At 47.6% G+C, this 66,715-nt stretch overlaps 14 protein-coding genes and 1 non-coding gene across 15 annotated transcripts; 5 read left to right on the plus strand and 10 right to left on the minus strand.

Moving 5' to 3' along the window:
• Window positions 1-5,579: 5,579 nt before the first annotated feature.
• On the plus strand, window positions 5,580-8,884 carry EV420DRAFT_1279579 (potassium transporter; the record flags this gene model as incomplete). The annotated part of the gene is made up of 18 exons (XM_060468151.1): window positions 5,580-5,846; window positions 5,894-5,937; window positions 5,983-6,736; window positions 6,786-6,898; window positions 6,949-7,008; window positions 7,060-7,097; window positions 7,337-7,463; window positions 7,515-7,529; window positions 7,591-7,641; window positions 7,701-7,732; window positions 7,786-7,915; window positions 7,973-8,003; window positions 8,053-8,061; window positions 8,116-8,144; window positions 8,195-8,352; window positions 8,408-8,562; window positions 8,616-8,677; window positions 8,734-8,884. 18 exons carry the CDS (start codon window positions 5,580-5,582, stop codon window positions 8,882-8,884), a joined length of 2,226 nt encoding a protein of 741 aa, XP_060323239.1.
• Window positions 8,885-10,042: 1,158 nt separating this feature from the next.
• Window positions 10,043-11,039, minus strand: EV420DRAFT_1583689 (uncharacterized protein). The gene is made up of 5 exons (XM_060474746.1): window positions 10,822-11,039; window positions 10,690-10,770; window positions 10,454-10,642; window positions 10,279-10,403; window positions 10,043-10,227 (listed from the first exon to the last, which is right to left on the minus strand). Exons 1-5 carry the CDS (start codon window positions 10,906-10,908, stop codon window positions 10,128-10,130), a joined length of 582 nt encoding a protein of 193 aa, XP_060323240.1. The 5' UTR covers window positions 10,909-11,039; the 3' UTR covers window positions 10,043-10,127.
• A 3,663-nt stretch (window positions 11,040-14,702) lies between these two features.
• On the plus strand, window positions 14,703-15,850 carry EV420DRAFT_1733828 (uncharacterized protein; the record flags this gene model as incomplete). Its single annotated transcript, XM_060479971.1, has 2 exons — window positions 14,703-14,788; window positions 14,861-15,850. The coding sequence occupies 2 exons, from the start codon at window positions 14,703-14,705 to the stop codon at window positions 15,621-15,623; spliced, it is 849 nt and encodes a 282-aa protein (XP_060323241.1). The 3' UTR covers window positions 15,624-15,850.
• On the minus strand, window positions 15,702-16,926 carry EV420DRAFT_1171630 (Alpha/Beta hydrolase protein). The gene is made up of 7 exons (XM_060466200.1): window positions 16,639-16,926; window positions 16,430-16,582; window positions 16,297-16,383; window positions 16,188-16,241; window positions 16,112-16,135; window positions 15,915-16,058; window positions 15,702-15,862 (listed from the first exon to the last, which is right to left on the minus strand). The coding sequence occupies exons 1-7, from the start codon at window positions 16,868-16,870 to the stop codon at window positions 15,780-15,782; spliced, it is 777 nt and encodes a 258-aa protein (XP_060323242.1). The 5' UTR covers window positions 16,871-16,926; the 3' UTR covers window positions 15,702-15,779.
• A 1,266-nt stretch (window positions 16,927-18,192) lies between these two features.
• EV420DRAFT_1316137 (uncharacterized protein) lies at window positions 18,193-20,907 on the minus strand (the record flags this gene model as incomplete). Its single annotated transcript, XM_060468679.1, has 3 exons — window positions 18,193-18,989; window positions 19,119-19,566; window positions 19,705-20,907. 3 exons carry the CDS (start codon window positions 20,905-20,907, stop codon window positions 18,193-18,195), a joined length of 2,448 nt encoding a protein of 815 aa, XP_060323243.1.
• Window positions 20,908-21,015: 108 nt separating this feature from the next.
• Window positions 21,016-23,259, minus strand: EV420DRAFT_1231011 (uncharacterized protein; the record flags this gene model as incomplete). The annotated part of the gene is made up of 4 exons (XM_060466541.1): window positions 21,016-21,205; window positions 21,317-22,424; window positions 22,542-22,829; window positions 22,881-23,259. Coding segments are annotated over 4 exons (1,965 nt in total), but the record flags the coding sequence as incomplete, so codon positions are not given.
• Window positions 23,260-24,201: 942 nt separating this feature from the next.
• EV420DRAFT_1769447 (uncharacterized protein) lies at window positions 24,202-25,611 on the plus strand (the record flags this gene model as incomplete). Its single annotated transcript, XM_060481031.1, has 3 exons — window positions 24,202-24,242; window positions 24,300-25,103; window positions 25,160-25,611. The coding sequence occupies exons 2-3, from the start codon at window positions 24,317-24,319 to the stop codon at window positions 25,609-25,611; spliced, it is 1,239 nt and encodes a 412-aa protein (XP_060323245.1). The 5' UTR covers window positions 24,202-24,242; window positions 24,300-24,316.
• Window positions 25,612-26,867: 1,256 nt separating this feature from the next.
• Window positions 26,868-27,648, minus strand: EV420DRAFT_1650890 (uncharacterized protein; the record flags this gene model as incomplete). Its single annotated transcript, XM_060478512.1, has 3 exons — window positions 26,868-26,928; window positions 26,981-27,082; window positions 27,155-27,648. The coding sequence occupies 3 exons, from the start codon at window positions 27,646-27,648 to the stop codon at window positions 26,868-26,870; spliced, it is 657 nt and encodes a 218-aa protein (XP_060323246.1).
• A 677-nt stretch (window positions 27,649-28,325) lies between these two features.
• Window positions 28,326-29,194, plus strand: EV420DRAFT_1583723 (uncharacterized protein). Its single transcript, XM_060474747.1, has 4 exons — window positions 28,326-28,473; window positions 28,543-28,593; window positions 28,652-28,674; window positions 28,729-29,194. The coding sequence occupies exons 1-4, from the start codon at window positions 28,445-28,447 to the stop codon at window positions 28,842-28,844; spliced, it is 219 nt and encodes a 72-aa protein (XP_060323247.1). The 5' UTR covers window positions 28,326-28,444; the 3' UTR covers window positions 28,845-29,194.
• An 847-nt stretch (window positions 29,195-30,041) lies between these two features.
• Window positions 30,042-30,121, plus strand: EV420DRAFT_t277. Its single transcript has one exon. It is a non-coding gene; the product is annotated as a tRNA-Gln (tRNA).
• Window positions 30,122-30,483: 362 nt separating this feature from the next.
• Window positions 30,484-32,658, minus strand: EV420DRAFT_1623182 (major facilitator superfamily domain-containing protein; the record flags this gene model as incomplete). The annotated part of the gene is made up of 16 exons (XM_060475913.1): window positions 30,484-30,577; window positions 30,632-30,720; window positions 30,780-30,856; window positions 30,910-30,934; window positions 30,987-31,083; window positions 31,138-31,256; window positions 31,309-31,443; window positions 31,491-31,527; window positions 31,550-31,585; window positions 31,728-31,777; window positions 31,826-31,866; window positions 31,925-32,040; window positions 32,090-32,193; window positions 32,269-32,323; window positions 32,374-32,470; window positions 32,628-32,658. The coding sequence occupies 16 exons, from the start codon at window positions 32,656-32,658 to the stop codon at window positions 30,484-30,486; spliced, it is 1,203 nt and encodes a 400-aa protein (XP_060323248.1).
• A 933-nt stretch (window positions 32,659-33,591) lies between these two features.
• EV420DRAFT_1583738 (uncharacterized protein) lies at window positions 33,592-36,197 on the minus strand. Its single transcript, XM_060474748.1, has 10 exons — window positions 35,708-36,197; window positions 35,591-35,669; window positions 35,454-35,508; window positions 35,338-35,376; window positions 34,761-35,279; window positions 34,557-34,704; window positions 34,333-34,504; window positions 34,172-34,279; window positions 34,089-34,131; window positions 33,592-34,034 (listed from the first exon to the last, which is right to left on the minus strand). The coding sequence occupies exons 1-10, from the start codon at window positions 35,957-35,959 to the stop codon at window positions 33,761-33,763; spliced, it is 1,689 nt and encodes a 562-aa protein (XP_060323249.1). The 5' UTR covers window positions 35,960-36,197; the 3' UTR covers window positions 33,592-33,760.
• Window positions 36,198-36,274: 77 nt separating this feature from the next.
• On the minus strand, window positions 36,275-38,635 carry EV420DRAFT_1583742 (pyridoxal phosphate-dependent transferase). Its single transcript, XM_060474749.1, is given in 9 exon segments — window positions 36,275-37,381; window positions 37,548-37,584; window positions 37,639-37,716; window positions 37,736-37,871; window positions 37,933-38,017; window positions 38,052-38,084; window positions 38,120-38,416; window positions 38,449-38,451; window positions 38,474-38,635. 7 exon segments carry the CDS (start codon window positions 38,190-38,192, stop codon window positions 36,774-36,776), a joined length of 1,050 nt encoding a protein of 349 aa, XP_060323250.1. The 5' UTR covers window positions 38,193-38,416; window positions 38,449-38,451; window positions 38,474-38,635; the 3' UTR covers window positions 36,275-36,773.
• A 553-nt stretch (window positions 38,636-39,188) lies between these two features.
• On the minus strand, window positions 39,189-39,561 carry EV420DRAFT_1583745 (uncharacterized protein). Its single transcript, XM_060474750.1, has 2 exons — window positions 39,474-39,561; window positions 39,189-39,423 (listed from the first exon to the last, which is right to left on the minus strand). Exons 1-2 carry the CDS (start codon window positions 39,534-39,536, stop codon window positions 39,247-39,249), a joined length of 240 nt encoding a protein of 79 aa, XP_060323251.1. The 5' UTR covers window positions 39,537-39,561; the 3' UTR covers window positions 39,189-39,246.
• Window positions 39,562-40,940: 1,379 nt separating this feature from the next.
• Window positions 40,941-42,584, minus strand: EV420DRAFT_1583747 (uncharacterized protein). Its single transcript, XM_060474751.1, has 7 exons — window positions 42,465-42,584; window positions 42,080-42,410; window positions 41,949-42,027; window positions 41,593-41,893; window positions 41,552-41,555; window positions 41,416-41,503; window positions 40,941-41,384 (listed from the first exon to the last, which is right to left on the minus strand). The coding sequence occupies exons 2-7, from the start codon at window positions 42,281-42,283 to the stop codon at window positions 41,239-41,241; spliced, it is 822 nt and encodes a 273-aa protein (XP_060323252.1). The 5' UTR covers window positions 42,284-42,410; window positions 42,465-42,584; the 3' UTR covers window positions 40,941-41,238.
• Window positions 42,585-66,715: the final 24,131 nt, after the last annotated feature.

A 66,715-nucleotide genomic window follows, 5' to 3' on the forward strand; every position in this document is an offset into this window, starting at 1 on the left:
ACGACTTGGCACACATACACTCAGGCAATCCTCGTTGCTTTCCCGCATCGATACTGGGAACTCTCTCTCTATCAGCAATACATGTCATCTCTCTTCAGAACCGTCGCCATCTCCCTCCACGGTTGGGTGTTCGTCCTCGACAGAGCCATACGAAATAGGGTCGGACGATGCCGCAACATCCTCCTCTCGGAAACAGACAAATTTCGTGACCTTGAGCGATCGCATATTTCGACCTCAGGGACCAGTTACCAAGAGTTTGAAGAAGGGCGAGCTGAGTTGAGGCTAAAGAGGAAGAACAACGAACGCGCTCGGAGTCTCGATGCCTGTAGGAGGTGGAACGCAGGGGTCTGCCCTTCGGCAGATGGAAAGTGCAGATACCGGCATGTGTGCTCAAGTTGCAAAGGAGGACACATTGTCTCCTCTTGCCCGAGCAGAGCCTGAGGTGAAGAGGGAGGTCTTGGAGGGAAGAGGGAGGTTTGAGAGGGGGGCCAAGGGAGATGAGTGGGAGGAAGGAGACAGAGGTTTCGCGCCGAAGTACAAAAGAGGTTTTGTGTTCTCAGAGTTGGATGCCGGAAGAAGCCGAACTGCCAGTTGTACTGAATTTGAGTTGCCGGTGCCGCGGCCTCCAGCGAAGGAATACGAGAACACGGAGGCCATTAAAACGATTGAGGATCACCCTTGGTTGTTCAAGATCACTACGCCCATTAAGGTCGCCATCCTGGAAGAATGTCTCGCTACGCATCCCAATCAAGAGTTTGTCCAATCTGTCATCACATCGCTCAAGGAAGGTTTTTGGCCCTGGGCAGATACGCAACCAACGACGGAGTTCCCACTCACTTGGGACAACGCGAGGATGAGTCCCCGATCTGACATGGAACAGAAGTTCATTAGCAGATATCGGGATGAAGAAATTGCCACCGGACGTTTCTCAGAGCCTTTCGGACCCGATTTGCTCCCAGAGATGTATAGTACCCCTGTTCATGCAGTCTCCAAGCCTCGTTCGGAAGACCTGCGCATGGTATCCAATATGTCAGCAGGCTCTTACGCACCCAATCAGATGATTCAACACTCAGACATAGCAGGCTCACGTCTCGATGGCCTGCATATGTTATTTTCCGCTATACTGCGCTACAGGTGGAAATCTCCCAGTAATGCAAAAAGGGTCCTCATTGCATTCAAGTCCGATGTGTCAAAGGCCTACAGGCTCTGCCCGATGCATCCTCTGTGGCAGCTCAAACAAGTTGTCATGACTGGGTACCTCACGAGCGAGCAGAAAGCTGCTGGTGAGATGGAGACACTAGTCAGGACTGTCGACTGTAACAATAATTTCGGCGGAAGAGGGTCCTACTGGGTCTGGTACAGTGTTAATGGGCTCGTCACATGGGTAGCTATCAACGTTGAGAAAATCAAGGACTTGGGTTGCTATGTTGATGACGATTTCAGGTTTGATGAGTGGGGGAAATTGGAATATTACGAGCCATACGACGCGTTCTACCCTTCCAAGCAGACGAAGTTGCTCAAGTTGTGGGATCGACTGGGTGTGCCTCATACCAAGCCTAAGCAACTTTTTGGTTTGCAACTCGTAGTCATCGGATTTGACGTTGACCCAAACGCGATGACAGCCACTATGCCTGACGATTCTAAGGCGGAGCTTGTCCTCACTCTTCGGTACTTCGCCTCATCAAATCGCCACAATCTGCAGGAGTACCAACAAATCGCAGGATGGTTGAACTGGTCCTTCAATGTCTTTCCGCTCTTAAAACCAGGACTATGCAACATGTACGCCAAAATGGAAGGCAAGACGAACCCATTTGCCAGGATTGCCCTTAGTAATGCCATCAAGGACGACCTTAGGTGGCTCGCAGATCACATTGAGAGGTCAACAGGCATCTGCTGCTTCGATTCCATTGACTGGGACCTGATTTCAGACGCTACAGTCACTATCCTATGCGATGCATGCCTCGATGGTATGGGATTCTGGATCCCGAGAATAGCTTGTGGTTTCACCTGCCCTATGCCCGACTTGCCAGGTGGAGACGAAATCATCTTTTTCTTTGAGGCTTTGTGCGTCTGCGCTGCGATTCACTGGGTTGCAGACACCCTGTCTCCTGAGCTAAGGAAACGTGTGACCATTTTGACGGACAACTCCAACACGGTCAACATCTTCAGCTCCCTCAAGGCCTCCCCCACTTACAATCCCATATTAAAGTCCGCCGTTGACGTGATGATTAGTCACAGCATCGATTTGCGCATGCTGCACATCCCGGGCTCTGAGAACGATGTCGCGGACGCCTTGTCGCACTCACAGTTCTCAAGGGCTCGAGACTTGGTCCCTGATCTCATAATCCTTCCATTCACACCCCCTCACGATGTGCTGGGGGCGTCAAGATGTTGATAGACGTCACTCCTGGGTCCAGACAAAAGGCTCGTGAACCTTGGACCCTGGAGAAGCTTTATCATGAGCGATGCCTTGCTCTAGGCTCCGCAATTGATACATCAACCCTGGGACCATATAACTCTGCATTAAACTCTTACATCACATTCTGCAAAATCCACAAGTTCCCCGTCCAACCCACCGAGGATACCTTGAGCTATTACATCGTCTTCATGTCCGCCCACATCAAGCCAGACTCAGTGGGATCCTACCTCTCCAGGATCTGCAACAGACTAGAAAGTTTCTTCCCAGATGTTCGTGATGTAAGGAACTCGCCCATGGTCAGCAAAACCCTGAAAGGCTGCAAGAGACTCAAAGGATCCGAGGTCAAGCGCAAATCCCCTCTCTCACACGATAACATATGCCACGCAATCAAAACACTTGAACAGTCAACCGATTATGATGACTGCCTTTTCCTAGCGCTGCTAGTCACAGGCTTCAATGGCCTGCTATGCCTCGCTGAGTTGAGTATGCCTGACAAGAAGAAAGCTCGCAATTGGAGGAAGATCATCTGCAGGACAACTGTCGAATGGCTCCCTGAAGGCTATGCCTTTTTCCTGCCTGCCCACAAAGCCGACACAGCATTCGAGGGCAATAAAGTCATCATTCCGATGGACGAAGACCCCTCATTCAATCCCCTCCCTGTATTTTGACGATATCTTGCCCACAGAGACAGCCGACACCTCGTTCATCCTGCACTATGGGTCACCGCTGCCGGATCTGTTCCCACACGTTCTTGGTTCATGAAGAGGCTGCGGCAAATCTTCCCCAGCATGAAGATCGCTGGCCAATCCATGCGAGCAGGAGGCGCTACCGATCTTGCTGCACAGGGAGTACTGCCGTATCTCATACAAGTGCGAGGTCGATGGTCTTCCACAGCATTCAAAATATATATTCGCAAGAACCCTGTCATCCTACAGGCGATGATCAACACGAGAGCACCCCCCTCCTAGCCAGTTCACCGCGCACATTCCCAACGCACTTAAAGTTCTATTACCCAATAGCGCTCATACACGTGGTGCCTGGGTTGTTCCCAATTTGACTTGTGCCAGAGGGCAATTTTTCGGTAAACTCGGATGAATGGCCAGACACTCGTCGACCAATTAGATTGATAGCATACAGATTATGTTCAAAACACTTTCAATATTAATATCACGGCTATTTCAGGCGAAATAGTCACTGAATTGAGTCGAAAGATACCCAAATTTAGCATAATGACATCATAAATGTCATGTGAAGGTAGGTAGGTCCATCGCCGGTGCATGAAATTATTTAATCGACCCACTGTCTTTTAATTCATTATTAGGACCCCCTTGCCTGCGAGTGAGTTCGGGGACTAGTACTATGAACTGCATCATTTTACTTTTCTACATATTTTGTCGAGCGACAGTAGTAATGTCTTTTAGAATCTTCAGACCTGGCAATACTATGATCATATGAAATCTGGTAGCAGCGACCTACAGAATGGATGATACACACTACAGGCCCAGGATACCAGGAGAAAACGGCTAGAGCTCAACTATGACCTGACATAATCCTCCATAAGTTAAGCAGAGTCCTAGAAGGTGATGCAGCACTTACGCAACAATAACGGACTTCTGGCAAAACCAAAATGGTGCACCAAAGACAATGCACCTGGTGCGGAAACATTTTCTGAAGCTGGAACAGGCAATGAGATGATTAAAGCTATAGATGCAATGGAAACCAACCATATAGAGCAGACGTATCATATCTCAATGTGCCCTTATTCTTTCATCCTATCCCACGGTGAGGTGAGGAAGCGAAAATATGCCGAACCCGAAGAGTGTAGTTGGAAGCGACGTGAAGAGTGACCGTAGCTGATCACAGTTTTGCATCCTGTCGATGTCCACGACGCCAAGGAATAGCACCCTAGATAAGATTCAACACAGAATACGTTTCCCTGAGAAGAACACGTACCGCGCTTCCGTCCGACTGCAATCGCATTATCCTCTAGGTTGCGTTCAACCTATGACTACTCGCATCATTGGTAGCATTCTGAAACAGAAGAATAACCCTGTTTAAGTCGCTTAGCATATGGCCTGGCATCATTAGAAGCGTGTCGTACTGTTCAGTCTCTGCTATCATTGGACAGCGAAGAAAGATGGCCGTCCTCTGAGCCTCTGGTCGCATAACTGACTGGGAGGACAGTGACGAAAATGGTCGCCGAAAAAAAACAGATGTGATGGAAGGCGAGGTGGTCTGTTGAAAAGTGTTTGTCACCAGCGTGACCCCGCGCCGCTCACGAATCGCACAGCCACCGTCGGCTTTGGCGGAAGTCGAGCTTGTCGAAACGCGACGAATCAATGACGTATCGCCCGCACGCCGCAATGCCGATCCACTGTCAGTGTCATGTGAATGGACTTCCGAGTATAAAAGGATGAATTGTCCTTCGCACCTCTTTCCTCTCCTTGTCCTCTCCCCTTTACGCACCGTTATTACCTGCGAGCTGACATGAACTGACAGGCTATTTGGTTATATGCTACGGCATTGGGAACAGTTTTGCCTCTTCTGCATACCACCGGAATCTGGGTTTTCGACTTTCAAGCGATTTCCGCCGCTGGATGGCGCTCAGCTATGCTATAACTTACAGGCCCAGCACAGATCTGCGACACACTACCATTATGACTCAAAGAACGTCGAGCAGCAAGCCCATCTCTCTACTCCGATAGTATTTGGATGGTTGATGGGATACGCAGGTAGATTCAGACGCACCCGAGTTGGTCTGTATACTGTGGACTGTGGTCGACAATGAGTTCAGTTGGTCCGTGCTGCGACACGAGAATACGCTGTACGCAGATGATGCAACAAGGCGCTAATTCTGCTGTTCGCTTTTTGTGTATTCGACTTTCTTTCCACGTTTCTGCCGTCGACACACCAACACGAGCAGTCCATGCATCTCTCTTTCTGACTTCTTTCTGACCTGCAGAGCCCGCCTCCAGAGGAAGCTTATTCCGCCACCTTCAACACACATACCCGCTTTACCAGAGAATTGGAACCCCAGGGTCAGTATTTAACACTTCTTGGTCTCAGAATGTTGTTTTGACGAGCAAGATGTAGCACTTAACTAAGTACCGACGGCGGCAGTAATTTCAACTACATCAACATGGATGGGACTCGGACGAGAATGAAAGAGTCTTTCAAGCTGAAGAACCTCGTTGCGTCCATCCGAAGCATCGAGTTGACCTTCTACCGTATTCATATGGTAGCCTTCGTCTTCATACCGCTCATATTCTCAGGAATTTTCTACGCTTGCAATGGCAGGTTCCATATCAGCTACCTGGATTCGCTCTTTCTATGCTACTCCGCAATGACATTGACTGGTCTGTCGACGGTGAACTTGTCGACGCTAACCGTGTCGCAGCAGGTCGTGCTCTACTTGCTGATGATGGTGGTGAGTGAGTACGTCAGCGCGTAGCAGTGACATTCTGATGGATATAGGGCGATATGTCAACGGTATCGTGGATCATGGTGCTGGTGCGGAAGTGAGTGCGCTCTTCCGCCGTACTATTTACCTGACACCGTTGCAGACGCTATTTCCGAACACACTGTGAAAATCACCCCGACCGGTCAAAGATCCTTCCAACACGCAATGCTTTCCTTGCATCCATTTCTTCTCCTATCAACGCCTTTAGGCCTCACGATATTATCCCGATAAACGGCGATCACGCCCCGCAGCTCAATTTCCATCAGCCTACGCCGACGGCAACCATGTCCCCAGCAGTCAACTCTGGCGAGACAGCGTCAACATCCGTAAATGGACGAAGAAGCGAGGAGGGCCATGGTGATAACGTGTTGTCCGACATTCATACCTTCACTTCATCCTCCGGCACAGCTACCCTCCACCTTTCGCCCGTCCAGAGTCACGGTTTGACTCGACGCAGCGTAGACTTTGACCTCGCGACTTCAATGACGCCATCTATGCACCAGAGAAGGATGAGTGCTGCCCGCACTGATATCCCGCTCATGGCAAGATGTATGACAGTGTTACCCAACCGAGATACATCCGGAAATACGCCTGAAAATGACGTCCCCGGACCAATACAGATCTTCAAGAGACTGTTCAAGCGATTGGCTCCAGGCGCATACAAAAGGTTCCAACGCGGGATGACCGAGCCATGCACGTCTACTTTGGAGGCCAGGAGAACCAAGTGGCTTAACTTCGACCTAGACATGGGGCGGAATTCAGACTTTTACACCGAGACGTTGACGGACGAGCAGTTGAAAATAATTGGAGGCGCTGAATATCGGGCGTTGAGGGTTCTCAGTTATCTTGTGCCCATGGTGCGCGCATCGTCCCACATCAAAGGAGCTTTTTTTAACTTTTACCTAGTATTTTGTGACCACCCAGATTATCACTTATCTCATGTTTGCACCCTGGTTATCGACTTCTTCGAGCTATGACAGTGTGTTTGAGGCGCAGCCCCGTCTCGTCAAGAAGCCATGGTATAGAACTGTGCGTAAATTACATTCGATGTTGATGAGAATCTTTCTAGGTTTTCGCTCTTCCAGGTTATGGCGGCCTACACCGGGGGCGGTCTATCCTTGGTTGACCTGTGAGTTAGACCGTAGATAAACATACATTGAGTGCTAACTGTATGTTTCAGAGGGATGTTTCCTTTCCAGACCGCCTATCTCATCGTCTGTGAGTTTTCTACTTTAATGCAATTAGTTGCTCTTATGAGAAAAGGAAATATCTAGTTTCTTTAATACTTCTCATCTTAGTAGGCAATCATGCCTTGGTGCGTTCGCATACCTTCATTGTTAATTATGTACTGACTCCTAGTTTTGTCTTCAGCCTATATTGTAAGTCCTGACATTAGAAATAATGACTTGTTGGCGATTCCTTACATACGCTCTACTAGTATGCGACTCATAATGCAGGTATTCAAACATTCCTATATTCACTGACAATAAAAAAATGGTTTTCCAGATGGATATGTTCCAAATTTACCGAACCAGGGTCAGATCTGGACAAAGCATTGGACTTCCTTCTTCATCATCCTCGACGGTAAAGTCGGTCTTTGGAGGTATGGTTATGCATAACTGACTTTGGCGACAGGTGCTTTATCTATCTGTATGAACGCGCTTCTTGGTACTTGAGCAGAAACGGTCGTCCTGATATTTCCGCTGCTTAGGTTCCCTAGTCATCAAACTTGGTACTTGGTGGTCGTCCTACTTCTGATGAGGTTAATCGCTTCTCTTCGTCAGACGTAGGCTCCATTTTCTGACACTGCTTTCATAATAGTTTCGTGGAATGGATCGCATTCGGGGTGTTGAGTACGATCGGGCTGTCCCATATTGCCGTTCAATCGTTCTGATTGTCCATTCAGACACCGGATTGGAGTTTTATGAAGCTATGCCGACGGAGGATAAGATCGTATCGGGCTTGTTCCAGGGACTGGCTACGCGTGCATCCGGATTTTCGATCGTCCCTTTGGCTTCAGTTGCTCCTGCCCTCCAGTACGTTTTGGCTGTAATGAAGTACCCGATCATATTTTGAAATGAACGGTTTTGTAGGTTCATGTATATGGTAATGATGTACATCGCGGTATGTTTTTCCATCTCGTACCTGTTCTGCTTACCTGACTGCGTTTTAGGTATATCCTGTACGATTCCCGTCCGGTTTTGATGCTATAGATTCTGAGATTTTTCCCTGTTAGGTCGCAATGAGTATTCGGTCCACCAATACGTAAGTTTTAGTATAGCTTAAGGAGTGCACTTCTTATTTCACGACATCAGGTATGAAGAAGGATCGCTTGGCGTATTCGAATCCCCGCCTTTGTACGAGGAAGAATTCGAAGAAAAGGACAAGGAGCTGGGAGATCGGAAGGACAGGGAGCCTCGCCAGCGTGTGGCGAGGTACCTACGGTGGCACCTGCGCAGACAAATGTATGATGGTGCGTCTATGCCTGGATCTAATGCTGAAGAAGGATATCTCAACGGTATGCATAGATATCTGGTGGATGGTCTGGGGTGTCCTTCTTATCGCCATTATCGAGCGAGACAACATCACGGACGACAATAAGAAATGGTTCGATTTGTTCCGAGTACTTTTCGAGGTTGTCGCCGCATTCAGCGGGATCGGGTTGAGTCTTGGATTCCCTTTGGTATATTTTTGTCGTCAGTTTCGATTGTGATGCGGTGTTGACGTTGGATACAGGATAACATGTCATTCGTTGGTGCAATGAGACCGCTATCGAGGCTTGTCATCATCGTGGTGATGTGGGTATCTCTAGTTCGGATATTGGATGTAAATCGCTGACATCTTGTGCCATTAGGGTACGCGGACGACACCGTGGTCTGCCTGTGGCAATTGACCGAGCGGTAAAGCTTCCCCATGAGCTCACACCAAAAGGTAGAAATGTAGGGAAGGAGAAGGACAATAGCTCTGAACCGGTGGAAGAGGTTTCCGTTACTAATGTGTCATAGATTTTGGAATGTTATTTATGTTGCTTTGCTCTGGAGCTGCATCATTACTTATATATGCATATAGTTTATAGACCCGTCTTGATACTACTACCTACTTGTTACAGCAGTTCTCGTAATTATGTGGAATTCCCGTTTTCGAAAATTTATATAATTTATATGATCGTGTCAAGGTCGTGCTTGTATGGGGTGTACTTCGTGCCAGAAGCGAACAGCTTTTTTGACGTGGTTTTGTTGTTTTCATGCAAGAATGCATATTGGTATATATTATATTAATCTTATATTTATTCAGACGCGCCCATTTGGGAAAGTGCGATTCCAGGTGGCAACCTTGAGACCAAGAATTGGATGTCGGCTCCGAGTTCAGGGATTTGACCTTTAGACCAGGACCGTTGTTATGCAAAAGCAAAGTAGAGATCAGGTACTTATAGGCACGCAACTTCCTTCTCGGTTGTCCCTAAAGCAAATGTCTAGACAAGATGCAGGGCCAGAGCGAAATTCTCACAGTGCGACGTCTTGGAATTTTTGAGGACGGTAGTGGTCCTATGTGTAATGAAGAGCCGTTTATGGTTCAAGGAAGCAGAACCGAGTACTCTGGGAGATACGGTTCGACGGCTGCATCACGTTTCCATCTCCCAAGTCCAGTCCTGAATTAACGACATACACATCCATTGAGGGCCCAATCTTTTGGAAGATACGTTAATATTCAATCCTCTTCAGAATTTTAACCTACTGACAAGGTGGAATATTTATTCAATTTCCTTCAAGAGTCTTCCAATACCGGAACAATTACCACGAGTCGTCGAATATAAGGCTAGACAAGTCAATCACCGGCATCTGTTGCTCAAGTACAAAAAGAATCTGAATAGGTTCATTGCGGCGTGACGATTTCTTGGATACGAGCCTGTCATATCTCGCAGGTGGACATTGACAATATTATCTCAGAAGAAACTTGGAAGCCGAATGGAAGATTCTTGTCCTCAAGTCCATGTCCCGAGTAAACAAAGTCAAGCGAATCTACGTGGGGAACCCAAGTTCTCGACAAGGGATGGCGGAGAAGCACAGGGCGGAACGATACTACCATCGCTGCAACTGAACAACCACTGGCACAGCCGTTCGCACATCAGAGGGAAGTTGGCTGTTTAATTTATTGGATTTGCACTGAGGTATATATATATATATATATATATATAGAAGATGTCCGTTAAACGAAGATAAAGAAAAGCGTCCGGGTCCGTCGATAGCACTAATGTATGTGCAAATCGATCTTTCGCAGCTGGCTAAGATGACCAGGCTTTCGGCATGACGGGCACCCTTGATTCTTTTCAAAAGTCTGGCGGATGCATCTGCGACGAACGTCAGCTTGATATTCCTATGCTGTAAAAAGAGTAACTTACGATGAACAGAATACGTGCCCGCATTTCGTCACGCTCATCTTAGATGGCGGACACAAGCACACCGGGCATGTTTGCTTTACGGTGGCTTTTGGTGTTGGTTGGCGTTGTAGGCGTTTCTTGAGATTCTACAAGACGGCGTTCAACTAAGCAACACAAGAGGGATCAAAGAGCCTACCAAGATCACAATGCCAACCTCTACCCGGGACATAGGAGCCTGCTCCTCGACTTTTTTGAGGGCTACAGGATCCTCCCGGTTCTCCTCTTGCTCTTGTAGACGTGCTAGCTCGTCTTCCCACCCTTCAGCGCGCTTCTCGCGATCGCCTTCTTCATAATCACGGTGGTGACGAGCAGATTGCTCATAATGCTGTTTGTGGCCATCAGCAAAAGCCGCGGCTGGAATTGAACGGTGACGTACGATTTTAAGAGCAGAGGAGGATTGAACTCCTCATCGCAGTCATCACAATAGTGATGGTAATCCGAAAGGATCAGATGCTGGGAGGAAATCAGTCAGACGACGACGCACGACAACAAAAAGGGGCTCACCGTCTTGTAGGAGTTGTTGTTCAAAAATCCCCGTTTGCAAGTACCGCAATACGGGTGTCGACCAGAAAAGTCGAGATGATTCCGCATAAGCTCGATAGACCATAGTGTCTGATCGCATCGGGTGCAATATTGCGGATTGAATTCCTCTTCAGGACGAAGAGTTATAGTGGAAGACGAAACTTCGCACGTGTTGGCGGTGTTTGTAGAGCGCAGTTGGTTGTGGTTGGTGTTCATGTTTGTGATGGAGGGAAATCAGGTTCCACGGGGGCATTTTATACGAAGAAAGGGGCAGCTGGTGTCTCACACCGACGAAATTGCCTCCGGAAGCAGTGAGACACTTCGTAGACACCTGTATTGGCTCGTGGACGATTGTTGGTCCATGTCTGCACCTGACGCCCGCGCAAGTTCGAAGTTCGAGTCTAGCATATCAGTGAGCTTGGCGCTAACGGAGCAGAAATGGCCGCCTTCAAAAGTGTAAGGTCAACAACAGCGGACGACCGTGATTATAGAAGTACCTTGCCTGACCCCTTCGGAGGTCTCGTAGTCGGTCTCGCCGGTAAGTGAAACCGAAGCAAGGGAAAGCGAATCGATTGGAGACATCCTCCGTTGTCCGTTATATCCTCGGAGGGCCAAACTTACGTTGGTCAACTCGGACTAAGTGCTATAACATGTAAGTTCGGCGAGTCAGACTATTTACTGTGTTATTTTACCTTCCTGCATATTTTCTGAAGCTACACAGAAACAAGGTATCACAGAACCATCACGCAGCTACGATAATGAGAACACGTAAGATTTGGCGGAAAGGACGTCCAGAATTATATTACGCACTTTTTCACGCCCAGGATGTCAGTACAGAATAGCGAAAGCGAGGCTAGGGATTGCCAAAATCTCAGAAGGCCATAGGACACATACCAACTAAAACAGACCTCTTCCATACAATATGACATACTGGACGTCATTGCAGCTGCTGCGAAATCTGCTTTGAAGCTGGCCAAAAGCTATGAGATAATTAAAATTACAGATTCAGAGGAAACTCACTCACGCAGACAGAGCCAGTCCAGCCAAAAACCTCAGAGTTCCTATGCTCGTCCCTGCTTCCTGCTGCACAGGAAAGCCAGCACAAATACGAAAGCATCAGAAATATATGGCTGAACAGCGAGGAGGGGCGGAGCCTGAGAATTATACTGTTGCTGAGAGCAGCAAATAGAGCAACCCTGGCTGATAAAAATTCACGGCGCGAGTTTTACATTGGGCCGATGTCGATAAGGCTACGGAATATTTCCCTGGATAAGATTCAGGACAGAATTCGCATTTCCTTGAGCTATAGACGTACCACTCTTCTGTCTGACTGCGAATACTGCCCTCCTCTAGGTTCCGTTCAGTTCATGGCCTCCGGAGAAATATGTAGCATATTGAAGCTGAAGAACAATCCCTGATCAAGTCGCCAAGATAGTTGGAAGCGAGCCCAAAGGATAAATATCTCCCTTCGCTGCATTGAACACCGGTATCGAGCTAACTTCTGAATATAAAGTATCGCTCTGAACTGCGTAGCTGACTGAGAAGGCGGAGCTCGTAAAATTACAGACGTCCAGGTGTCAAAAAGATGTATTTGTCATCCACGTGACCTGGCGCGTATCGCACAGCCACCGTCGGCCTTAACTTTGGTTGATGCGACGATGACACGGAAGTCATCGAGACGTGACGAATCAATGACACATCGCCCGCCCACTGCGATGGTCATTGTGTTCACAGACCTCTTCTGCAGAGTACATAAGGGCATTACTTGTGAGGTATTTCATCATTCTTCGCTCCTTCCACCCTCAGTCGCTCACCATCTTCCCTCTCAATCCTAATGCTGGACACTGGGTTTCGGCTCAATACGAGTATGACATGGGAGAACAGTCCGGTGCACTGAACTTACCCTTAATATAGGTAATTCAAAGGAGACCACTCTGTCGAGGAATCCCCACCACTCTGGCTATTTTCGGACGACGCTGATTATCACCTTATCATGGATCATAATTCAATTTGTTTCGTACACTCATGGTAAAGCTGTAGTCACACTAGATTGTTACCAACGTTAAGCATGGGTATACACTTTTCGATTGGTAAATCACTAATTAATGGTGATAGCTAAAGCCCGTGACAGAAAATGTACGCGACGGACGGATTTGGATTGACTTCTTCAATATGCTCGATGAAGCTTGAAGCTTGAAGGATTAAGCATGCTGGCCATCTATAAGGGGTTACAGTACGTTGCCTACTATCTTATTGGCATGCATCGTTGACTAATGTGGTTAGACCAGGGTGTTTCGTACGATCTGAAGCGCCGTTCTTGCATTATTCTCTGTAAATGGAAAGCTATGAGGATGCGGTTTGAACGGGTAAATATAGCCATGGTGCTGAATGTCCATCTTGAATGACAAGACATCAGTAGGGACGAATGCGACTTGGAGGCACAGTATGGATCTATCAGGAATGGGGAGTATTTCAAACATTCTACTAGGCTGTCCCTCGACTTAAGTCAGATTTAGACGACCGAGCTGAGCATCGAGTCTAATGCTAATGTCTTATCAGTAGCTGCTGACACTCCGAGGCGGGTCCCTGATGGTTGATACCGGATGCGTATCTCAGATCTGAACTAGATATAACACCACAATACCAGAGGCCGGAAGAAGATATATCAGGTACAATTGACAAAGACTTTGACAGCCTAAGCTACCATACTACTGATATAGTTCAATAGAAGCCCTCGAGCGCACTCTACAGGAGATTGAATATGATGGCGAGAACTAGAAGTTATGGAACGTACCAGAACAACGAGAACGACGAAAGGTAATTCAGTGGCTCGAACGGTTGACCGTACCAGCCAACGTATTGCCAGCAATTTCCGACATTTCTACTAGGCTAGAAACGTGGCCAGTGATGGGCAAAAGACGGTACAAGGAAGTGGACTTGAAAACGTACCTGATTGAACTCATTGCTATTGTCTATACAGCAGATGTTCAGGAGTAATTTTCTTCACAGTAAAAACACGACTCACGTTTCTTTATACAAAGATACTTCGCGAGGCACAACCTGGTGGGATTGTTGGAAACGACAACAGCACAGAGAACATGGTCATTCCGGTCGTACGAGTTTTGAGTAAGCCACATCGGGGTGCTGAATAAATCCGACTCGAGCATGGTGAACAGTGCGTATTGTGCAGCTCAAGGTCGTCAAGTTGCGGATCAACAAAGGGACTGAGGTTTGCCATTTTATACCATTGTGCCCACGTGACATGATATCTGATTTGAGCTTGTCTCTGCTTGTCTGCATTCAAGATTTGTACAAGCGCTCTGAAATTCAAGGGCATGTGTTGATGTGATCCTCGGTTCCGGTCCGATCGGTTCAGTTGCGGAATCGACCCTGGCGCGCCTTCCCTGCTACTCCCTCAGTCAAGCTCGCCGACCGGATACTACGCTCTACGAATCAGTCTCGATGTTCCCCCACCATATTTGTATGGATGTCTTGCATTCCAGGGTGAAAGGATACCTACAAGACGATACTTTTACACTTCACTCCCCAGCCTCATGTGTGCCTATTTAGACTACGTTCTTCAAAATGCCTTACTGACTAAAATCTGCCTTGGGAAGTCTCTAACCATGTGGTCTGTTTATACAGTTTCTAGAGGCTGCTCAATAAATGAACACCGAAACATGAAGACATAGAGTGGATTCATCTCTTCACGGTCAGCTTTTGCTCCGCGTGGCTTGGGCATCGATGTAGGACAATAGTACCCGACAGTTCAAAGAAACTTCGGCTTTCAAGATGCGTTCAGAGGTGTCCCGCCTTTTTTTCCTCCTAAATAACCCCGCTAAAATTATCACAAGGTCGCCACAATGCATTATGTGAAAGAGCATACCAGCATTCCTGTCTCGGACATTCTTATCTTTGATCCCGACTGGGACAGAAAAGTCGGCGGAGAGTGGATGCTGATGAGATATGTGCGCGTGGTATCATATATTCTAACAACAGCCTGATAAAATGTTCTTTCCAGAACGATGGTGTTAACCCCACGGTTATGGAGGTCTCTTACAGACGATCAATGGGAGACGTTGTGCACATCCGTAGCAGACATCTGGTCTCAGCTTCTCCGCTTACGCTTCAAATTTATCGGAAGTATATATGAACAGACGGAAGAGTCTGAAAATCGATATTTTATCGGACCTATGGCCTACCTTCCACAAGCTGGAACTCTCGCGTCTCCCGAGGCCTCGACGTCTGGCCCGTTTTCTTCTTCCAGAGAGTGGCTTGTTGCGGTGTCTAACGGAAAACTATCCCCAACTCGAAGAATTCCGCTAGACTTCGACTACGAGCACAAGTGGCGAGAAACAACAATCGATGTCGTGAAGAAGTCTCCTTTGCTCGACTCTGAATTCCTTGATCACGAGCAGATTGTCCTATCACACATCGACTATTCGTTGCACAACATCCTCGTCGTCCGCGAAGATCCTACTCGGGTCATCGCTGTGATTGATTGGGAGGGCGCGCGCACTGTCCCCATGTGGGCTGCCAATCCAACGTTCCGGTGGCCGTTCTTGTTATCAAAAGCTAAAGTCAGCCATCTCCAACAGATAATACGGAAACGTATAGCGAGCCAGATACCTGGATGGGAGTTCGCAACTGGAGACGGGTACGATACACTTCACTTGTTGCAAAGGCGTGCAGAGTGCAGCGACGCGGATCCGTCTGTGTATGACACCGGGGAACCAATACAACATATAATGTCGTGGATTGATGCACGTTGTATGGCTTTCTGAAGGACATAAGGTAAAGATATCATGTGTACTGGGATACACCGTATTATTATATTTCATCTCGCTGTTTGACATGTCTCGATCCATAACAGCTTTCTTCTTCAAACCGTAGCAGAAATGATTACTACTTCACTTCTTCTCTGAGGACCGATACAGCTCCTATCTGACTGATTTCAAGTCCTCAGCACAAAATCGCTGGAACCAATTCGCAATCCCTCGCGCGGACTCTTCCTTTGCCCAGCCTATTGATCATCTCAGTCGGTTGCAAGGGCATAAAAAAAGGAATAAACCTACGAGTATCGCCAACATTGGGATCACCTCTCAAAGCGAATCCATGCTCGACCCCCGAAAAAATCTGGAAACAGTAACTGGCCTTTACTTCAACCAGGATATCTTCGGCGCGTCGACGATTCTCCAGAGGGAAGGTGATATCAGATTCTGTTATTAGCAATAAGCTGAAGTGAATGAGAACCAAATTGGTTTGAACATGCCCGCGCATGATAGAAATACAGGTTCTGAACCAAGTATCAGTCCCGAGAGATCAGACAGAAAAGTAGGGAGACTTACTCTTGATATTCCTAAAGTGATCTTCATTGAGCAATCCTGGATGCGCAATGGCGCCTGGTATTCGATGCGTTGACAAAGGAATCTCCAAAGAGATATATTTAACGCCCACCAGCCACGATATCTCCACTGGCTGCGAGATCCAAAACGAATGGAGCGCCGAAACAGTATCCCACAGCTGCGTACTGCGAATCCTTACCTGTTCAGCTGAGTAAGTTTGAAAGAGCTTAACAACTACCACTTGCCGTATTTTTCCCGAATAGCCTCCAGCCATCTCGGCGTTAACTCCAATGCTCGCTGCATCGACTTGTCTATCCATGTATGCCTATCAAAGTCCGGCTCTGTATGAAAACCATACGAATCTCCGAGGAAATAGTCGATCCCAACGACGATGAATCCTATCAGCAATGGCCGTTATGATTAATATTCCGCAGCCGCGTCAAGGAGAACGAACCTTGAGAAGCGAAGTAGTCTTGAACAAGTTGGTTGTTGATATGCAATGGGCCGTATACGTCAGCAAAGTACAATACGACTTTTGTCTTTTGGACAGTCTTGGCGGGTGGGGGCTCGGAAACGTAGGTTGGTACACCAGCTATGATATCGGTCCTCCCGACGGGTGTCCCTCCATGCTTTACTGCAGTAAAGCAGCAGTCACCGAGAGTTCCTGCGAGAACGAGAGAAGACATGACGGTGGTTCACGCTCAACATGCGTATAGTTAATAAACGGATTCCGAAATGGCCCAATTGGCTGAGATAGAAATAACGGCCCGAGTCAAGGAACTGTTGAGTCAGACAAAATGATACTACTCACATTTCTAATGAAGACATGCACCTGATGACGTCGATCATCCCGCTTCTTGCGGAAAAAAGGATAAATACCCTATGTACCGGGACAAATTGAGTCCAGCTTTATAATCGCTGGGGTTTATGGGGCCTGAAAAGGCGGACGTAGTAAAGACTCACGTATCTCATTGGCACTGATATTTATGGGCGCAGAGAAACCATAACTTGCCTTTGCATTCATAAGATCAGCATGCTTTCAGCGATGCAGTTTTATGAAAGGCAGAACGAACGCAGGCCTGCACAAGGGAAGACAAAGGGGCCTAGAAAGACGTTCCCGTGATTTATTGACATTATAAAAGTGACGGGCTTACTCTTGCGATTCGGAAACTGGTCCTTAGTCAAAAGCAGGACGGGTGGCAGCCTAGCCAACATGTAAGCTAGGCACATATCCCGACGATTAGTCTGTTCACGGACAGCGACACCCTTTGTTACTACCTCGAGAATGAAAGGCACACATTTTGCGTCTTTATCTGCACAATGATAATGAGGAAAGGATGGCCGTACATTATGCTAAACGAACCACATTCCCCGTATACCGCAACCAACCATCTCGGAACGAGTTCGTTTGCCCTGGAGTTCGACTTACTTTAGCCACGTATTGATGTCGGACTTCCCGCGGAAGTATTAGGCCAGATTTCCAAGAAAGTAGTCGAAAAATAGTCAATTCCAACGACATGAATCCTGTCCACCCGGTGTCAGATTCGAACTCGATTATGAATGGAATACCGACCACCCAAGTATTCCTGAGAGCACACATGCAGGGGCGTGCATCAGACGAGAACACTACGACTCCCTTCTCTTCACTGGTTTCCATCTTGTTCATACATAGTAAATTGAAGACGTTGAGTTCCCAGTAACAGCACCGGCTCCTCCAGATTACCTTCATCGCTGATAGCCAAGGAAAAGGTAAAAAAAAAAAGTAAATTTAGCGTGGCTAAAAGCTCTTACACAAGACCTGCCAAGTGAAAATTTTACAGAGTAAGTGAAACAATTTTAACGGATATGTACCCTGACCTATATCAAGACGCATGACGCGTTGGACCCAGGAAAACTGGAAAACTGGATTTATTGGCCACCTCTGCTGATACAGCTCAGGTAAATAAGCGCAAACTAATCTACCTCGGTAGCTCATTGTAAGTAAAGGTACACGTATGAAGGGAAACGGTCAGGACGATAAGATAGGAGATAAAAAGGATGGTAAATCAATGGCTACGGCGTTATTATTCTTTTTCGATGGAGCCGGACGTACCCTTCGCTTATATTCCGCCCAAATCCTGCCAGCCAGACGAATGCATGACATGTGCCACGTGTGAGCGATGCGTACCAACAGACGACTTGTCTTCGCTCCCGGCAAACCAGTAAGTGCGGGCAAGGGTGGCGTTAGGCCAAGGTAGAAGCGAGATAGAGATTGGGGCCAAACGGGGCCATCTTCAAAGAGACATCGGACCACCTGAAGAAAGGACCTGCAAATGAGCAAGGGTACTTCTGCAGAGTCCAGGATACGGGATGTCTCGGTAATCAGTGTTTGTGTGGCATGTTGGCGGAAGGAGCGATACACAGGGCACGAGACGAAGACGTGGTGGACGGTTTCCAGTGCATCGCATCCACTGATGCACATGGGGGATACGTTTCCGAAGCGTCGGAATCGTGCGTACGTCGTGTCCAGCTGATCTGATCTCGCGTAGAGCTGTACCAAGGCTGAATATGCCGAGGAGGCCCGCAAATAGGGATGTTCGGGAGGTGTGTGTTGGTCGTGGAACGGCAGTAGCATCGTCATGGCAGGGCGGAAGTCTGGGCTAGAATAAGCAGCGGAAGTGAGTACAGATGGCAGATATGATGATATACTTGTTTCAATGTAGCCGTCGTTTGGTGAGTAAAGCATAAAAGAATCCATAAAGAAAGTAGGTAAGGGTGCGGGAGGTGGCCGAATTTGTAAATGCTGAGAACCTGATGCGAGCCGATCTGCAAGCGCATTAACTGTTGAAGGGGTCGAGGAGGAGTTGGTGTGAGCTGGAGTGTAGATGATATTGGGAGGATGATGTGGTGGTGGAGAATGCTGCAAGAGATGAAGGAGCCATCGGTAGAGCGAACGACCAGGAAGAGATGACCATTGATGAGGCAGAGGAGGGAGGTGGAGAGCGGAAGATACAATACGAGAAGAGTTGAGGTGGTCGGTATAGAGAGTTGGAGAAGAGGGTAGGTGAGAAGGGGGTGATGGTAAATTGTATTGATGTATTGTTGATGCTATGAGTCCGTACGTCTCGCCATGATAAACCCACGCTGAAGTACGGAAGCAGTCGAGATTCATGGCCAGGGCAGAGGAATGAGAAATTGACGAGAAGGTTACTGAACGTTGATGTCGGAAAGAGGGTGCAGCCGGAAGCATAGATGCGTCAGATGCGAAAATCCCAGGAGGAATGGAGGTGGGAAAGGGCGCGTGAGGGGAAACAGCGTAGTAGGCATTGATGAGATCTTGTGCTTGTTGCATACGCAACCTTGGAGGTAAACCCAGGAACCAAAGGGGCTCCAAGTCCAGACACTGACTCGCAGCTGCACCACGGAGGAGATTGTCATCCGTGCCAGCGATCTGTATGCGAGTTTGGCAACCAACCGCTCTCCGTCGTCTCCCTACAACATTATCTGTCACGTCCGAGTCCGTAGCCATATACCCATTGACCAGATCCATCAGCGTTAAATCGGAAAGCCACTGTGAGGTTTGTAACCACTGTTCTTGAGCGCGAGTGGTAGCATTTTGAAAGTGGACATTGGGATGAGGTTGTAGTTGCACAACGTCATGTTTTGCGGGATCTAGGGTGAAGGATGCGATGTCAAAGAGGTGAGTCAGTCCGGCATTAGCCAAGTTGGTTATAAACTGTGGTGGTAGACTGAGACGAGTGTGTAACGTGCGATTCAGGTGACGCAGAGACACATCGCCATAGAAAAGGAAAGAGAGATCCGTGTTACGGATGGACAAACCGTTTTGGCGCATAGTGTCATGTGCAAGCCGCCACTGGAAAGGCAGGCCACTTTGTTGCCGCATGAACGAGGTGTTGAGAGACGCGCCGTGAAGAGGAAAGACACAATGGTTCAGTTGACATGTCCAGTCCGCGAGCGTGATACGAGCCATATCTCGGAATGTTCCTATATGATGGTTAAGGTCACGAAGCAGGCCGTTCACGGCTGCTACGCGATTCAAGCGAGAGATAGAGGGGAAATCAAAACCATGGAGTGACAGAGGCAGCGAAAGCAAGGTAGAGTTAAAATGAAAAGGAAAGGAGAAGTACTCGTGTACCTTTGCTGTGATCAAATGGTCCAAGTGAACAGCGTCAGTCTCTGTAATTGGCTGATAGGCCAAATGAGGCCTGAGTTTTGAGACTAGGCACTGTGAAAGGACACGGCGTAGTGCCGGCAAAGGAAGGCGAATATTTTGGAGTGAAGGGAAATCAAAGGAAGATATCAAACCCTTGAGCTTGTGGTACTGCGCAGAAGGATCATTGATGGAAAGACGCAGGAACTCGATGTGAGAGGTCGACACCGAGAGATCATGTTGGACTAGGATATCGGGCTGTGCTGGGTGGACCGATGTAACTTGGAGATGAGAGGGAGGGTTAGGAACGTTTCGAAGGAAGGCGGCTGATTTGGGCCAGTTGGTTTCACCGCCATATGCGCTTTGGAAACGTTCCGACATCGTTATAGAGGAGAGGCACGTTGGCAATGAGGTTGTTACAATGGCAGAGTCATCCATCGCCTCCACCATCACAACCGGAATCGAGATTCTGTCGTCGGGGAGATGAGGTTGACCACGGGAGGCTTGAAGTGTTGCAACATGAAGGTGGCCAGTTTGGTGACGCAGGGAATCGGATAACCAGTGACTACCCATACTACTCGTCAAGGTGCACTTGATTGGGGACAGTGGTCCGCCCTGTTTCGTAATCCCACTAATTGTCAGTGCGTCTGTCAATCCGTAAAATGTCTTTATCCGATAAGAGACATCACTCTGGGCTGAAATATCGAAATCAATGATAGAGGAAGGCAAACCATAAGCCCTTATGGCGTCGTAAAATCCTTGAGGCTCGAGTCGATCAAAACCCTTTTTCTGATCTCGCCGAACGATGTATAGTGGAGTTTTGGTGCGGTCGGCCCAAGTTTCAAGCTGAGCAAGGAAAGAGGTCAGATCTCTTCCCTGTATGCCTGGTTGCGTCGCAATCTGTCCTTCTGGTAAGACAGAGTGTTGAGCTAGATATGGAGTTAGCAAGGAATTCAGCCACGCAAAAGGCATATTCATGCACAAGTTGCTTGTGCAGATTCCACGGAAGTTAGTGAGATCAGTTGCATCCCCTCGTTTATGAATGAGGGAAATAGAAGAGGGCTTAACACAAGAAGGGAAATGAGAGGTGTCAATGCAGTAGTTCCAGAGATCCAAGACAAGCTGAAATGAGAAGTCATGAAGACTCTTTACCATCCATTTCTCCCAGCGATCAGGACCAGGAGCCGGTCGGGGATTACCTTTACGAATCAGAGAGCGGCCAGAAAGCAGGTCCATCTTTTGAGGCCATTGAAAGGAATCACATCTGACGTTTTCCCTGATTGAACGAACAGATGGACAATCCATCCATGGCTTTGGTGGGTCAGGACGGTCATTCCTGCAGTACAATGCAGAAAAGTAGTCCATCGTTTGAGCCTTAACATCATCGGCACCGGTAAAGTATTTGCGAGCATTAGGATTGTGGTCGTCGGGAATTGAAATAGCTGGTGGAGGTCCTTGAAACTGCGAAGGAGGATAGAGACGCTTAGCAGAGCCACCAAGAAGACATCTGTTAAGACGACTTTTATCGGCTTTGGTGGAGCGCGAACGTCGTTCATCCCTTTCAGCCTTGTATCGAAGCTTGGAGAGAGCAGAGCGAGCCTTTTTATAAAACAGAAGAGAAGAAGGTGAGTAGAATAGTGATGGAGGGGACAGAATTGGATGAAGGAAGGGATGACCAGAAAGGGCCTGAAGATAGGTGCCCGTCCATCGATTCCGGGCACACAACTGAGGCAGAGATCGTCTTTTCAAGGCGGAAATCATCCTATTCAAGCGAGAATACTCGCGAAGAATGATAGTGATGGTTGGGGTTACTATCTTCTGATGCGAGCGGTCGTAGGTATTGGGGAGATCAAAAGCCTCGTTGCCAGCGGCCAGGAAGATGTCTGTTAGAGCCTGCCATCGAAGTTGATAGTCGGAGTCATTTGTTATAGGATGCTCATGAAGTCGAGCTTCCCGCGCAAGGCAATCAACACGGTCTGCAAACGTTTCGAATCGGTAAGACTCATGGCGTTTGGGGACTATGAAGCGAGGCGGGTAGGGAGACCTGTCTTGAGAACATGCAGATGTTAGAGATGAGGATGCATCCAAATCTATAGGCGGTGAGCAGAAGACTGCTGATGATATCAATTGGTGATCAGTTCCTGGCATAAAACAGCGAGGAACAGAGATCACAGAGAGATCAATCCCATGGGATGAATGAGCGCAACGGTCAATGATGGACCGACAAGTGCCATTGTAGGCATTGAAGGTGTACACATGACGAGCATCATTATCATTCTGGTTCTCCCATGTATCAATCCCACGAGACTGATGTAGGAAGTCACGGTACGCGGTGCGGGCATAGTTGTCGCCTGTCGCGTCACCCATAACCTCTGAGGATGTGAGAGTAACATTAAAGTCACCTATAACTTGCCAAGAGTGTTGAGCAGATGCACATAAGTGAGAAATGCAGACCCAAAAGTCATGGAGAGCGTCATGCGGACTTGGAGCACCCCCTGGGTCATACGGAGCATATACTCCCACAAGGCGATGAGAGAAGCCCCTACCACTGTCAGAGGGAAGAACGACATCAACGCATACAGCTCTTCCAGCCAGTTGGGGCGGCAGAGGGACCAGTTGCGAGTGCAACGAAGCAGTAACTCCTAAAGCAACGCCCCATTTCGAGGTGGTTTTATCAGCTTTAACGCCAGGAGATTCGAATACCTTATAGTCTCGTACGTTGATGCGTGAACGCACCGAGGAACGGGACTTGGTCTCAGCAATCAACCAGGCATGTGGACGGTGGGTGGACACAATGTTAGAAAAAGCGGAATGTTTCATCACATCAGAAAAACCATTCGTATTCACAGAGACAGTCCGAAAGGACTGAGACATATTTGCAGATACAGAAGAAAAGAAACAGAAGAAAAGAAACAGATGGAGAAGAACAGGGACAGAAAAATGAATTTTCGTAGAAGAAGAAAGACGCGTAGTTTCTCCCATATCTCGCCCAGATGTGCGGAGCATTTTTGAAGGTGATTGAATGGGTTCACTGATAGTGGGAGGAGAGGAAGCGAGGTTACAAGGAGAAACGTGAAGGAAAGGAGGCATGCTCACGGATTGATCCATCTGGGGTGTGTTATTTTCACCGACAGGGTCAAGGCGACGACGCTGATGGGGACGGTCATCCTCCTCGCCTTCAGGGTGTTGATGGGGAGGAAGTTGGGGCCCGTCAAGGGAGGACATCAAAGTGAAAGTCGCCATCCTGTCGGCCAGTGACGTATAGTAGACGTTAGCCTCACCTCGTAATTTGTCTTGAAGCTGAATGGCCCTGTCAAGCGCAGCGATCTGGTTATTGACCTGTGCCTTGACCTCATCATTAGGAGCCATCAGCAAGAAAAGCTCCTTAGAGGACCGTTCAGCGCGAAGACGAGTGAGCTCATTATCTGCCATAGTCAAGCGATGTAGACCAGTTTGAGAGGCAACAGACATCGCGAACGCATTTTGAAGAGCATTGACGGAGGCATGAATGCTCATGAGAGACTGGTTCTGGATGTTGAAAACGTTCTGAACAGATTGAACAGTCTGTACGCCGTTTTCGCGGAGAAGATCAATCTGCCGTTGCAGGTTTTGAATGTTGGCTGAGGCTGTGGCTGAATTTTCACTGTGAAGATAAGTAGGAGAGGCTGGACATCCACGCAAGTTGAAGAAGAAGAGGTACATGGGTTTTGAAATGGTGACGTAGGGAGGTACACCCCGGGGCAGAGGTAGGTCGGTGTAAAAAAAGCGGCCGTCCTTCTCCGGACCGGAGTGTTCCAGATTTGATCCATTGGATCACGGGATCAGTGCCTCCGGCCCGTACCGCGGCTTCGAGGCTTACTCTCATTGTCAACCTGCACACAATCTCTTAACCGGTTCCTTGGCACTTGGTAAGTCTTTCCGTACGTGCATTTTACTACCTCAGTTTGTCTAACCCTTGCATATAGCCTACGGTTTAGCTCCCATGTCTGTGCTACCGGAAGAGCTTGTCGAAGTCATCATTGACTTCTTAAAAGATGACAAGGAATCCCTTCGTTCTTGTTTTCTTTCCGCTCGCTGCTTTGTCGAGCGTGCTCGAATACATATATTTCACGATATCGTCATTTCCTCCCATCGGCGCCTAAAAATGCTCCTCGTGTTGTTCGGAGTATCCCCCAGCCTTCCATCTACGATTCATACAATCAAATTTAGTGGTCAGACGTTCATTGACCCTGCAGACTGGATATTCACCGACAATACAACTCGATGCGTCTTTCAATCCCTCTCCAATGTCGAAGAGGTCTTCATCGAGAATGTTAGGATTCCACGGCTGTCAGACAATGTTTCCCCTTCCTCCATTTTCCCATTCCAACAGCATATAAGACGCCTCGGCCTTGACGACCTGATTCTGGAAAATGGCGACGATCTCTTCACATTACTATGCGCTTTTCCTTCTGTGAAATATCTAAATTTCGGTTTCGTTCTCTTCCAAAATCCGCAATCGACAATGGCTACTTTTCCTTCCCCGCCACAAGAATTACGTCTGGAAACATTGGAGCTCCAGTTCTCCTATAATATCAATCATTCCGCGATGTTGTTCCTGCGAGAGCATTTCGCTGACATTCTCTCGGTCTTGAAGCATCTACGCGTCACATACATGACGAGCCATGAGCTTCAGCTCGTCAGACTCATTCTTTCTCAAACCCGTGGGTCCCTCATTACCATGTACATTGGTCCTATGATTCTTGGCAATGCTGAATCACAGCAACATGGTAAGTCTGCTGACCGGTCACGTATAAGTCTCGGTACTTATTATCCTACTACTCAGCCAATGATCCTATACTTCTTCTATCTCTTAGTCATATCGAATATCTGACGATCGTCCTCGATGAAACCGATCCACACATCTCTCCACTCAAGTACTGGACCGAGAACTTCGCAACAGATGACGAAGACTTCAAGCTCAGGGAGCTCACAATCAATTTGAAGGTTCACGTTGAGCAATCAGATTCCGCTTTCTCTGCGTCTTTTCCCTTGGCAGCGCAGTGGTCAGCACTGGAAGCCGCCCTTTGTCGCTCCCAGATGAAGAACCTTTGCAGAGTCAACTTAAACCTCACCGCCGACTCGGGGTCTGGGTATGATCCCCAATGGATGACCCTCTTCGCTCGGTTGAAGGGTATCATAGAGGAAAATTGCCAATTATTAATGAGTCGTCATATCCTACGAGTAGGCAAGTCGCTCAGTTTCACACCAGACGTCGATCTGACAACCATTTGCTAGATTTCTAGACATTAGAACGATACTGAAATCAATCTTCATTCGTTTTATTTGACGCCACAGTCTGCAGATTATCCAGCCGGAAACATCACTTTCTACGCGAATGGTACGCGTTAGGATCTTGAGGTCCAAAAAGTGCCAGTGTTAGGCAAACGGGCCCGTCATTTGGCTGTGATCTGTGGGCTGATGAACGGGAAAAGGTCTTTTGCTTTATTTCAGGATTACGACTCAATTCTTTTGAAAAGGAGAACAGTCTAAGGCGTCAGATCTAAACCGTATGCCACCGAGTCCCTCTCCGCTATATCCTTCCACGCTTTAAGAAGTGCAGCTGAATCGGCGATTCGTATGCGCGCACGATTTTATATTTATCACCGTCTCCGCCCCACCAGCATGAACTAAGGTCAATCAGAACCGTTGCCTTGAATAGCCAGGATGTTCCGATTTAAACTGAAGATCGGGTCTGGAATGGGTAGGGCACCATTTCCCAGCATTTTGCGTGAGGTACGCGTTTGGCATGGCAACGAATCACTTGTAGAAAGAAGCGGACCAGCGTGTTTCTGGCAATCAGAACAATCAGGGTGAGACTAAAAACAGAAAGAGCTGAAGCGCCCTGGTCTTCGGCATTCACCAATAAGAGTCGATTCTCTGTTGATGGTCGGACAGTTGCGGTTCCGATTTGTTACGGGGATAGACTCCAGTGGCTTTCTCAGGTCAGAAAAAACGATCCAAAGATGCAATTGGACTGCATGACGAGATGGCAGTGCCAAACTGAGGCAGCCATAACGGTCAACTTAGATCTGAGTAACATGGCTTGATTCAAGCTATGACGAAAAAATCTGTTTGCATTCGGCATTGACTTGACGTCCCTTGAGTTTCGGGAAGCGACAAGCCACGTCGCTTGAACCAATTAAAATCATTCGGAGGATTGCAGCGTCCGCTTTGATAGAATGCTTCCAATAATGAACTTTTGATCCTTAGCGATCATGATCTTTGTTCTGATCCGCTTCTTGCCAGTAAATTCACCGACTTTGTTACAACAAAAAACATCATAGACGTTCGCGCTGTTGCAACGCGTTACAACAATGTATTTTTTGTGATTACCGTCTAATATATATGATTGTCTTCTGAAGCTGTCTAATCTACGTGTTGCAACGCATCCGTTGCAACACTGTTGTAACACCCCGTTTTCTGACCCTCTGCTCCCTTGAAACGGACAAGCGTTGCAACACACCGCTCAACTCCTAAATTTTGCGACCCATCTACTCATCAACATATACCCATCCTCTAGCCCCTTTGCATTGCGTGTAATTAACAGTCTTGCTACAGAAATCTATGTCAGCTCTGTTTGAGGCACACATCATTCAGAGCGTACCTTGGTTCCTTGGGCTTCGCCATTTCTTCTCGTCTTGCGCTACGTCTTGGATGGATAGGCAGCTCGGCATTGCGCCTTACCACATTGTCAGTCATAACAAATCTGCACAATAAATGTACTCACTTGATACGCTTTGTAGTCGGCTCCTTTGAATGGCCAGAATCCGGACTTTACTGTTTTATACTTCCTCCCGTCTCTTTGGATTGCTCGTTACCAGCTTGCGCGGTCTTCTTGGGGCGACCTCGAGCTCTCTTCGCCTTTACTGCCGTCCTCACCGGAGGTGCAGGTTCAAATAACTCTTCCATGATGACGGGCGCTAAAGGGTTCTCTACGATAGGTTCTTCCGCAACAGGTAGCACAAATTCTTCTGCCATGGGTGTTAGCGGGCTATCCTCATCACAAAGCTCTTCCGCAATGGGTGGCAGAACTCCTCCATCAGGCGATTTTGTTGGATTCCCCTCAGGATCCCGTTCGGGTTGCGGAGTTGGTTGTCGCTGTGGTCGCATGCCCTTCAGCCAGTCGATCTCCTCATGCTCTCTGGCCAGAGAAACCTCTTTACGCGGAGAAGGTCGGCGATTGGGGGACTTGGCCTTGGACGGCGATGACTTGACACTGGCGTCTTTCTCAGGGCTGAGTGGGAGAGACTTGGATGGCGATACAGGCGTCATAGCATGGAACAATATAATGTCCGGATTTTGGCAAAATTGATTAATTGACGAATTGACTTGATGGACGTGGAACTAGAGACAGTCCAGGCACGGTCCACGTGGTGGCGGTGCAACCCCTGTTCTTAATTGAAAAGCCACCGACGCGTAGGGGCTTTGTCTTGACCACAACCTCCTACCTTCGTTGGCCACCTCTACCACTACTAAGCGACGAGCGACAAGGAGTCGCTCGTCATATCCTCTACTGTCTGCAACTCAAGAGACGTCTACCCCTTCGAAGTCATCTCCCGATGAGGCCGCCCTCGTTCTATTCATTGTTGCCACATCTTGGCTTGGTGGCACAAGGAAGGGCGCGATTGTAGATCAGGTGAGCGGCTGTTACAGGCCTCTTTTAGAGGTATTATGTGATTGGCAGTGATCACGGCGGTCGGACATTGCTGCTTGCGCCCAAGCGAACTCAATTTACCCGCGGCGGTGGTTGCATCGGACCGTATTGCAAGCCGAAAATGAGATGTTGCAACAAGAAGCAGGTATGGGATTGAAGGTTTTCTCTCTCTAAGTTACATACAATAAATTTCGCGTTACAACGCGTTGCAACACGTAGAAGTAGCTTACATATATTGTAACTATTGATAAATACACGAAATTATTGCATTGTAACGCGTTGCAACAGGCTGAACGTCTAAGACGTTCTTGGGTTGCAACAAAACCCATGAAAAGTCAGTTCTTGCGTATTGATACAAATGAGTAGCATTAGGGATGGAAATGTGATATAGAGGAGTGTAGTCCCTTATTTTATATGTCCGTTTTAAGTATTGTTCTTATGATCTGCGGTACCGTATTCAGTATAACAAGGCCATAAGGGGAACGGGCCTCACTATTTCCGAAGAGACATGCCTTGTCATACATTCAAGGAGAACAGAGTTCCCAGAACTCGTCGTTGGGAGGCTATAGAAATATGCTTCGGTTCATCATCGGAGAAGGGTTCGCTCGGGTGAATGCTTACAGTGTTATCACTATTACTAGTGTCTACGGGAATCGATTAGTTTCATATGAAGATCGCAATGTGCAGGAAAAACTTACGCGCACGTTTACATTTGTATACCATGACAACATTGTTCGACTTAACGAAGCATATGTCATCTACGCGCCATGAATGTCCATGGACCCAAGTGTTCTTTGATATAAAAGACCCATGAACAGGCATAGTGAGTAGTTTTGCGATAACACGGAAATGAGGAAGGTGGCCACAGTAAAGTTTCAGTCGTCGATTGACTTCTTAAAAGAACACCTACTGTGAACGAGACAGCGAGTCATCCGGAGGCCGTATTTCACAGCAGTTCTTCTGAATCGCAGGAGTCATCTGCTATGAGTGCAGTTTCGTCCACCGCCTAACTGGACTTCTATCATCGGGATGGGAGATGGAGATTGCCTGCACTTCTGAGTCACCGCACCTAATTGAGCTGGAAAGAGAGCTGTTGAGATTATCGGCTTCACTTGACCGAGTTTTCAGCAGGCGATAGGTGTGCTGAAGGAATCATAGCAGCCACGGAGAACCTGGGTATCAGAGACGGCGCATAAGATCACTGTTTGACAGTCCGGTGATATCGGTTTGGGTCGGCAGTTTCGGTGAACCGTCCAATCGCGCTTGGAAGGTCATCGGTCAGATGTTGGAACCGTATCGCTAGGTCCGATAGAGAGAATGAGGAATCGCTGGTGATAGTCGCGGGTGTAGCTACGGATGCGGGAAACTACGGATATCGTACACATGATCGCGGAGAAACCGGACCGTGCCAACGCTCCCGATGTAAATGAAGCAAGCCGGATCACGCATATGCCTTGTAAGTGGACGCCACAACTGGTAGCCCTTTCATAGGAGCTGTGCGATACGGGTCACTCGGGAGACGGAAGTATAGAAGAAGACAAAGAATACCGAATATTGGTGTAACAGAAGAAGGCGCCGATTCATCAATATAACCCGGGAGCCTTATGTCGACAACAGTAAGTTAATCGATAAAGTCCGGATATTGATTGATAACGGACAGGCCGCGTAGTGAACCCGCGGAAGACTGTGAATACAGCGAAAAGAAGACATATGTATGCTACTTTCCTTGAAGCTGTAAACCACAACAAGATGATAAGAACAGCAAACAGATAGTACAGAGCGGCCTCAAATGAAGTTGTAACAGCGGCGGTAAGCACCATTTGTGACCAGCAGCTAGGATGTGTGATGTACCAACTTGAAGAGAGCAGTAAAAACCGAAGAACAGTCTCAGAACCTCTAATTGCAGTTACAGCACAACACAGTTAGATGTGATGAATCTAAGGTCTGGGAAGTAATACCAGTTAAGTTATTCTACTACTTGGACCCTACAGAAAAATAGGGCCGCAGTTGTGGCGCTATGGTGTAGTGGTAGCACATTGGATTTTGAATCCAAAATTTCCAATAACCCAGGTTCGAACCCTGGTAGTGCCTCCTATTCTGAGTATCATATAGTTCCGATTTTTTTTGCGACTGGCCTTGGCCCTTGTGTTGCCAGCACAAAAAAAAAGCGAACGTTTCAACCCAAAACGATCAACTTTTTAAAAAAAAGACTTATACAGTTGAACTTGAAGTTTCCTCGTAAGGATGTGAAGAAATCTTATGCGCCAATACCTCAGTCGAGCACAGGAGATGTAACCAGGTTGATAATTGTATATAATACCGAAAGGCGCCAAGTTACGAATAGGGAATGGAAATGGTTTGCATGCCGACGGGATGTGTGATAATGCGCGTGCCTCCCTTCAATAAAACAATCCGTTGTTTAGGCCTCAACATAAACTAGTGGATTATGACTTTCAAGCAACAGTCTTATCCGACTCTTTCGAAAGTGCTACTGATAGTCTTCTCGTTGGTGCATATTTGGACTTCATTCGAAGAATGTGACCATATCTATAAGTGTCGGGTAAGTGTCAGTCGATTTTAAAGGAGAAGGACAAGCCTTACTTTATAAATAGCAGAGGCAGAGGCACCATAGCCAGTGCGATGAATCCTAGAAGCGACGATGCCAAATGGGCGCCGAGGGTGGCAAACAGCTGCAACGAACATCGAATATCAGTAAAAGGACAAAACTCCAAGTCCGAAGACAACTTACAGGGAAAGCGGCACCAAAGAGACTACGGCAAACAGTGTTTGCCGCAAGGGCTGAAGCGGCAACCATCAAGTACGTGTCTGGAACTGGGGTCAGACAAAGTAGATCAGGATATCGAATTTGCTACTCATACCAATGATATAGTTGAGAAAGCTCAACTGTGCAAAGAATTCAGACATCATCAAGCCGCAATCAAAATGGAACACTGACGAATATCCAACTGATAGCAAAGCCCATAGCATATCCGGCCATTAATGGTGCCCAGTATGATACCGATGGAAACTGAAAAATAACGTCAGTCAGTAACCTATTCCAACCACTTGCACCACAGCTTACTGAAGTCCAACCAAACTAAAAGAACGACACAGCAAACAGCGGGGAGGCGTACATGGTCATATGCAAACGATACTCTGGTGCAACGGGATCTGGAGCACATCGAGCCATTTCTTTCTCGTAACGAGGATGCCAGATTATGAGGTACTATGGACAGGGCATTAGAAGAGAATGAGACCAGTCTGTAAGACCAGCGCACCCCGATGACAGCTGTAATACTACCCAACATCACGGGTAAGAACATCAAGCCAGAAATACCTGCGTTAAAACCGTGACCCTCAGTGAAGACAATGGGATATGCTTCAAAGAGAATGTAAACGCATCCATAGACAAACTGTTGGCATGTGAGAGTAACTTGCGACGAAAGAACCTAGGACATACGCTCAGATATAGTGTGCTAGCCATGAGCATGGGCTTCCTGGAAAAGAATCTTGAAGGACCTAGTGAGAACGTGCGTAACTTGCTGGGCCAACGTCCTTCGTGTCTCTTTCCATTGGTACGTAGTATCTATTGTCGCCCGTTTCTTTCCTCATTTTCTTCGCCTTTTTGACGAGAAGAACGGGACTAGTGAGGGTGATAAGTCCTTAGATACCCTAGTCGAGAAGAAGGAATGCATACCGGTACGTCTCCGGAATTGCCACGATGATTAGTACCCAACAAACTCCAGCCTAGAAGTGGATCAGTCGACAGATGATTGTACGTAGATGGTTACTTACGAAGATGGTTAAGACACAGAAAAGCCAACACCAGGAGACGCCTGTAAGCACCGTCAGACAGCAGGCCAGCTGGATATAGTGGTTACACTTACCCGCTACAGATATAAATCCTGCAACTGTAGGTCCTAGGGCAGGCCCTGGAAAACGGAGCTACGGCAAATATCGCAATGGCCTTTCCCCGGGTTCTGGTATCCCATATATCGGAAATGACGGCCCTAATGAGACGTTAGTTATGACTCCAATGTGCAGATCGTAAGGGAATACCCGGAATTCGTCAAAGGACAGGCAGCGAAGGCTCCTCCAATGAAGCGGAAAATGAGCAGCGAGGCGGTATTGTCAGCCAACTTTGCCATCCCGATCTGGAAGCCCTATTTTTGCGACCTTTAGAAGAGAAGAATCGGATAGTAATCGTTATACGTACTACATAGAAAACTGAATGCTACAATGAAGACGGGTCGTCGTCCGAACTCTTCGGATAAAGGTCCCCAGAAGATAGGCCTTGTTCAATGAGTGCATGCACTAGGCAAAATAAATAAATAAATACATACCCTACACAATATCCAGCGACAAACAGGGATATCATTAGAGTCGCAACCTCCATTGATATGCCGAAGTCTTTTATAATTTGGTCGACAATGCCGGAAGCTTTATGGGATCGGAATGTTGGATAAAATGAAAGGACAAGGAGACAGAGAACGTACGTGCAGAACTCGCGAATGTACTGGACGGAAGCAAAAAAAAAACAGATCAATGGTGAACACAGAAAGCTAATGAGGTACGCACGCATTAAGCAACAGCATACCACATAAGATGGTCACAAACCATTTATGCATTATTGACTAATACTGGAAAACCGATCATTGTCAGATCGGAAAGGCTAGTTCCAAAAAAAGAATACCTGTAGGTCCTCAGAAGGGTCAAGAGTGACAAGAAATGGATCGACGTCAGTCTTTTGCTTCCCGAATCGTTGGACTTGTATTGGCTCTACAGCATCAGGTAGCTGCTGGTCGGACTGGAGCGTCTGGGTATCGATACTGAGGATTTGTGCAGACATGATAGGTTAAGGAAACTAGAGGAATGAAGAAAGAGAGGGTATTATACCTTTCCACAGATATTGCAGTCATCCCTGACCAAGTCAGTTAACAACCGACCAACCGACCAACCGATTAAGCTGCCGCATTGCTGTCGGGATTCTAAACTCCTACCCGCATACACATTTTGAGGATGACGATCATCAAGTGCCGATAGTGGCTGCTATTCAGGACTTGTATCGTTAGGCATAGAACTATGATATTAATTCTCTGAGGAACTAAGGAGCCAAAAGTATCAGTGCCAGCAAGACAGTAGCGGTGGCTTCTTGCTTCCAATATAAGGTTGATATAAGGACACAAGGTCTGGAAAGGAATTTTGTCACTCCTTCTTAGCAACTGGGTGAGATTCGGGCCACTGCTTCCTGCTCAGCCGAAGGGCGTCGCAATGAAACAGCGTGATAGCTGAATGCACCTGTCGAAGCGGGAGAAGCGAAACGATGACGGGATGACGTCGTCTTCCTAAAGTAGCCTGCCGAGAGCCGTGAGGACGAATTTACGTTTTAGTTTTGCGTCAAATGCTTGCCCACTGAAATTAGGTATCCGCCAATGCTCTTTTCGCTAAGTGCTACAGTGGTTCTGAATGAGGCATAGCCGATGTCACCCGTGCTGCATACGGGCATCTAAAACAGTTCAAGTCTAACAAATCGTCATGTTGCAGAAACATGGATGCTTTTACTCGAGGGAGGGAAGAGTGCATATTCTGACTCGGCACGAAGTTTTGTGCCATGCCTGGTGATACAAACGAACGGTATGATAAAGAGACATATGGGGGAAATTTAATGCACCCATGATACTTAATGATGTCTAATTATTTATCTCTAAGATAGATAGAACTATAAGTGATCTAATCCACATCCGTGGTACGTGGGTCCGCTCCTCTCACTGCTCGTAAGTTCATAACACCTCCAACAACAGAGCTCATAGCGTGACCATAAAAGTACGCTGCTCGCGATAACATGACCTGCTCCACGACCCCGCGAAAATCTGTGAGCATCAACAGCCAATGAAGCTCCCCTCTCCTCTCCTCGATAGTAAGAAGATCATTCATGAAAACGGCCCCTTCAGCTTGGAACGCTTCTAATGTGGTAGTATTCCGTTCGTCTGTTGCGACATAGAACCTTTTCGAAGATTCAAGACCAGGACAAGCGAATGAAAGGAGGAATCAAGCTCACCAGTCATCATGTAATGGCGGCCTTCGGCTCACGACCTCATAATCTGGGTTGGGCCGATGAGGCAATTTCGGCAGTGAGCAGACTCTTTGGGCCCATGGAAGCTAACAGCCCTCTCCCCTTATTTAAATGCTGCTTCACTCGCGCGATATGCGCCTCAGGGCTTTTCTCCATCACCATGTTGTAGTCCACAACTACGATGGCGCTATCAGACTGGGAGAATAGTATAATGCAATAGACAACGTACAATCACCCCGACGCATGTGCGCACCCATAAATAAGCGATCACCAGTCAGATAATACATTCGATCCACCATGATATCAACCAACGACAGCACAGCTTCGGTCGGTCTTATACCGTGCAGAATCATTTCTGCGAACTCGTCGAGGCTAGAACGGGTCGTAAAGCGCATGCCGCCCTTAAATAATCATTCAGCCAGTGCACGTGCAACTGAGAAAGTCAACACCTACCGGCTTTCGATCATGGTGCACTTCACCGGCGAGTAATACAACGTCTTCCGTGTGTCCATCGAAATCGTCTCGGAACCCTCGAAGCGCAGACCGAGGGACTACCTGCTTCGTAGGAGCAACGACGGGTTTGACGAAATCCATACCAATACTGACGACGAATACTATTAGGGAGATCATTTAGAGGCGTAAGAAGGAAAGACGTACACAGGTTGGAACGTATGAACGACTTCCCAGCCATTCTCCGTCACGACCGTCTCAAGCTCTTCCCTGTCGGATATATCCAAGATGGACTTGGCCGTGTCCCAGTCAAGCACAAGTTTGTTCTCCGGTAATGCTTCCCGTAACTTCTCATTGACCTTCCCATTGACCTCCATAACGGTCGACGACATCCTCGCTTTTACATCCTCCGAGAGCTCATCAACTCTCACTATCTCCTTCGGATCATAAAACTCACTCTCAATGGCATATAGTGAAGGAACCTTCCCAGTAAACACATTCTTGAGGTTGGGCGCATGATACGCGTCTCTCAACCATCGACCATCGCGTTCGACAACCTCCGGGTGGTCGTACCCATGCAAATGAAGATATTCCGCGACAGTCACGACAGGTTGGTACCTCCGGAGGTGGGTAATGTTGAGCATGAACTCGATAGGGATGACCCATGCCATTTGTTGCTCCACGGGGAGATCTTTCCACTCCCACTCGTTACTCTTCATTACGTCTCTGTTGAGGGACCAATTTTATATTTCTGGAAAACTGGATATGGGGAGGATGTACATACCCTTTCCTGACCATAGTCGCGTAGTCGCCGCAGACATTACTGCATAAAGAGATCAGTGACCGGAACCAGCAACACCGGGAGGACGTACATGTCGTACTCAGCAGTGCCGTGCGTACACGAACGAAGGGAAGAATGAGAGGTCCGCTTGCAGAACCCTGGCTTGAAGTAGAGCTGTATCAATGAATGAAACGCATCTGCACCACCGAATACTATGAGCGACGTGGCAAGGAGCTAGCCACCACAAAAGGAATACAGACATTATTCCACCCTAGATGCAAGCTATAATCCCTCGCAAAGAATCCTTTTGTAGTCGAGACCATCTGCCAGAGTTGCTCCAAGCTGGGACTGCTCCGTCAGTACAGTAGAGGACGGCAGCATTATTCTGACAGGAGTCAAAACCATGACAGTTTGAATCTACAAGTGCCGAATCTCCAGCATGGCAATCATGACCAACATCCGAAGCCGAGTCCGCTAGTCGACGCCAATTCCTCCCGTATCCAGTACAAAGGAGAGCGCGAGGATGAAAGAGTACACCCGCAAGCAAAGAAACAAGTAAAACCAGCCCAGCAGACCTAGGAAATCGTGGCGTGCGCTGAAAAGAATGTCCCAAAGCGAGGCGCATATGCTGGTGGGTAAAAAGAGAAAAAAGATATCAAGGGTCAACCGCAGTTCGTCACGGTCGTCGCTCGGAAAAACACCTGCTCCACAAGGTTACGCAGTTACCTGATCACTGAAAATATGAAAAGCGGACAGATCGTTTTGCATTTTCCCGTGGATTCGAATTCAGGAAGGATGGAATTATTCACTCAGTGGACAGACGGCGATATCAAGAGTCGGCGTCATGGATGGATGGGAACGTTAGTTGTTTTGCACCACGTGGTCCACCGATCCACACGCGAAATTGATTCTCAGTGTACGTCATATTATCCACTGCTCAAGCGACCTTGATTCGTTTGTTCGCCATCATCCATGAAATTCAACATGCCAACGAGGGACAGGGAGAGAGAATATCTGCTACGTCACATTACGATATTGAAAAGAACAGCATGGCGCAGTGGTAGCGCGTGGGGCCCGTGTGAGTGACCCAATTTGGCAACTCCGAGTCGCGACTCGCCCGCTTCTGTCAGTATCCCCCTTGCCAAGGAGACGACTTCCGAAAGAGAGAAAAGTCGGGAAGGGAGACTCAGTTGTTTGGGACAATGGGAAGTTCTCGAATGACCAACATGGACAGAAAAGTACTCAAAAAAGTTTATCCATGCATGGCTGTTAAACGTGAACTTAGAGATTCGAACTCACAGCTCCGAAGATACGCTTTTCCACTACGCCGGTCAGTTGTTATTCATAAATCAGATAGCCATAATTGATGTAAACCATGCATTGTACAAGCCTTTTATAGTCCTATTATGCTCTACATCTAAAATACAAAACAAGTGTAATTACTGACTCTTCTCTAATGCCTTAACGACATCCGTAATGAGATCGTCTCCATCCTCAATACCCACACTCAGCCGTACCAGTCCACCTGATATACCAAGTTTCTGGCGCTGCTCCTCCGGTAGTCCGGAATGCGTCATCCCAGCAGGATGCTCCGCCAGACTTTCCACACCGCCAAGACTCTCAGCCAACGTAAACAACCTCAGCTGCTCCAAGAACCGGCCCGCCGCGGGGTATCCACCACGAACCCGAACCGAAATCATCCCTCCATACGGGAAATCAAACGCATCCGCTGAGGTATCTGTCGTACGACTAATCCACTTCTTCGCGTGAGCACTGACGCCTCTCCATGCGACAGCGTTCCGCTTGTGGGTAGCCAAACCGGGGTATATCACCTCCTCGACTTCTTCTCGCTGTTGGAGCACCTTTGCTAACGCCAAAGCATTCTCGCCATGTGCGCGCATCCTCACGCCCAGGGTCTTCGCGCCCCTCATAGCCAACCAGCAGTCGTACGCGCTCGGGACAGCACCCATGGCGTTTTGGAGGAATCGTAGTCGTTCGATTAGCGGGGTATGATGAGGAGGGACGATGACGGCGCCCATGACAACGTCTGAGTGGCCAGTTAATGTACTTGGTTAATGAATGAAGAACGAGGTCGGCTCCGAGGATAAGGGGAGATGAGTAGAAAGGAGAAAGGAATGTATTATCGACGAGGACAAGCGGTTTTGAGGGATGTCGCCGTGCGATGGATACTATCGCTGGTATATCTACCACACGTAATGTGGGATTTGTTGGCATCTCGATCCAAATTAACTATAGTCGAAGGTTAGCGCGTAAGAAAGGAAAAGATTAAAGGGTTGAACATACCTTGGTATCATCTCGTATCGCATCATATATCTCCTCTTCAGTCGCCTCTTCCAAATCGACAAACGTCGTCTCAACACCCTTGCAACTCTCCCGCAACACGCTTCAGATATCTCCAAGTTCCGCCGTAAACGTCGTTCACGCTGAGAACGTGGCCCCCCTTGCCTATCGTAGCGAGTACTGCACCAGTCGCGGCACTTCCGCTTCCAAAAGTGAGGGCCTTCGCCTCCTCCAGCCTCCAGGTTGGCTAGGAGCCTTTCGAGGGCATCACGGTTAGGATTCCCGGATCGGCTGTACTCGTACCCCTTGTGGACTCCAACAGATGACTGGGCGAATGTCGTAGACAAGGATATAGGAGGAATAACGGCGCCAGTGGTGGGATCTGGTTCAGAAGCCGACGTGAATCGCCAGTGTACTGAATCCGTCAGACTTTAACGGTGATTTCGACGCTGCGTGACCCGTTCGATTCCTGGTAATCGTTGACTATTGCTGTGGCCATTCGTGTGCGTAGCTTGGCCGTTGCCGTTCGCATGGTGATAATCCATTCCAACAGTCATGGTGATGGGGGTTGGTCTCGTAGTGTCTTGCAAATAAGGAATTCAGCGCCTTCCTTTTATTGTCAGCCTTCGGAAGTATTCGCAATAATTCGTCATCCTCTCATGCTGAGTCAGCCAGGTGACTCAGTTTCGTTCGTAATCCTTGTCGGGGATTGCGAGAGCGGCGGCGTGCTTAGCTGGGATCTTGGTAATGAAAATGGCGTCTGGAATGATTCTGGGTAGCACTACGCATGATTGAGAGAATGAGTCGAGATTGATGAAAGTTTAAGTATACTGACATTGGTCTCCTAAGGTTAGGGTTTATGACACTTCACTAAAATCCGGGCGGAACATTCATGATTGACGAAGACCGAGCTTCATTCAGGGAATAGGTCATGAACGAGGGGATAGATCCGACGGCCCGTTGAGGGGCCTTAATTGAGTACGCCGCCACGACAGAAATCCTATAAAACAATGTCAGCGAGACAAGGTCAGACATATTGGCAGGAGGGAGGCCTATAGTCTTGCCTATCACAAAGGCCACAGGGAGATTCTATGGGCGTAGGAGGGAGGGGGATATTTATTTTGGCTAGTTCCTTGGTTTCAAATCTGGGAGAGCGTAACAAGAATTAGCGCTCGGAGGAATTTTGGGAAATGAAGATATGACCTTTCTTTCATTGAGCTGAATTTTCAGCATTTATCTTTGAGAATGCCCAGTGCCTCATTTGATGTCAAAACGGAAAATCCTGGTTATAAGCCAAGTCAGTCAGTTACGTCTCGGGAACAAAACAAGACAAGGCGGCGGTACCAGAACTAGTCTCATGACGCGACAAAGGTGTAGCTAGAGAGAAATAAACTAGTACCATGCATTTCAGAAACTAAAAGGAAAAGACAAGGAGAACGCGTCATTCATGGGGGATGGAAGCAAAGTTGCAGTATATTGAAACTCAGCCGAAGCGGCATCTCTCGGCATTAGAATGCCGTTCCGAATTGGCTCAAAGCGGGCCGTGCCGGCAACTTTAAGATCGACCCACGAAGTGGCTTGCCACGCTTTTCTCCAAGTAAATGTCTACCATCAGCCAGACACGCTCCGAGAGAAAGGATACTGCGATACGTGCAGCTTGGGAAAGGTGGCGTTATAGACCTCAATTCTTGACGAGTACAGCAAGTTGGATTGGGTAGTCGTGGCGTTCGTCCACCGTTCGCCTTCTGCTTCGAGGCTCACGCACGATACTAGCTGCAAGATACATAGATACGTATAGGGTCTCTTCTACTGATCACGGCTCTAGAGCTCAAATATAGGTCGTACAAAACTCCACATTCCGTCAAAGTCAATACGATAGTTGTAAAAGGTCCACTCAACATGAAGTAGCGTATCCTCTGACTTCTCAAAGATAAACTAATGCTTCCATGAAGGTGCACCTAATTTTGTCTTATCTCCCGTTAAGTATCTAATCAACGGCGTAGTAGTTTCGTCTATCGCTTCTCGGACCCTCGAATCAAGACCATGATCTCTAACCCCGATATTCAAACGCGAGATAGCATACGGAGTGAACGTTCTATTCGATGCCAGTTAGCTTAGGCTTACCCCCGAAGGTAATTAATAATAATTTCTCCGCGCCAAAACTCATTCCGGCTTCATATCAGTTCAATTTATATGAAATTTTCTGCCATTAAATTTTGACGCTCTTGTTATCGTGCCCTCATCTTGACTGCATCCAGATGCTGTAATGGATCATTGAAAACACCATCGAGTGATCACACGACGTCATCAACTCTGACAGTCCAGGACGGCCGTCATCAATGAAGGGACATCTTTAAGGTTTACCGTCGCACCAGTAACGGACGCACTGGATGCTCACTTCGGGCTAGTTACTTCGAAACAGGGAGGATTCTCTATCTCTCTATCTTAGCTGATAACATGGACTACAGGTTCCTTCGTCTCGGCCTAACACTCTGCCGCTACTCTGGATAAGATTACAAGCGGAAGCGAATGAGAAACGTAGGAACTTACTTCAACTGACGCCGCCATAGACTCGAACCTTCAGATACGAGAAGCAGTCATTCATATAACGGACGCCCGGGGGAAACAAATCACCGCCTTCGTCAGGAGTTGATTCTCTGGTTGGATATTTCTACTGGAAAGTAGAGAAAACGTCTCGAACTCCTGGGATTCCTTGGCGTTGGTCATCTCGGGTTTCCGGTTGCTTTTACGGTGCAACATTGACCCCTCTACCTTGAATCACTGCGTGTGGTATTTCCCTTGCACTGAAGCTCTTACTGCACATTGAGCACCGCCCTGTTTTGCTGATTCAGTCAGAGTGGACTAGGAGCCATACTTTACATTAGAGACCCGGGGCGGACGATTTGAGTCCAAGGCGCTCACTGGCCATTTGCGAGAATCACTCCCAATATAAAATTACTGACATTAGACTGTCATGTTATGCCCCACTGGGAATCGGAACGAACTTCCCAAGTTTGGCTGTGAGAGCGTCAGGATTGGGCGGGCATCAAAGTTGATTGTTCTTGAACCCGCCAAATGTCAAAGGCAAAATTACTCCGGAATTAAAATACGGTGGACTTACACCGTGTCTAGCAGCTGAGTATCCATGCCAACAGCCCTGTCTCATTGTTCACTGTTCACAGCGGTCGAGCCGCGGTTCCGGGAGGCATCAATGCCTGAAAAGCGTTGTCTAAGCGGACGTATACTTATCCAAATGCTCGAGCTGGCCCCACGCATCACAACCAGTTAACACTTGGATCTCCATGGGCCGGTCATCGAGTACGATAAGCTAGAGACTCAAATCCGAAGTCAACGCTTGCTTCCCGAATGAAAAATATCGATACAAGTTAAAGACTGGTGAAACACAACGTCAAAAGACCAGATATATGGATCTACTGCGTATATTACAATCACTGCGGAAAGTACTCCGGCAGAATAGAGCGCCCACGGTGGCAAAGTAAGTAAGCGAGAGCGCCTCAAGCTAGTCAAAACAAAAGGAATGAAAGGTAAGTACAGTAATTTTAACATGTTGCTCGCCAAAACATCCAACCTCCCCAGAGGGATCTAGTGGCTTATACGACTACTCGCTGCATCCCCAGGCAGCTCATGGACCTTCCAGGTAGCCAAGTCTCTGTCCGTTACCACGTCCAGCGCAACGTCCGTTGATGTCTTCATGGTGATGTTCAGCGGTAGCGATATCCTGTCGTTGCCTCGGGACCGACGACTGAAATACGAGGTGACCTGTCGCCGAAGAATTAGTCGCCCAGCTCTCGTCAGGGCGTGCCCGTCCAGATGCCACCCTCGCTACGATCAACGTTGGCGCGATGCCCTGAGACACGTCAATCAGAGAAATGCCGAAATTATGTACGAGAAATACAACACTCACCGTAACCGTATTTAAGATCGCCTTGTGGATACACACTCCTTGCATCATCTCGGGCGAAAAACGCCAGGAAGATGATCAAAGACACCGCGTACAGCGCAGCAGACTCGATGACAATCTCGATAACCCCTCTGTACGACCGAAGTGAGACGGCATGGTTAGCGCCACGTCCCATTGTGGCAATTCGGAATACCACAAGACAGGTCGAAAGAACAGTAGTGATCAGCGACATCGTGAAGTATGCGGTACCCCAATCAACAGCGTCCGGTCCCCAGTTGCTCAATGAAGAGCTGGAAGTATGCCCTATATCTTGATACAGAAAGAATCCGTCGAAAACTACAATGAAAGAGATGAGCGGTCCAAAGGTGGACAAACAGTGTTGGAAACTGACTGATTTCAAGGATGGCACCGATTATCGGGATGACGACGATTTTGAAATTGCGATCCCAGACGACCCAGGCGCGCCAAATCTGACGTCGGTGAGAAGACGGTAAGAGTTAGAGTTGGAAAGCGGGGACGTACCAGGACACAATCCGCTATCAGGATATTCATACTCGCAAACACCCCACTCACGGCCCACATCCAGCGATAATCCTCATTCAGGAAGGATTGGTATATCGCCATCCTTGAATCCCCATTGACGATGAACGCTTGCCGTACCCAATACCATCGTACTCCCAAGTGAACGGTTTCGAAACTATAAAGCACGCCGATAATGGCAGCCATGAACAGGCGATTGCGACCTCTTTTGTTGAAGACTGAAGTAACATATAGTGAGAGATCAAGACCTACAGTATGAGACAAGTCTTACGCATATTCGAGAGGCCTGAAAGCAGGACAGCCGTATACAACCCTATTTTCTGGTGGTCAAAATGGCTCGAATCTGTCTTCAAAAGATAACACTCACCATGCATTAGGGACTCAAGACATAGCGAATTGAGATATCCATCCAACGCTTGGTAGATGAGTTCTGCTTGTTCTTCCGAACTCGACATTGGCGTCGCCGATAGTGAAGGTAATCGTATATCAATGTCAATTTGGGGTCACTGCATTTTATACCCTTCGGCATATCGGGATATATGAAGTAATTGCGATAAGTTATGGAATACGCGTTCCGAATCAGTGATCTAATGTTGTCTAAACATCAAAAGACAAACGAGACGAAACAGACGTTCCCTCGACGATCAGTGGTTTTCTTCTATTGGATGGCAGTCCCGCTCGCGGCTCAGTTACGCGAGTTAAACGCCGCAATATAATCCAAGACGACAAGTTGAGGCCAATCCTCAATGACGCGTAAGCCGTGGTCTAGGCGATGCTGTCAAAACCTGACCCTGATCTTTGGAGAGGTTATGTCAATTGATATTCAAAAAAGACACCGGTCATAATAGGAATGTAACATGACAAACTCACCTGAACAACGGAATAACCGAAATGGGTTGCATCGTCAAGTGGGAAAAGTGGGTTCCTTTGCCGTTACCGCTAGATCAAGGGCGAAGCGGAGGGTCTTCAGGAGACGAGGGATTACGGTGATGTAATCCTCAGGTCCGGAATCTATAGTAAAAACAAATACGAAGCTATTCCTCGAACAGTTTCCGGAATCGGTGGAGACAAGAATGTTCAGCGGTAGCAGAGGACACGAGGTGTATCATGGGCCATTCTAAAGCCTATAACTTGGAACCCTCGATCCGGCATCGCCATCTACCGACGGTATGAACGCTCCCATTATCCATGTCACCGACCACGCTGATGGGCGTGAACTCGCAATCAAACGAGAATTTTGTAGGGAAAGTTAAGGATAAGGAGATTCTACCATGGACGGTTCGTGATTTCATCTCCACACCAGAAATAGAACACATATTCGTCTGGTAATTTCTGATTCTTGGTTCTGGAGCTCCCCAGTCAGCATCTAATTCGATTAGCGTGCCGAAGAGAGCAGAACCAAATGATACTTTAGTTGCATGAGCCAAGACTGACACCCATGAGGAAAGCCATATCCAAGTAGCTTAACGTTAAAGAAGATTGCCCGTGTGGACAAAGGCTATGAGATAGCAACGACGAGAAAGATAAAAAGTGCACGAATGGAACCGGGCACATGAACGACACGGGTGCAATGTCTGTGAACGACAATCAGAAAATCACTCCGCGCACAACCTAAGTGGCGACCTGCATCATGTAAATGCACGTCATACGTACTTGCCTTTGTTAAGGACATGAGAGACTCCGCATATTCTGCCGGCTTTTGGTCATGATCAATAAGAAAGTATAATCATCAACCACACGCGCTAGTGGCATCCAGCAGAGTTTCGTCGTACTAGTCCTGCGGAAGCACTTAGAATGATAACAAGGGGTGAGAATTATGAAAATTCCTTACATCTTTCACTTTAGGGGCTGGTTGGATGGATACCTGTACTCTCGTTCACAGGGGGTTAATCAAGGGACTACACTGAGTCACTGGCTCCGTGAAGAGAGAGAGAATGATCATCAGTAAAGCGCCGTAAGCGCTTGAGCACCAACCACGGAGCCGTTACAAGGGGTTCGGTGACTAATATGTGGCGCAAGAAGCCGTGGTGAGAAAATGGCCGCGCCTAGAGTACGGGTTGAGTGAACGTCTGAACGTTTGCGTTTGAACATCACGTAGTACTAAAAGCCAATTCATTGTGATTGCGTTTGACTGAAACCCGAAGTGTGAGATATACCGCCTATGCTAGGAAACTTAGAAATCAGGACACGACACGACCGCAACTCTGAAGCAAATAAGCACTTTTTTCGAGTGATACGGTTCCATTATAATCTGGGCTGGAGTGGAAATGTATAATCATAAGTAAGAGGCAGGACGACATCACGGGACCAGATTCGCTTTTGGGTGCCGAGATTCCAAAAATATACTGCAGGCCGAGTATATAATGCATATCCTTCAGCAGATTGAGCGTGTACATCTGGCGGTACTAGCCTACAGGCACATAGTCCAAGAATTAGGATGATGCAAGCTGGGAAAACAAGGTAAAGAGACTCCGGCAAAACCCGAGTATCGTGGAACCGGCCCGACCACCGCAAAATATATTATCATCAGACGAGAGCGTACTCTCATTTCTACTCCTTTTTGAAAAGCAGTACAAACCACCGCCCTTAGATCAAAAAATCAGAATATCTGAAATGGTAGATAGTAGCACTCGAAAGTCAAGCGAACTTGAAACAACTGTCATCAACAGCGCGCTGAGAAATTTGAACGTACTAAGTACTTACCTTGTTCTGTCGTCGCGTTTCCGGCACCGATTTACAGGGCTAGGGAGGAAGTTCAGTTCAGTCGAGCGAGCACGGTGGTAGCTGCTTTAGAAGTAACTATGACAATAAAGAAGCCCAGGCTTGTGACGGTCAGGATAGAAATATTTCATTCATATCAGTTCATCTCTTCGCAGTGTACAGCGAAACTATTTAGCTTTCCAGACCGCATTCGATGATGTAGTCTTTTATCCGATCGTAGACCTACTATTTATGCGCAGTTACGAGCAACGGGATTTGGGGTCCTTCCTCTGCCTTGCCTGGAACGATGGGACTCAAAGCCATGCCGGCGGGACCATGCTGTAATTTAGGAGCACCTTTCGGCATACTAAATTCAAAGTTGTCCAGGAGCTCTGTAACCACAGATTGCAGCTCCATAACGCTATAGAATAATCAGAGCTCAGAAAATATCATGAACTGATCCGTACTCACGCAAATCGCCATCTGCAGATAGAGTAACAATAGGTCAGCGCGAACCTTCACTTGCTGCGTTCAAGGTACTCACCCAAGACATCCACGAATACCAGCACCTATTGTAGTACAATCAGCAACAAAGGCTACCGAAAGAAAAATATGATCGCTTACTGAAGGTCAACCTGTCATACGATTGTGGCAATATCAGCGGGTGAGATACATTTAAACGGACAAATCGTACAAATTCGCATAAACCCCAAGGGACGTCTGCTTGTTCTCCCGGCCGTCAAGGAACCGGCGGGGATTCCACTCCTCGGCATCACCGCCCCAGACCGATGGAAGTCTAGGACCGACATCAGTCAGCGACTCTGCATGAACAATGAAATTTAGAAAACTACAGACCGATTGTAGGTATACACAGAGGTCATGACAACCTGTCCCTTGGAGATAGGGACCTGCGTGCACAATTTGCCATCCGAAGTGGTGATAGGCTCGGCGAGGGGTAGGACATCGTCCTGAGTTGGTTCACGAAACAAGCCGTACACCAGAGGATGGAGACGGAGAGCTTCCTATTGCAGACCATGCATTAATACTTGATAGCTAACGTTATACCATAGAGCAGCAACCCACCTTGATACACGCATTTAGCCAGAGCATTGAATCGTAGTCATTCGAGGTGAGCGCCCCCGGGGCATTCGATTTGGTTTGAGCAATCTCCTGGCGTATTTTTACTTGATCATCGGGGTGAAGACTCAGCTCATAGAGAAGCCAAGCCATAGTGTTTGCCGTCGTGTCATGACCGGCTATAACAAATGTTCTGTTCAACGCAATCAGTCAATCGAAGTAACGTATAGTCGAAAGGACCAACGCCAGCTGGGAGTCGATTTCTATATCGCTCATCTTCTTCTTCGCGTCGTCATTGAGATAAGACATCACTGGGTAAATATGAGAAATACGTGGCGTGGTGAAAATCCATCTCACATACCGAGAACGTTAACGATATCCTTCTCAGCAGGATTAGGATCGTTCGCCACTTCTTTCAGCTGTTGCTCGAAGATAGGTCGAGATACTTTCATCGCGACATCTCTGAAGCGAGTCATCCGAACGGTCTCTCTACTAGGTAGCCATGCGAGAGGTAAAAGCAACCACTCAGGAAGTACGCGCCAGAGCGCCGCGTACAAAAGCTCCAATGGTGTCGGCCACATCCCAGCCTCGGCGCTATTAAACAAAGAATGCGCAAGACATACAACGAAGAACGAGTGGGTAACACGTACAGGAGATTACTAAGTGCCCCCATCAACTCGGTTTGTCCACCGCTGAGCGAATTGAAGTGATATCGAAATGAAGCTGGCAAATCAGCCGTCAATCACTGGCAGGCATGAATGAAAGATAAAACCATACTGATGCCTATGATATCCAGCGCGGCCTTGTTCGTCCATTCCAAAACATCGAGCACCCTACCATCCCCAACACGCTCGTTAATTTTCTCCGTAAGCTAAGGCAAATAAGTGAGCCACCACCATGAAAGCTCATGCACCTGGCGCACCTTCACAGCTGACGCTTGGAAGACGGTCAGAAAGAGCCGGAGTTGAGACGCCGCAAAAGCAGGGCCGAGAATTCTCCGCTGCCGTTGATGGATTTCACCTAAAAAAACTCCAATTAGACACAAAGACAGATGACGCAGAACCCATTGACATACCCCCCACAGTAACTACGCCGTGTCCCGTGAGAGCCTCTTGGATGCGATAGGTGTCTCTTGTCTTTGAGAATCGGTACCCAGATGAATGGAAAATGTATTGCAGTGCTTTAGGGTCACCGACAGATAATATATCTTGCTGCACTAAATATCAGAACCATCGATGAAATTTGGACAAGAGTCACTGACAGCGAAACAACCCTTGGTGCGGTATACGGCACCGTATCGCTGACGCCATTCCGTCTCTAAGTCACCTACGTGTTGACGACTCCGGAGGAGGTACTCGTGACCTGACCAACAAGGATTCAGAATACAGTTTTGGCGACTGCGTGGAGGCGAACAAACCCAAGAGGAATGAAGGACTCGGTGGCCCACGGATCTTCCGAATAGCATGCTTGCGCCCTTTGTAACGCAGAAAAGCGAAGGCAATGAAAAATACGACTGTAGGGAAGACGAGGTAATGGATGACGGACTGCATCGGATGCTGGAATGGTACCATTGCGACCAGCCTTTTATTAGTGCTAGCACTTGAGCCTATCGTAAAAAATATCCCGAGGTTAGCGAAGGACTTCAGCCATACGGCACCGTCGGGTAAAATCACCTGTGTCAAAGCATCGGAATAAGTATGGTCCTAGTGCATCGTATACAATGAATTGGCATTTTGAAATGAACTTGCAGATAGCTTGGACACCGACTGAAGGTTCAAACGGACCCGTCGAATTTTGGGATGTGGCCCGTCGTGTCAGCTGAGTACCGTCATCAATTTCAAATTCCTCTCATCGCCGATTGGAATCCCTTATAGATAGATAGATACCGGTCCAGCGGTCTTTCGGATCCCACCCCTCATTGTCGTAGCGTGGTAGCTTTTCAATGGAAAAGGATACGAGAGTGTCGTAGCGCGGTAGCCTTTCGACGGAATGGCACGAGTCACTCGTTAATGTGTTGGACGTCCTCAGAAGCAGCGTGCCAACCTCTATTTGCTGTGTGGGAGACATCCAGATATCTTGCGTCACATCCATCGAAACAAGTGCTTTCTGAGCAACTTGAGACATCGCATGATACCCTCAGAGGCCTGTATTCAAATGGGGAGGGACCACGACCAGAGGGCATGCAGCCGTGGCTGGAGAACTCGGTCAGAAGGGAGCAACAATACAGCATCCTAGGGTATGAAATGCGGAGGCGTGTGATGCCTTCTTTCTGTTTTCTGTGTACAGTGTACAGGCTCAGCAGCCTTCAACAAGCAAAGAGGAAGAGATAGCGTCAAAGACAAGTTGATGACAGCATAGACGGGGTCATCGTACGAAGCTCTATCGACGAAGCACACGAACAATGAATGAAGAAATAGCCAAAAGACGACATGAGAGAGGGAGAAATAGCGTCTGAAGACGACATCTAGCAGCACTGCAGACGCTGGTGCGTTGTTGATAGCCTAAAACGGGATTTTAAAAGGTTTCGATTTAAGCAGCTTCGGTTTCTACGTCCTTGTTTTGAGTGCTGTACTGAACAGAGGGCAAACGCAAGACAAAATTGATCCGTCAAGTTCGGCCGGATCCGAAATCTGATTCATATCACGTGTGATTTAGGGCAGGTTTATCACGGTCTAAATACTTCTGAAACAGTCTCGACGCGATTTCATTGTGGTGACAACACGGAGTTCTCCAACGGCCTCAGCTGATTTCTCTCATTGGATCTCCTTCAGTCTTTTCTCTGTGGCCACTGACGCTGCCTTTCTTCACGACATGACTTGTGGCACCTTCTATCGCTGTATATGTGATTGTCGTTCCGCCCGCTGGACTACTCTCAAGTAACACAAACATTACAATAGATTCAGCTCCTCCCAATAATACTGCACATCTTCCAACCCTCCCTAAATCTGTCTGATTGAAACGATGCTTACTTCATGCTCTGGGACAACGCACCAACTCACCTAATTAAGCATCACCGGCGATGATAACTTGACAGATTATCGTCGTGTTTGGCCCTCTGTTACCTCCACATCGGCGTACATGTATGGTTCCCGGGATTTCTAGGCTCTAGCATTCAGCTCAACTGTTGCTAAGATACCGCTACATCTCATTTAGTTCCTATTTGGCCGACGTGTGCTTGTCTTAAGCTCCTTCGACATTTTAATCCCAGGCTGTCGACTGTGTCATGATGGAGGACGATTCACAGGCCGTCGTTCAGCAACGAAAGGGGCCTTTGCTGGCCCTTGAACACTATAAATGCCCCTCTTATCCTTCGCTCTCATCCATCCAATGATGCTCACCAAAATTGCTTGCTTGTTCCTTTGTCATTACCTCGCAGCCGTAGCTACAGCCGCAGGATTTGCCGCGGACCCGTCCATCAATGTCTCCGCTATTTACGCCGCTAGTCAAGCCAGCGCAAAGGCAAGTACCGGCACCATTGATAGCTTCCCTGCAACATCGGGGGATGGGAACAACGTCCCCATCCAGGGTGATTGGCTCAACCTTGACGGTGTGTCGGCATACCATTTTACTGCAGGTGAACACATCAAGCTTTCCTCTGCTGAATACACTTAACGTTAATTTAGATATGGACGTGGATTGTGATGGCGTCGACGCATGTTTCTTTGCCTTGATCTTTATTCAAGCTGACGTTTGAGACTTATAGTTCCAGTGCTCTGTACGTACTATCCACTCATGATAGGAGCGTCCTTTTAACGACACTAAACAGGGAAATCCTGACGGTCAGCCCGAAACCTCATTTGGCGCTCTAGATGCTACCTCTGTGCCATGGTATGTTATACCGCAGACATTCTGGGACGCCCACCAGGACATCAAGCCTAACGCGCTTGGTGCTGTCATCTGTGATGGGAAGATGTTTTATGGCATTTTCGGGGATACCAAGTACGGAGATTGTTTTGCCCCGAAACTACGGATATGCAGTTGACCTACCTTTTCAGCGGCGACGACCCACAGGTTATTGGTGAAGCCTCGCTCGTGCTGGCCCAAACATGTTTCCCGGGTGAGGGTCTAGGTGGTAATAAGGGTAAGCTCCTTTGTTCTATTCTAACCCGTCTTTTCATTTTTCAACGCCTAGGTCATACTCCGTTGGATGTCCTCTGTAAGTCTTTCGGTATTTTTTCCCGTATTCCCTGTTAATGAGCCATACAGACATCATCTTTGGGTCCAAAGTACCCTCAGGCGTCAAGAAGGAAACAATTGACATTGGTGCTTTGAAGACACTTGGGGACGAACAGGTTCAACTCCTTGCAGCTGCCCTTGGTGGTAGTGGGAGTGCCAACAGCACGACTACCGACCTGTAATCCTGCGATTAACATCTTTCCTTTCTTAACTGATATCTACCTCCTTTGTATACCCAGTAATAGAACAACCGGAGCCTGTCTCACTGTAAATCTTTCGTGTTACGTTTGAGCGGACGCCAGCGCCATCAGCTGCACGCTGCACTGAACCATCTCCGAGAAGAGGTCGGGGACGGGCAGATTCATCAATATTTCTCTTTACCGCAACTCCGGCAGGAAAGATCTTTCCGACATAAATGCAAGGATCGCCTTCTCACACGATATCGAATGACCTTCACTCTCCCGCAATGCGAACCCTTCAGATTCGGGCATATTTTCCAGCAGTGCGATGACTGTAACATCGCCGAAGGCTGCGTTATCGACCATCAGCATAAGCCGCGACTCGGACACCGAACGGAGGGCGGAGCAATAGACGGCAGCATTTTGGTGCAATGCATGACGTCCGGCTCCGTCGAGTCAGGAAGAGAGAAATCTGTTTGCTTCGAGAATTCCCTGGATGAAACGCGCATTGTATAAGAATTGGAGAGGGAAACTGGAGTACGCGCCGCGGTGGCGAAATGACGCTGTCTCCCAGTTGCGCGCGAGGGCACATGGACGCCTTTACCGTGATGCTCTCCATACTCGCGAGCTGGTCCGAGATGAAGGAACTACGAAGGTTAGGGTAGTTCATACTAGTGGTCTCTTTCCTAGGAAGGACAGAAGGCGAGGAGTAGCTCTCGCAGACGGAGCTTCTCAAACGGACATGGCGAAGTTTGGGCGCTCGTCGGATGTCGGACGAGCTACAAGACCTCATCTAGGCCTCGCGCGTCGTTTATACTTCAGCATGAGACGATGGTCAGAGGTTCGAGTAGGCCAATCTGCCCTGTGCCTTGTTTATTTCGTTGAGAGAAATCCGGAGAAAGGGATGATAGCATTAAGCGAGAGTCACCAAGCACCATGCATCACACATAAGTCGATGGGCTCTTGGAAGCACATTTTCATAAAGTTCTCATTCATAGGGATGCGCAGGGTTGTAATTTCTAGTTCTCTGCGGCCTAAACGGGCGAGATGGTCATCAATAAATTTATTGTGGTAGCAATGTACTATAATCTACTATAATGATGGACGACCAGAAATCTGGAGAGGCAAGGACGATACACTAATGAGAGCCTACGAGTGAATGACGTATTGGAATTATGCGTCTCCATGCTGCTGAGAAATAAACGGTTAGAAAAGATGGCGAGGACTCAGGAGAAGTTCATTTGGTGGGAAGGCGGTTGATGGATGGGGGTATCGGAGTCGCGTTTCGCGAAAAGAAGGTACCGTCTAGTCGTATGGAAGGTGTTGTTCTTGTCTATGCATACCGAGATTCAGATGACAATCGCGAATGAGCAGACACCCACCCACCCAGATACTGTCCCCGTGTCTATCATTACAGTTCTATTGTATCGGAGTGAGAATTGAGATATTCTATAGAATATTAAACACCATATTAGCCAAGAATTACGAGCAGCAACTGAGAACCTACTGTTTTGGTGCAATTGAATGTCCATGGTGCAGACTACCGGTCCGAGAGTCGTTATCGTTGCAATTGCACAGGTGAGCCTTACCATCTTCGTTTTCATCCCATATCTCATTCGGAGGCCGTCACAACCCACTCGAGTACATAAAACTCTCACAGAAGGCTACCACTGACATGACAAATATTTATATCCTAAAGAAACAACAATCGATTTCATGACAGACAGACAGGTACGTAAGTAGGTAGGATTACAAAGCAGTGTCCACACAGTGCACACCGAAAGTTCAGAGTATCAGAAAGAATAGCTCGGGGAGAAAATATGCAACGCGTAACCATGGGTTCGAATTCGAATCATCAAGAGGGTTTCAGTAATGCAGCAATCAGAAAAATTTGGATAATAGCAACGGCCGGAAATCACTACAAACGACATCTTCAGCTTCGTCAGACGCTAGTTAAATGGAGCATCACCTACCATGAAATACATTCTCTTCGACTGAACATCATGTACTGGCTGGTACTGGCCTTTATGCGTATTAAGTGTCTCTTCTCGTGTCTGTGTGCCCCCAGACACGACCGACGACGGTGGACCCTGAGGGTCATAATGTGTCTTTGCCCGACTGCAAACAATGTGGGCATCTGCCATATACATAAGCAAATGAGATTGTAGAGCAGAAAGGACGCACAATAGACGGGAGTAGGGATGGACACTGAACGCGTCGACCTGGCGTAAGTGAAACAAAGGGTGTAAGCTAGCGATTGAATTGCGTCTGGGCTGTACAGAGTGTGAACCTGGTGTGGATCTCAGTCAAGAGATGGAAGACCTACCCAAACCCAAATTCCTGTAAGGCATGAACAATGGTTAACATCAATGGAGAACATGCGAAGTGAGCGCGACTCACATCGTAAACAACCTAGACGTTGGGTTGGTCAGCCAAGGCATAATCGTAATTGAAAGCTAACATACGTTGTAGTGTGAACTTTTACTGGTACCCAGAAGTCCACCATGGCTCTGAAGGTAAAAGTCGAATTCAACCGGATTGGTGATAGCCTGATCGATAACGGTACCGGGAAGGAGGTTCCCACTTTTCGTGTCCTTGTCCTTGTCATTCTTTGGGAAGAACCTGGTAGAGAAAGGAATCAGCAATTGATGTCAAAATAGAAATACAAAACGAGAAACCTCATATGATGACGCTTCCCGACGATGATGAATGTAATTTTCGGAGGTGGATTCAGCTTCGCATCGATGCAGGCATCTACGATAGTCAGAATGGGAAGGTATGATGAGGATAAAGGTTGGTACCGTGCAGTAGAGGAAGCTCTGAGGAAGGAAGGATGTCAGACAAACTGCATGAATGGAAGTGCAGACACATTGGCAACATACCTAAATCCAAAACGCGCTTGAACTCGCCTTCAGATACACCATCTACAGATGCAGGTCAGCATTATCAGGAACAGCGGCCACTCAACAACCTACCCCGGAAGAATATAAGTCGCTTTGGCAGCGTCGAGACCTTCTCCATGCTACTTCGATAACCCATATAGGCTAAAAGAAGATCCTGTTGTCCCGTGAGTCACGCATGAATAGCTAGCATTAAGGTTTGACGAAACCTTAGCCATCGAACGCAAATCTCCAATCATCTCCTGCCTCCCTAGCTGAAGCGTGGTCTTGGCTATGTATCGCGCGCCATCAGAATCAACGTTTGCCACCACTGCAGCGTACGAGGGTGATTGACTTCCCGGGGCTGGGTGCATGACATCTGCGCCTGTATGCACCGTCAGCTATGCTACAAGGTACCTTGAGACAGGCTTACCCATGACAATTGTCGGTTGCCTAGGATCGGAGATGATCGGCGCCGACTTTGGATCTGGGATGACATTGACACCGCCCAACTTGGCATTAATCCTGGACGAGGTTCGCTCAGTCTCCTCATGTTCCACTATTAAAGACAATTATAACTTACTTTAGCGCAACATTGGCCCAATATTGCGGTCGGGCATTCCTACATTTACCGACGCGGAGACACTGATTAGCGACACCTCTCTGTAAACAATCACGGTGAGGAAGAATAATAGGCGAAGAAATGCTATGGTCCACCGACCCTTATGTCACCGCAGCTAAAGATGGTAATTCGTCAGTGGTGCTCCTAGGCCAGGAAGTGATAACCTTACTTACTGTTTGACTGCGTTATACAAATCCGCGTTGCTCCCGTCAGGGAGGATACACACAACGAACGTTGGGGTCGTCTTACGCTCAGATCTGTTTTGCATCACTGCATCCGAGATAGACTATCAGAAACCAGTATAATTTAGAGTTGCATCAAGAGTCCAATCGACGTCCACAAACCTGATCTACGTTGCTCTGGGGATTCTTATAAACAAACAACGGTTGTTTTTCTGGAACTTGCATGCCTGGGAAGACTATTTAGGACCCGCAGGCATTCCGAAGGAGGAGAGAGTAGCTCACCGACGGCTTCACACCCTTGAACGAGACCGGTTATTGTCCGCTTCGCGTCATCCGGACTGAAGCGGTTCTGGGGTATGAATATTACAGCAATCCAAGTCCCAAGTGACATGGGCTTGGAAAACTTCTTGTCAACCCTAAGCGGCGTGAGATCGTCTATGGAACGACGACTGTGCGGGATCAATACTTACAGATTCCAAGCACCATCCCTCGGCCGCTGACAATTGTCAGTTTAGCGAGAATGTTTATGTTTCCCTCAGAAATCGAGTACTCACAACAGTTGCTTGCTTAGATCCCGGTCCATATTTCAGCTCGGGCGCATTGATCATACGAGCTGGGATCTCCATAGGTAGGGAACCTGTCTTAATGTCTAGTCCAAAATCTCGGACGTAACGAGATTGGCCATATGCGAGGACCTAAAGGGAAGAGAATGAGAAAATAGTATCTAATAGAACAGAAATCCGACCTGAATGCCGGTCTGAATCGCGCTCAGTCGCTGATCAGGCCTCTTCGTAGCAAACTCCACCATGGCTCGCGTAGCATCCGGGTTGAGTTCAGACCGAGAGAGCTGGCCGGAAACAACGTAACATCGTTCAAGGGGTATCACAGCACCTTTGGCAGTCTAGCAGAGAATCAGCGTGTTTCTCAACTATGAGGACATGGAATATACCTGCAAGCAGATAATGTTGGGAAACCGTAATCGCTGGTTGGCCTGAGCGTAGTACTGCGCTACGCTGATCTGTCCACCACCAGACGGAGTAAACATTGTTGTTGCGGCGTCTCGCTCCGTCAGTTTGTGGATGGCGACAAGTTTCTTTCCACTAGTTGCTGAGTCGCTCTCGACCTTGACACCGAAAAGAAAGTTTTGAAGTCGGCGTCGTTGTATTGGAGGTATCGCCTGTGGACCAGAAGCTCGTAGATACCTGTCCGGGTTCTCCCTCCGATTCCCGGTGAAAAATTCGAGGCATAGTTCGAGAAGCGAGCCAGGTTTGAAAAAGACGCCAGTCGAAATGTCTATGTTGACAAGGAGACGATTCAACGCGGGTCGAACAGACTGGAAGTAGCCTTGCCAGGCCTCCAGCCCCGTATTGGCTAGCGGTGCTTTGATGTTGTCGCTGTAGAAGGATCGCACTCTGAATGGATGGTTAAGAGACGGCTCCATTCGAATTACGATGTTTAAAGCCTGGAGAGTTCTTAAGTCAAATCAAGCCATCCACAAACGACGACACATACCGTAAGACCGGTAGAAACATTTTCATCCCAAGATTGTTGACCAGCCGTATATCTGCGAAGGACTCTGTATATGATCAGTTCTTATCTTCCGCTATGAAGATGAACGAGATTTACTCCATATTGATTTCCCTCGCTTCCGTGATCGTAATCTTAAAATTTGATACTCGATTCTCTTCGGTCCAAGTAACGTTAAACTGTGTGTATTGAGATAAGTCGAACGATACTTCGGATGAAGAAACGTACCTGGCGGGAATGCTCAGCACCGAAATCCAACCTATAGCTCGTATACAGATTCTTCTTGCCATCATAAACAGCTGCTCTGATAAATACGCCGGGGTACTGGCTTTGTAACGCTTCGATCAGCTTCATGTTGAAAGCCGCCCGGAGCGACTTGTCCATAGCTAGAGAAACCAAAGATTATTCGACCCATTCCACAACAGATCTTGAAACTACCAACCGACTAGAAACGTGTAAGCTATCGAAATGGAAAGAAGAAAAGCATCTTACCGTCGTAATGATACACCATGATATCTGGGATATTCATCTCACATGCATTGACACGAACGGTAGTCGCCCTGCCTGCATTACCGAATCCAGGACGAGGAACACCAACAGCCTGAACGAAGGCTTCAAAAATCAAACGATAAGGAATTGAACAATAATGATATATTTTCTCTTTCTATATGTCGTAGAACTTACGGGAAACGGAGACCCTGGGCGCGCCTTGTTGCCCAGCGACTCCCCCTCCTCGCCCGCCACCTCGCCCTCGAGAAGGTCTTCCACGCTGCTGCGGAGTAGTTGACCGAGCAGGGTATGGAGTTCCTCCTCGCTGACCGGGTGCCATTCGCGGAGGCGTCATGTTGGCAGAAAATGTAGAACAGAGAAGAAAAGTTAGATGACTGTTAGGAAGGCGATCCCACGTCTAATCAGATCAAAGAAGCGTCCCTTTATAGCCTGTGGATGGCCGAGATGCCGATAATCACGTGCACTCTTATCGGGCCTAACCGACCCTGAGGCTTGTTCGCCGCTTGAGAACAAGGGTAAGAAGTTGCGAAGAACCGTCTACACGACCCGTGTGTGATCCATGGCTTGAAGTTATCAAAAAGGTTCAGAAATAAGTATCATATGTCTCGGCATCTTTCAATGCGGTGTAACTTACAATGGCAGTAAGTAGTACCATAGGTAGTACGGGGTCCAGACTGACACAGTGCTGTTGAAATGAACTCAAATAGAGCGAACTTTCAAAGTTACGCTGACAGAAACCTGTGTCAGACACAAGATGATGGTGCACGAACATTTACTCACAAGAACCGATAACACCCACAGCTGACGAGTCTGAATCGAGCAATAAGTGCCAGAGAACCATGCTATTCACGTAAAGACATCACAACGAGGCAAATGATAACTGACAATAGAGACCGGCGCTTGCACATATGTGATAAGGGACGTGCCGCAGCCTTGCGTGATATCAAGATGGAGAAACAAGGCGATGCCCTGTGGTTCTGTGAAAAGGAAGGTCGTACACAAGGCCAACCGCATAGAAGGGAAGACCCACTGTGTACAAAACATCTTCTCGTATGTGAGAAGTTCTCACATACGTCTCGTGAATGATCAAATGCATCGCTGTGCGAAAAAGGGCCCTCGATTTCCTGCTAGTCGCAGCGAGAAGGAGCGAAGGGACGTCAAGAAGCTATCCGATGAACAAAACGAGCCAAGCTTTGAGCAGAACGAAAGGGCTGAAAGTAGTAAGGGTATAGCGTGCCGGTCTAGCCACCTGGCGGTAGAGGGATAAATAAAGCAGGAAGACGGTGCCAGTAGTGCTTACATCTGTATCTGATAGCTCCCGATGGCCATTGCTTTAATGAACCCAGAGCGGATATGAATAATTTTAGCAGAAATCGTGGCGACCATCTGTCGTGCTAGCGTAAAGTTTCATCAGACAGAGTTAGCGAACGTTAGAGTACAAACCCGAAAATGGGATGACAGCAGCACTAGAATACCCCACGCCGGTAATGCGGAACCAGAATAGCCACAGGACGCAGGCCAGAGGAGGGCCGTCGAAAGATAGGTAAATTTCGTGGCCTGCAGAGTCATTTACGAGTGTCCATGTTCCTCTCTATTGCTTCAGGTAAGTAAAGAACCCTGGTCGCTGAGCAGTGAAGTTCCATTAGAGAAATATGCTCACAGTCAATTAATTGTTACAATTTATTAAACCACAACCACTCCCGTCTCTCCTTGATCTACGACCCGACTCCACCATAAGGTTCTAATTTTGAAGGTCCTGACATTACACTACCTCTTCCACCTCAGTTTTCCTCCATTCCTTTTCTGAGTCTAAATCCCTCTCTGTCACCGCCGATGATGATGACGCGCCAGAATCTTCATGAATGTTAAAGCACGGCACGGTAGCGAATGTATTAATCGGATTGAGAGTGCGGTTGAATTCTAGAATTGACCTCGGGGGCTCTTGGTATGTCGACAAAGGTCTTGTACTACCGATTGTTACTCGTGCAAGTATAAGTGCGGGGGCTAGTCCCTGTTGACAATTGCATTAGACTCAAACTGCTCACGTGCAAATGGAATTCCTACAGTAATCGTGGAAGTGATAGAGATAGGAAAGTTTGCGTTGAGAGCCCCGTGTTGGTAGAATGCCAATGTGACGATCATGGATACGGCGTACATAGCGGCCGACTCGACCAGGGTGCAGATAACTCTACTGAATTTGTAGGAACGGTGGGATTTGAGCTGAGTGAGTCTGTCCGTTTCGCGATGCGAATTCCAGATTTTGAAGACGATAAGCGAGGTGCACCCGACGGTAACCGCTACCGATATACAAAAGTATGGCAAGAGCCAGTCGATTTGAGCGGCGCTCCATGCACTTCCTGGTGGTGGCGTCGTGGCTTGCTGGAACAGACTGAAGCCAGCAAAAACTAGAACACAAGTTAGACACGGCAGAGTAAGGAAAGTGCACTGCATGCCTATCCCAACGATGTTGGCGAGCGAGGGTATCGCACCAACTATCCAATTCCGTCCCCAGACATTCCAGCAGCGCCAAACCTTGAGTGTTGCGTTAAATTTTTGTAAATATGCGCGACAGATTTGCCGTGACTTACTACGACAAAGTCCGCTATAATTGTATTCGTAGTGAATGCGACGCTGCTGGCAAGCATCCATTTTGGTGCATTGAACAGGTAATCAAATGCTGTATCGTCCGTTTGCCCGTGAATGATGAATGATCCTCGGATATAGCACCACCGAAGTGCCAAGTGTAGGGTGGCGATAAGGTACATCACAACAATCACGACGCCCATAACAACTCGTGTCTTGCATTTCTCATTCACAACTAGGACTCAAGTGTCAAAATAGTAAAAACACGAATTGGGGAAGAGCACACCTATCATCCATAAAGTAAACACAACGACCGTGGTATAAATACCTACCAAGTCACGTTAACGATTGGATTATCCTATTCGCAAAACAGACTACGTACCATGCGCTAACGACTCCATTAGAGTTACGTTCAGCATAGTATCACGGTATTCCAATGAGAACTCTGGAAGGGACGACATGGCTGTTAGAGATCCAAGAACTATAGCACCACAGGTGCTTTAGTTATATGCCTCTCCGTTAAGCGCGCACTGCTTATATCTGGTACCTTTGATATCGGAGCATTAGTCTGACCGGCCCCCTTGGCATAAGAATAGGCAATATGAGGTTGTCAAACTCGTACTAGGTCGAGTAGCGTGTTCTTCCTGGGCGGCCTCTCACGCGCACGAACGATAAAGACGTAGCGCGCATATGGGAAGGAGAATAAATGACAGATAGTATCATCTGTGATGAAAAAGATCGATGAAAAACCCGGACCGATGGAGCCGATCCTGATCTATTTGATAATGATATTGTGGCGATCTGAAGATCGTTATCAAAGAAGGCACCGCCGTGCATAGCCGTGCATGTACCAAGCAAACATCAAAGAAACGGACTCCATTTCTGGGGAATTGAATGTAGTACTTCATCAAGTACCGGCTCAAACTGAAGCGGAGAAGACCTGCATCGCGTTGAGATGCGTAATGACCGACCCTGATCATGGCGTCATCATAGCTATTCTAGCTCAACTTGACGTTCATAATACTGCATTGGATAAAGGAAATACGCAGCTGTTGTGAGAAAATGACAGGTACACCAAGCATTCCATTCCTCAGTCGTCATGAAGGCCAAAGAAAGAATGTGAGACGATAATCACAAAACATTCATCTGATCGAATTGAAGCTGCCTACAGGCTGAAAGCGAAGCGCCTGTGTAGAGTGTACCAGGAAATGAGCAGAGTCCGAGGCTGGTCTAGACATTCGGGTAATTATTACATTACCGGTGGGCTCAAACTTCACAAAAACTTCACGACATTATGCCGCGATTATGACGTCCCAAAAGGCAGTGCCCAGGCGACAATATGTTGATTCGTCGCCACCATCACCACCATATCATGACATAGCAGCGACTGCCTAAACCAGACTAATTCAGATCTTCAGGGATGCAATGATCTTAAGAGAGACGCTGTGTGATCGATGGGGCACAGCTGGTGAGAAGCGCTGGGAAATCGAAGAGCTCCTTCAACGAGATCTCGTTATTTTCGGCAAAAGTTCAGATGCCTAGGCGTGTCGACGAAGGAAAGCGATCAAAGCAAGAGGAGCTGCTTAATATCGGCAAGTAGATGTTAACACAACGGAGCAAAGTCACTGAGTTCGGACATAGTGATATAGCCATCAAAGTAAAAGATGGACCGGATCTCAGAAAACATGAGAGAGTGCGGAAACTAAGAATTATTCAGCAGTTGTTTAGATGAAACGCCAAAGACAGAACCAACCTGCAATACCAACAATCCATTGGGCGGCGAATCAAACACATAGGGTAAACTCACATCGGTTTACAGAAGCCAGCGAGACTGATGCATTTTACAAAGCAAGCGTTGAACGCTTCTGCTTTGATCGCGGTAGTCAGCTAAGAAAATTGTATGCCTGCCGGGGTCGGCAAGTAGCATACTCTCCATTGCAATGAGGGGAAGCAAGAATGTTTCTCCACGGCGGAAAATAATTTTTTTATCGCGAGATGTTGCCGCAGGACTCGGAGATTGGAGAGTAGGAATATTGCAGTGGAATGTCAGAGCGGGGCGCTGAGAAGATTTATATGCTTTAGAACTTAGATGAAGGAAAAAATAGAGAAGACATACGAAGATGGGTCGAGAATTGTATTCGATGTCAAGCGGTAACGGCGCATGGAGCCCCGGTAGAATGAACCTAAAGCGATATCCATGAACTCGGCGCAACAGTGCTACTCAGGCTCGTGTCAATCAAAAAGATCAAGCAGAATTCACAGAATAGCAAATGTATATGAGCGGGTTGTACATAGATCTGAATCAGTTGTTGAATTGGAGGGATGGAGCTACCTACCTGAAAAATGCCAGCGAACAGTTCATCAGATATCTCGGAAGGGAATCTGTCAAACCAGCCCGAGGTACGAGTCGTAACCAGATGCTGCATCATACAGGTGCTGTGATTCATAGCCAAGTGTATTTCTTGGTATCGTAATGACGAAAGGGAATGGCACCAAGCGGCTACCTTTGAATAAACTTGTGAAAATTCATGATCAGAAGTATTGATACGTACGCGTTGAAAGTAGTACCAGATCGTGAAGACCCGCAACTAGGTAGCGTGATCAAGCGTAAGCCGAGCAATTTTGAATGACCGGCTCTCGGGACCGAAGGCAGGATGTAAGGAGTTGTCGACGTGAACTAAACATCTGACTCAGTGGTTGAATTCTAGAGAGATGGAACTATCGGCGTACGTTGAGTATTGCCTTGACATCTCGGCGAGAAATCTTTGGGCAGGTCCTAATCACAAGTGCAAACCAGACCCAGCAACATTAAGGCTGGGGAAGATAGCTTAAGCTTCAATTCCTAGCTTGGTTGCTTGGAATCGGGAGGCTATTACCAAGCGCCCAGCCTTGTATGAACTTTGAAAGCACTAATATGCACGCATTCAAAGGGATACTCCATGTCGACTTTCTACGCGACCGCTGACAGGATCGAGCGAAGAATGAGCCGACCAATTTCGAAATATTGGCTATCAGAACCGAAAGCGTCAGTCGACTGAATACAGCGTGGCAGAGGATGGAAGAGAGAATTGTTGAGGGCTGGTGGAGGAGGCGAAGTTAACGTCATGTTGAGTCTTGACGATGCAGCAATCGGCCGCCTATTGCCGAACAAGGTATGGATGCTTAGTCAGCGCTCCTTTTGGACAAACGCCGGCCCGGAGCCCCTCTGCTCGCTCCTTCATCGGCTCCTGTGATTTATTTTTTATCCTAGTAGTTACATACACTTCGACCTGCTAAGCTTCGATGTAAGGAGCATACAGCATTGCAGCAGATTTGGTTGATCTTCTTTTTTTCTCTCCTTTTTCCCCCTAATTCCGGTGCCCGTTCTTCGGGTGTAGGCGAATATTGACGCGACAGATGTTCTCAGCGCTAGACCTCCATCACGTCTTTTGTTAATCTCCCGTTGGACCCGTCCCCGATGATATTAGCATGCACCCGCAGAAGGGTCGCGTCATCGATCTCGACAAGGTCATGAGGCTGATGTTAACAGAAAAGTATGTTTGGACTACTAGGCGGAATGTTGCTTACGCTCATATCGCATGTATATCAACTGCTATGTGCTCCCATACAGGATCTACGACTCACCGCTGCCAACGAACAGGCAAAGTCCACTCATGGCTCGGCTACGCACTCAGTGCCCTGCCGTTACTACTTCCATGACTGTCCATCGTTGAGAGGTCGTTCTCGGACCCATGACTCGCAGGATGACGAGCGTACGCATATAGTTGCATGCCTGTGAGGTCATGCCAAGCTCAAGCTGTCAATAATTTAAATGTTTTCGCCCACATCTACGTCCCTCATCCAGTGTGAAGCGAGTTTGTTACCGTTCTTCTCCTGGATCATGCAGTGCAGTGAATCTTCTGAATGTCGGAGCTATGCTTCGAGGTGTTCACACCTGGCATAGCCGCCACCGCCGACTCCGCCTTATAAATATACGAACCTGCTTCAGCAGCCATATTAGCACCCCCTTTGAACGATTTTCCATGCTGGCCCTCGGTTTCTCCTCATACACGCTCAAACATTTGTAAATTCCTGTAATTGATCTGAGAGGACTCGCCCTTGCCACGCCTGTGATATCTCCCCCCTCAGAAAGTACTTTATGTCATACCACAATGTAGTTTTCGGAATGTCCTCTCGAATGAGGAGTCATAAATATTATCCATGTACATCGTATCAATCGAGTATGTTATACAATTACTACCATCTACTCCCAGTCGCCTTTAGGTCTCCAGAGGAGCAATCTGCAATGGAACCTGAGTACCATCGGCCAGTTTGCCCTTAACAATTGGAAGACAGCTCAGGGTGCCTGGTGCGTCCAGTAGCTCGACTCCATCAGGAAGCTTGAATTCAAAGTTACCGAGAAGTTCGACTGTGACCGTTTGAATTTCCATAATCCTGTGGGATTCATGAGACAACTCGTAGTCAGCCCAGTCGAGAGACTTACACGAATCTCCAACTGCATCAATGTCAACCATATCAGCTCTTTAGCTAAATCATGAAAGAGACATTACTTACCCAAGGCATGCACGGACGCCTGCACCTGTTGCAGAGGTCGGTCGGTCAAACTGAACTCAAGGGTATGTCAGACTCACTGAACGTCATCCTATCAAAAATCAATCAGCGTTTAGAAACTTAGATGAACAAAAGGTACCCACAAATTTGAGTATACGCCGAGAGACAATTGGCCCTTTTCCGCGGAACCCAAGAATCGACCGGGATTCCAACTGTCGGCTTGGTCACCCCAAACAGTTGGGAGGCTAAACATGCTGTGTAAGTCATGACAGACAGTCGACAGAATGAAAAACGAACTGATTGTATGTATACAAAGACGCAGAGATAACTTGGCCTTTCGAGATAGGAATCTCAGTCGTCACTCTTCCATCAGTGGTCGTAACCGGCTCCGATAGTGGAAGAACATCATCCTGGTCCGCCATTCGGTAAAAGGTATGAACGAATGGATGTCTTCGAAGTGTTTCCTGCCGACAATCAGTCTATGAGTAGCTGCGATACTGATGTATGCGACAAACCTTGATTGCAGCGTTGAGGAATGGCATAGAGTCATAATCATTGGATGTCAGCGCCCCTTCACTCAGCTGTACTTGTCGTATTTCGTCTCGGATCCAAATTTGGTCTTCAGGGTGACGAGCGAGCTCATACAGAAGCCAGGCAATCGCATTCGCTGTGGTATCATGGCCAGCCAATATGAATGTGCTATTAAGAACGATGTTAGAAGCGGATGTCAATCAGTGAGGTACAACTCACGCCAACATTGATTCGATTTCATCATTACTCATTTTCTTTTTATCTTCATCTGAAAGATATGAAAGCGCTACGATAGGAGAACCCCAGTAAGAAGGAGAGGCGGATGTGTGAGGGTCAACTGGAAGTGAATCTCACCCAGAACGTTTACTATGTCCTTATCTTCGGCATTCTTACTATTGGAAGCCACTACGAGCTGGTTATTGAAGATGTTTCGGGCAATCCGTTTGGCGACGTTCTTGAAGTTCAGCATCCGGTATGTTTCCTTAGATGGAATCCGTGATAGAACATTCAGTACAGAATCCGGTAGCAGTCGCCAAAGAGCCATGAACAGAAGATCGATGACACGAGGATGCATTTGGGAATCTGTACTAATAGCCGTAGCACTACTAGTAAGTCACTGTGTAACCCCAACCCGGATAATAACTTACATTACGTTTTCAAGAGCATCCCTCAGTTCCGTCTGTCCACCACTCAAAGCTTCGAAACGATATCGGAAGGAAGCTGATATGCAGTCAGTTGTGTTTCTCATGAGAAAGAGGACATATAAGCTGCATACTCATTCCAATTATATCAAGGGCAACTTTGCTTGTCCATTCTACTGCGTTCAGCACGCGGGGACCACCCTTGATTTGGTCGTTCAATTTCTCGGTGAGCTATAATGACATTAGTGTCTGACCGTCTTAACAATAAGAAGACACACCAGGGAAGCCGAGGATTTGAAAATAAGAAGAAATTGCCGGAGCTTAGAAGCGGAAAATGAGCCGTTCAAGATCTTTCGTTGGCGTTGATGGACATTTCCTTTCAGAAAAGATCATTGATATATTTAATAATTCTACAACACGAAACATACCTCCCACTGTAACGAGTCCCTGTCCGAACAAGGCGTCTGCTATTCGTATGGCGTCCCTTGACTTTGGAAAACGGTATCCCGACGTGTGGAATATATATTGCAAAGCCTTCGGATCGCTGACCTCCAACAGATCTTGCTGTGGCATAAAAAAACTTAGCAAACTACTGACCGTGACGACTCGAAAGGAGAAGGCGTACGCCAAAACATCCTCCGATGCGATATACAGCACCATATTGACGGTACCATTCCATCTTCAAGTAGCCGACAGTGTCTTGTTGACGAATAATCCATTCATGACCTGGTATGCAGGTTCGGGTCCAAGATGATATGCATACGAAAATCCGACGCAGCTAGCAGAAACGACGGTCGCGGTGGACCACGTATCTTTCGTACCTTGCGTCGAGAATATGATATAAGGACGAAGAACAGATACGTTATGACCGGCAGAAAGAAAAACGGAAGGGCTGCCATTAGCTACTGTGGCTCGAAACTTGAGAAGGGGGTATACATCCATGGGCGAGATTATATACTGCTATCAAGGTTATCATCAGGAATAATTGTGGTTAATCAAGGAGCGGGCCATGCTATCCATAGGCTCTCGTCAAGCAATACCCACTCATCGTAGATTCTTTGTAGTAACGGCCCTGTTGAATAATGGAAATGACAAGTCGCGTATCCCAGGTAGGCAGCTGCAGCGGCCCGGAGAAGTGGGTAATGTGGAGTACGAACCAGAAAGTCGGTGCATTGCATGATAACGTGGGGATTGACATTGACTCCGCGTCGTCGCCGTCTCGGCGCGGTAAAAGGTCATATGCTACAGGTACTGACGAGGTACTGAGTCATTGGAGAAACAGTGACGTGATGAACCCTTACAATGAGATTAGTATAACGGTGCGACCTTCGAATAATAATCAGGACTACACTTATGCTGTGGTAACAAGCGATTTTAGACTAAATGGACTGGTTGTTGATTGAGGCGCAGGGTGAGTTGCCGATCAGCCGGATCTTAACAATGTTGTTACGAGGTATGACATAATATTCTTGCCGCAAACCGGCATCGCCCTGTTGAGAATGCCAATCCGACGGCTTATATGCCGACTCCATGCCGCCCAGCGGGTCTTAACTGAAAATAATGCTTGTACAACTTTTCGTTTCCCTTTACAATGGATTCGTTTGTATGACCAGATGTGTTATATCTTAACTATGTAGCCTTTGATACTTTCAAATCTGACGCGTTCCTAATCCTGAATCCAGAAATTATGCAGGTTTCCAAGAATTACATAGTCATAGCCGATTCTTTCTCGGTATTAAAGCTTATCAGTGGTTATCAATTTCACTATCTCCTCTGTGTTGTAGCAGCAGTCCTCGATTCTAAGACAAGGAACTTGGTGTCTTCGCCGCTGCCCTGGGGGAAGAACAGGCGGAAGGGGGAACATTCCCACTATTCATTTAATAGCCAAGATATGGTTCGAAGGGCCAATACCCCTAGTCTCTCATAGACAGACGACGATACACACCTGTTGACGGGAGGGAGTGACGGTGTGTATGTAGTCTGTTGTTTATGTACCCCCTCTTGCTACAACCGTCACTCTCTTACATAATCAGTTCACGACGCGTGTGAATACAACATGTTCAAAAAGTTAATTCTCTTAGTACTGCATACATTTCAGCTATTATGACCTTCTCATAGCAATATCAACTATTTTTTTTGCCAGAAAATGTCATTCTCTACAGGTTTTTTCGTATAACATGTTCAGTGGCACACAGCCCCAGCTCAGGCCGGATGATAACCGGTCTGCAGAGAAAAGGCCTTTATCACCTTCTACAAGGTGTATTACACTTCATGTGCATTTGAACAACCGCATATAATGTATACATGCAAGACGCCTTGGCTTTTGCTCGACCAAATTGCGAGTAAATAGGAATTCCGTTTACCGGTAGTGATGGGAAAGTACTTCTCGATATGGATGCTGATGTAACGGGACCGACGATCATAGCAAGGGGGGCGCGGTAAAAACAGGACTACAATACC

The sequence above is a fragment of the Desarmillaria tabescens genome (assembly GCF_030435595.1).
Source record: "Desarmillaria tabescens strain CCBAS 213 chromosome Unknown EV420scaffold_85, whole genome shotgun sequence".
Lineage (NCBI taxonomy): Eukaryota > Fungi > Basidiomycota > Agaricomycetes > Agaricales > Physalacriaceae > Desarmillaria > Desarmillaria tabescens.

What these genes read in the sequence shown, in the direction of transcription:
- EV420DRAFT_1583747 (XM_060474751.1), bottom strand. Translation starts at nt 42,283, where the DNA reads ATGGCTGCCATTATCGGCGTGCTTTATAGTTTCGAAACCGTTCACTTG. An exon ending in CGGTGCCATCCTTGAAATCA is followed by an intron (nt 41,894 to 41,948) that starts GTCAGTTTCCAA and finishes CTTTCATTGTAG; the next exon opens with TTTTCGACGGATTCTTTCTG. An exon ending in GACTAATTCTTCGGCGACAG is followed by an intron (nt 41,385 to 41,415) that starts GTCACCTCGTAT and finishes GTCGGTCCCGAG; the next exon opens with GCAACGACAGGATATCGCTA.
- EV420DRAFT_1583723 (XM_060474747.1), top strand. Translation starts at nt 28,445, where the DNA reads ATGTCCGTTTTAAGTATTGTTCTTATGAT. An exon ending in TTAAGTATTGTTCTTATGAT is followed by an intron (nt 28,474 to 28,542) that starts CTGCGGTACCGT and finishes GAAGAGACATGC; the next exon opens with CTTGTCATACATTCAAGGAG. An exon ending in CAGAACTCGTCGTTGGGAGG is followed by an intron (nt 28,594 to 28,651) that starts CTATAGAAATAT and finishes GTGAATGCTTAC; the next exon opens with AGTGTTATCACTATTACTAG.
- EV420DRAFT_1171630 (XM_060466200.1), bottom strand. Translation starts at nt 16,870, where the DNA reads ATGTCTTCTCTCGTTCTCGCAGGAACTCTCGGTGACTGCTGCTTTACT. An exon ending in AGACTACTTCGCTTCTCAAG is followed by an intron (nt 16,583 to 16,638) that starts GTTCGTTCTCCT and finishes CATTGCTGATAG; the next exon opens with GATTCATCGTCGTTGGGATC. An exon ending in GGCTATTCGGGAAAAATACG is followed by an intron (nt 16,384 to 16,429) that starts GCAAGTGGTAGT and finishes TCAGCTGAACAG; the next exon opens with GTAAGGATTCGCAGTACGCA.
- EV420DRAFT_1583738 (XM_060474748.1), bottom strand. Translation starts at nt 35,959, where the DNA reads ATGCGCCTCGCTTTGGGACATTCTTTTCAGCGCACGCCACGATTTCCT. An exon ending in TCTAGGGTGGAATAATGTCT is followed by an intron (nt 35,509 to 35,590) that starts GTATTCCTTTTG and finishes TCATTGATACAG; the next exon opens with CTCTACTTCAAGCCAGGGTT. An exon ending in GTTCATACGTTCCAACCTGT is followed by an intron (nt 34,705 to 34,760) that starts GTACGTCTTTCC and finishes ATTCGTCGTCAG; the next exon opens with TATTGGTATGGATTTCGTCA.
- EV420DRAFT_1583742 (XM_060474749.1), bottom strand. Translation starts at nt 38,192, where the DNA reads ATGACTGTTGGAATGGATTATCACCATGCGAACGGCAACGGCCAAGCT. An exon ending in GGAGTCCACAAGGGGTACGA is followed by an intron (nt 37,872 to 37,932) that starts GTACAGCCGATC and finishes GCCAACCTGGAG; the next exon opens with GCTGGAGGAGGCGAAGGCCC. An exon ending in CGATACGAGATGATACCAAG is followed by an intron (nt 37,585 to 37,638) that starts GTATGTTCAACC and finishes CTTCGACTATAG; the next exon opens with TTAATTTGGATCGAGATGCC.
- EV420DRAFT_1583745 (XM_060474750.1), bottom strand. Translation starts at nt 39,536, where the DNA reads ATGTTGAGTGGACCTTTTACAACTATCGTATTGACTTTGACGGAATGT. An exon ending in AATGTGGAGTTTTGTACGAC is followed by an intron (nt 39,424 to 39,473) that starts CTATATTTGAGC and finishes CCCTATACGTAT; the next exon opens with CTATGTATCTTGCAGCTAGT.
- EV420DRAFT_1583689 (XM_060474746.1), bottom strand. Translation starts at nt 10,908, where the DNA reads ATGCGGAATCATCTCGACTTTTCTGGTCGACACCCGTATTGCGGTACT. An exon ending in CTCTGCTCTTAAAATCGTAC is followed by an intron (nt 10,643 to 10,689) that starts GTCACCGTTCAA and finishes GGCCACAAACAG; the next exon opens with CATTATGAGCAATCTGCTCG. An exon ending in GGGCACGTATTCTGTTCATC is followed by an intron (nt 10,228 to 10,278) that starts GTAAGTTACTCT and finishes CGTTCGTCGCAG; the next exon opens with ATGCATCCGCCAGACTTTTG.